The sequence below is a fragment of the Canis aureus genome, chromosome 6, assembly GCF_053574225.1.
Source record: "Canis aureus isolate CA01 chromosome 6, VMU_Caureus_v.1.0, whole genome shotgun sequence".
Lineage (NCBI taxonomy): Eukaryota > Metazoa > Chordata > Mammalia > Carnivora > Canidae > Canis > Canis aureus.
Genome location: NC_135616.1, coordinates 6,187,676 through 6,259,764, shown reverse-complemented (window position 1 = coordinate 6,259,764; position 72,089 = coordinate 6,187,676). Strand labels below are relative to the sequence as shown.

At 41.5% G+C, this 72,089-nt stretch overlaps 1 protein-coding gene across 1 annotated transcript; it reads left to right on the top strand.

The window, feature by feature from the left end:
- Positions 1–44,776: 44,776 nt before the first annotated feature.
- Positions 44,777–71,875, top strand: RAB12 (RAB12, member RAS oncogene family). Its single transcript, XM_077900005.1, has 6 exons — positions 44,777–45,286; positions 61,387–61,447; positions 67,575–67,713; positions 68,785–68,874; positions 69,338–69,442; positions 70,661–71,875. Exons 1-6 carry the CDS (start codon positions 44,788–44,790, stop codon positions 70,772–70,774), a joined length of 1,008 nt encoding a protein of 335 aa, XP_077756131.1. The 5' UTR covers positions 44,777–44,787; the 3' UTR covers positions 70,775–71,875.
- The last annotated feature ends 214 nt before the right edge of the window (positions 71,876–72,089 follow it).

Sequence of the window (72,089 nt, the reverse complement as noted above, 5' to 3'; positions counted from 1 at the left end):
AGGAGCAAAAATCACCCCCATTTGAGATCCACTGAACCACCAAAGACAGATGAAGCAGGAGGATGGGGCACAGAGGGCCTTCCTAGAAGCAGCAGCAGCCTTTGTGATCATTTCTTGACCTCTCCATATTGACCTCCATGCCTAAACAGCCTTGGAATGTCTTTTCCATTTGGAAAACTCCTATAGGTCCTTAAATATCTAAATATTCCCTCTTTTCTTTTCTTTTTTTATTTGAGAGAGAGTGAGAGAGAGAGGGGGCATAAGCAGCAGGGGAAAAGCAAACTCCCGACTGAATGGGAGCCTGACATGGGACTCGATCCCAGGACCCTGAGATCATGACCTAAGCCAAAGACAGATACTTAACTGACTAAGCAACCTAGGTGCCCTAAATGTCCCCTCTTTTTGTCTTTTCTAGACTCATTTCTTCAGCACTCATGATACTCTAGATACCAAAAGGAAATACTCTAGACTTTAGAAGATAATCTGTTTCTTGCCTCTTCCAGCTTCTGGAATCCAGCTTCTCCCCGCAGTCTTTGGTCTATGGCCATATTGTTCTAACCCTTCACAGTCTTCTCTTGGCCTAGTATTCTAAATGTAACAAATCTCCCTCTGTTTCCCTCATATAAGGATACATGTGATTGCACTTAGGGCCCACCTGGATAATCCAGGACACTCTCCCCATCCAAAGTCCTTAACTCAATCACAACAGCAAAGACTGTTTCCAAATAAGATAATATTCAATTCACAGTTTCTAGGGACTGGGACAAATATATCTTGGGGCATTGGGGGGTGCATTTTTCACCACACTATAACAGCCTTAAGGTTAAGAGGCAGTACTCAGCTTCCCATCAGCCCCCTGAAGTTATTGTTGATGTTACCTGTGTTCCAGTACCTTCTGTAAGTGCTATTAGGAGGTGACATCAAGATAAATATAAAATAAGTCCTTGAACCTCACACATCTCTAGATACTTCAAGATACTCATAATGTAGATTTTTATTTATAAAAAAAATATTGGGCCAATAAAATATTGAGTCAATACTCAAAATATCGAGTCAATTTTTCTAGATGAACAAATCCTCTGTCTGAAATGATTCCCTCTATAGGACACTACTTACTTTGCCTGACATAGTCATCATTGTTCATAATTCACAGTATATAAGACTTCATTTGCTGGCCCTTTCCATACTTTTAATGGTTTAAGTTAATCTGTGTCATGCCTCCTTCTCAGATGGCCCAGCAAATGCTCCTAACCTCAGCATGAATGGAGGACAGTGGGGCAAAAAAGACCTTGTGATGTCTGGCTCACAGGCCAAGGGATGTGTAGTTAGTACAAAGCTAGTACGAGGGGCATAGATGAGGAGCATGATTCATTCCAGCTTATTAAGACAGTGTGAAATGCTGGATCACAATTCTATCAAAGCAGAAAGCCATCAGGTTGGTGCGACCAGGAGGCAACAGCCGTGCAACTGGTTTGGGAAGGAACATCTGAGTTCCCAGCTCTTCATGGACTTGTCTGATTTTGTCTTCAAAACATGTGTGCACTCCCACACTTCCTTTCTCCTCCCCTGTCTTCCAAAGACATCCGGGCCCTGACATGCCTCTCATGAAACTGGTCTGGTGGCTGGCAAGTGTCTTCCTGCCCAAAGCTGGTGTTGCTGTGCTCATGTCTACAAACTCTGATGGTTCTCTGCTCCCTGAGCTGTGCCCACCTGCTTTGCTCCTGCTTCCTGTGGCTGCTGCTCTGTCATGTGGTACACACTTTGCTTGTCCATGATTGGTAGCAATGACCACTGCAGGGGACAATGGTCAAAGGAACAAAGGGACAGAGAATTTTTGTGGTCTGTGAGTGAGAGGGAACTAAAATATAATGTTCAGAAGCTCGAATGTTGGAATTTCAGAAGAGGGGCTGAAATCTGAACTATGCAAAAAAAAAAAAAAAAAAAAAAAAGAACATTTGCCTGTTATAACCTGCAGGGGGACAGGACAGAAATTGGCCTCGTCTAAGGGTGCCAGGGACACATACGCATTCACTCTGGATGCCATCATCTTGGCTCTAATGTTCAGGTCATAGCCAAGTATTTCTGGTGCCTTGTACCTCACAGTATCTGACCAGATTCTTTGATTCCATTTACAGGGGACACTGTTGGTGACCCTGCAAATAATCCACCTAAACCAACAGAAGTATGGGAAGAAGTGATGGCTGTTCTCTATCTACACTCTCATGATCACTGCAGCAACAGGATGCACAGCCCTACTCTTGCAAACTTTTACCTGGAAACTGTGGCCTCACACCAGGATGAGCAAACTGGGAGTGGTCAGAGAGGAAGTGATGAGAGACAGGGTGGATCATGGCAGAACAAGGTGTGAACTGTGGTGGTTATATCTCTTCAGGACATGTCTCCTCAAATGCCTCTTCATTGGATGCCCAGACCTGTGACTCTTCCTCAGAGGACTCCCCCCGCCCCTACCACACTACTCAAGCTGGAAGCATTGGGACTTCATATCCTGCTAGGCAGCTCTTAGCCAATAATTGAAGATCCAAGGATCTAAGCCCAGCTCCTTTGCCCTGCACACAGAGCCAAAGCTGCCCTGTGAGACTTGCTGCAACCACACCCCTGCTTGGCTTCCACCAGTCTTCTGACCGCTTTCCCCACCTGCTTACCAGTGTCTCCTCAGAGCGCGTCCTCAGTAAATCGCTTAGTCAGAAATTCCCATCTTGGTAACATCTTCTGGGAACCCCAACCTGAGATCACTCTTTTTAAAGTACTGAGCACTTATAACCTCCCGGTCCTCCTTCCTCATGCCATTTGTCACTATATAAATGATTCTATTCTCTGTACTCTTGTCCTCCCAGAAGAACAAAAGTTCAGTAAGGGAAAGGACTCCTGTCACTTTTATTCACTGTAGATTCCTCAGCATTTGGACAGCGCCTGCCACACAGTGGAGCACAGTGTCTACGGAAAGAAGAATTGTGCCAAGGACTGGGCTGTGCACCATAAACAAACAATGAGCACAAGAGTCGTGTCCTCAAGCCCTGAAAGCTTTCAGTCAAAAGGGAAAATGCCTCATAAAGTAATATGGAATCTCCTATTTCTTCTTATCTTTAGAAATTCCCAGCTGCCTTGCTCCATATTATTGTACCTTGGGGTAGCCCTTCATTAACCTTGGGTCCTTGTGTTCTCAGGTGACTCCGATATGCTTTGCTTGTGGCATCTGTTCACACCAAGGATGGATACGCCTGACCCTACAGTGCTCTTCAAACATCATATTTTCTCAGCATCCATGTTTTCTCCCACCTTTCAGGTTGTTTCTTTTTTTAAAAAAGATTTTATTTATTTATTCATGAGAGACACACAGAGAGAGGCAGAGACATAGGCAGAGGGAGAAGCAAGATCCCTGTGGGATGCAAGATCACAGTGGCTCACAGATATTGCTGCTTAACTGCATCATGCTCTTCTTTCTATGGGCTACAGTTGCCATTTACCTTGCCTTCAGACTTGCCCTCCCATGAAGCAGTGGCCACTGGTGTTTTTTTCTTAACTTAAACATTTGACAAATGATTAAAATCCATCAGAAGTCCTGAATCCTGAAAGTCTCACACTCCACAGCACCTGGCTGGTGCATTCTGCCCTTGGATGGTGTCCTTGTGGCAGAACTAAGCCTAGACTCAGTCACCAGGAGTCTGCATGGGGAGCAAGGAGGACAAGTATGGATGGTCAGCTCAGGCAAACTTAGGGTCAAGCTCCAATTTAAAAAGACCAAAGAAGGGTGTCTGGGTGGCTCAGTGAGCTAAGCATCCAACTCTTGGTTCTGGCTCAGGTCATAATCTCAGGATGGTGGAATCAAGCTCCAAGTTGGGTTCTGCACTCAGCAGAGTCTGCTTGGGATCCTCTCTCTCCCTCTCCCTTGCCCCTCTTCCCCTCCCCCAAATAAATAAATAAATATAATCTTTAAAAATAATAAAAAGACCAGGGAAAGAGGAAATGTCTGTTAAATGAATAAAAACAGTGATGCATGGAACAGAAGGTGGGTGGGGGGTGGGGGTGACTGGGTGACGGGCACTGAGGTGGACACTTGACGGGATGAGCACTGGGTGTTATTCTATATGTTGGCAAATTGAACACCAATAAAAAATAAATTTATTAAAAAAAAAGACAGGAAACAACAGATGTTGCGGAGGATGTGGAGAAGGGGGAACCCTCTCGCACTGTTGGTGGGAACGCAAGCTCATAGAGCCACTCTGGAAAACTGTGTGGAGGTTCCTCAAAGAGTTAAAAAAAGGGCTACCCTACGACCCAGCAATTGCACTGCTTGGTATTTACCCCAAATATACAGATGCAGTGAAACACCAGGAAACCTGTGCCCCAATTTGATAGCAGCAATGTCCGCAATAGCCAAACTGTGGAAGGAGTCATGATTCCTTTGAAGGATGACTGGATAAAGAAGATGTGTGTATATATACAATGGAATAGTACTCAGCCCTCAGAAAGGACGACGATCCACCATTTGCTTCGAGGTGGATGGAATCAAAGGGTATTATAGGGACTGAAGTAAGTCCATTAGACAAGGAGAATCATCATATGGTTTCTTTTATATATATATATATGGTTTCACTCTTACGAGGAATATAAGAAATAGTGAAAGGGATTATAAGGAAAAGGAGGGGAAGTGAGTGGGAAAAATTAAAGAGGGAGACAAACCATGAAAAAAAAACCAGTGATGCAAGTGAACCCCTTTTCCTGTCTGATTCCCCAGGCTGTGCTCTTTTAGGACCAGAACACAGACCTCTACCCTATTATTTTTAAACAATGAATTAAGGTGAAAAAATTTAGTCTGTTCATAAGGTAATTGAGTGGCTGATTTTTTTTCTGAATTAACTCAATCAACCAGCTGTTAAATATCATACACACAACCTCTACATTTACAAAATAAGTCCCATGAAGTCAAAGTAGCCAACTTCTCTACTGAATAATCACAGAAAGGACCCTCAATGACAGCCACTTGCTCATCAAGTATGTCAATGTGTCATTCCAGGACAGTGACTTTTGAAAATTCATATTTAATGACTTTTATTAGATATAATAACTCTGTTAGAGAAAGTAATAAAAGAGGGAAATGCCTCTTCCGATCTTGTTAATTAGGCTAATTTAACCTTCTGGTCAATTATAAAATTCTTTGGTTATTTTAATAAAATGGAAATGAAGATGACCTAGCTATGCAAACCTAAGCAGAGTTGTGATATTGTGTTTCAAATGTAATGTATCAAAAAATTATGCATTTGATACCAGAGTAAAAGCTTATTATCACAAACATAATTAGCTATGCTTAGGTGGCTTTTGCAGGCAGCTGAAATGGCTTAAAGGTACTGCTATTTGCAACAATTCCTAAATGGAATTACTATCTACTGCCCTTCATAGCTTGCTATGGGAGTATCCTGCTGTCTAATTTGTGGCTTCTTCATTGAGATCAATTCTCTTCCTTTGCTCAGGGCAGGGTAATCCATCTCCAAGAAACTGCTAAGATCAAAGGTGGTGTAAATTCACACAAATCACCACACTGCCTGCTTTCCAACACTATAGTACAATTTGCTGACCTAAATTAAGATGTCTTTTTCAAAAGAATAGGACAAATACTTTATGTTTGGAAGAAACACCTATTTTTCTGCTTTTTCGTTTCTTTAGCAGAATTTTGCATCAGTATTTTTAACTTATTTCTAGAAATAATCCCATCTGCTTAAAGATCATTATTTGAGTACAGAAGTCTTTTATTTTCTTAATATGGCTTGTAACATGTAATTTTTTTTTAATTTTTTTAGTTTCAAGTTTTTATTTAAATTCCAGTTAGTTAGCAGAGTGTAATTAGTTTCAGGTGTAGAATTTAATGATTCATCAGTTACATACAATGCCAAGTGCTCATCACAAGTGCCCTCCTTAATCCCTATGACCCATTTTACCATCCCCTCACCCACCTCCCCTCCAGCAACTCTCAGTTTGTTCTCTATAGTTTTATAGTTTGCCTCTCTCTCTTCTTTTCCCCTATATTCATCCATTTTGTTTCTTAAATTCCACATATGAATAAAATCATATGGTATATGTCATTCTCTGACTTATTTTGCTCAGCTCCATCCACATCACTGAAAATGGCAAGACTTCATTCTTTTTTATGGCTAAGTGATATTCCATTGTTGATGTATATACCATCTCTTCTTTATTCATTTATTAATCAATGGTAATTTGGGCTCTTTCCATAATTTGGCTATCATTGATAATGCTGCTATAAACAGTAGAGTGCATGTATCCCTTTGAGTCAGTATTTTTGTATCCTTTGGGTAAAAGCCCAGTAATGCAATTGCTGGGTCATAGGGTAGCTATATTTGTCACTTTTTGAGGAAACTCCATACTGTTTTCCAGAGTGGCTGCAACAGTTTGCATTCCCGCCAACAGTACAAGAAGATTCTCCTTTCTCTGCATTCTCATCAGTATCTGTTGTTTCCTGTGTTAATTTTAGTCATTCTGACAGATGTGAAGTGGTATCTCATTGTGATTTTGATTTATATTTCTCTGATGATGACTGATGTTGAGCATCTTTTCATGTATCTGTTAGCTATATCTTTGTCAGAAAAATATCTATTCATGTCTTCTGCCCATTTTTTAACTGGATTATTTGTCTTTTGGGGGTTGAGTTTGATAAGTCCTTTATAGATTTTGGAACTAACCCTTTATCAGATATGTCATTTGCAAATATCTTTTCCCTTTCCAAAGGTTGCCTTTTAGTTTTGCTGATTGTTTCCTTTGCTGTGCTTTTTATCTTGATGGAGACCGAATAGTTCGTTTTTGCTTTTGTTTCCTTTGCCTTGGGAGACATATTTAGTAAGAAGTTCTATGGCTGATGTCAAAGAAGTTACTGCCTGTGTTTTCCTCTAGAGTTTTGATGGTTTCCTGTCTCATACTTAGGTCTTTCATCCATTTTGAAGTTATTTTTGGGTATGGTGTAAGAAAGTGGTCCAGTTTCATTCTTTTGTATGTTGCTGTCCAGGTTTCCCAACACCATGTATTGAAAAACTGTCTTTTTTCCACTGGAAAGGATTAATTAACGATATAGTTGGGGTCCATTTCTGGTTTTTCTATGCTGTTCCATTGATCTATGTGCCTGTGTTTGTGCCAGTACCATGCTGTCTTTTACTGCTTTGTAATATAACTTGAAGTCTGGAATTGTGATGCCACCAGCTTTGCTTTTCTTTTTCAAGATTACTTTGGCTATCTGGGATCTTTCATGATTCCATACAAATTTTAGGATTGTTTATTCTAGCTCTGTGAAAAATGCTGATAGTATTTTGATAGGCATTGCATTAAATGTACAGATTGCTTTGGGTAGCATAGACATTTTAACAATACTTGTTCTTCCAACCCATGATCACGGAATTTTTTCCCATTTCCTTATGTCATCTTCAATTTCTTTCATAAGTGTTCTATAAATTTCAGAGTACAGATCTTTTACTACTTTGGTTAGGTTTATTCCTAGATATCTTACAGTTTTTGGTACAATTGTAAATAGGAACTATTCCTTAACTCCTATTTCTGCTGCTTCACTATTGGGATGTAGAAATACAACAGATTTCTGTATATTAGTTTTGCATCCTGTGACTTTACTGAATTCATGTATCAGTTCTGGCAATTTTTTGGTGGAATCTTTTGGGTTTTCTACATAGCGTATCATGTTGTGCAAATAGTGAGAGTTTGACTTCTTCCTTGCTAATTTGTTTTTTTTTAATATTTTATTTATTTATTCATGAGAAACACACAGAGAGACAGAGACAGAGACAGAGAGACAGGCTCCATGCAGGGAGCCTGAGTGGGACTCAATCCCAGGTCTCCAGATCATGCCCTGGGCGGAAGGCAGAGCTAAACTGCTGAGCCACCGGGCTGCCCTTCCTTGCTAATTTGGATACCTTTTACCTCTTTTTTGTTGTCCGATTGCTGAGGCTAGGACTTCCAGCACTATGTTAATTAACAGTGATGAGAGTGGACAACTCTGTCTTGTTCCTTATTATGGAGGAAAAGCTCTCAGTTTTTCCCCATTGAGGATTATATGAATGTAAGTGTTTCATATATGTCCTTTATGATGTTGAGATATATTCCCTCTATCCTGACTTTGTTGAGGGTTTTTATCAAGAATGAGTGCTGTAGGATCCCTGGGTGGCGCAGCGGTTTGGCGCCTGCCTTTGGCCTAGGGCGCGATCCTGGAGACCCAGGATCGATTCCCACGTCGGGCTCCCGGTGCATGGAGCCTGCTTCTCTCTGCCTGTGTCTCTGCCTCTCTTTCTCTCTCTGTGACTATCATAAATAAATAAAAATTAAAAAAAAAATATTTAAAAAAAAATCGTATGTCTTAAAAAAAAAAGAATGAGTGCTGTACTTTGTCAAATGCTTTTTCTGCATCTCTTGAGAGGATCATATTGTTCTTATCCTCTCTTTTATTAATGTGGTGTATCACAGTGATTGCTTTGTGAATATCGAACCACCCTTGCAACCAAGGAATAAAACTCACTTGATTGTGGGGAATGATTCTTTTAATATACTGTTGGATTTGATTTGCTAGGATTTTCTTGATAATTTTTGCATCCACATTCATCAGAAATTTTAAGCCCCAAAGTCTTTAAAAATCTATTAATATCTAAACAATATTGTTAGAAATATGGTGAGCACAGAGTGATGTATGGGACTATTGAATTACTATATTTTAATCTGAAACCAACATTAACACTATATGTTAATCTTCTGGAATTAAAATAAAAACTTATGAAAGCAATACTGTTAAGAATAAAATTATGAATTATTAGTGTTAACTAAATTTTTTCCCTGTTGTTGATTTCTTTCAAAGTTACACTTAGGGTTCAAAAGTTCTATAGATGTTAAGTTTAATATATAGTTAAATTTTTGAAGATATTTTAAAAATATAATGAAAATAGAATAGCAGCCCTTTGGGGATGTAACTGAATTATGCTCATACTTATCAAATAAAAGTCTGGCTTAGTGGACAATGCAGTAGCTTCAGCTAAGAGAACTGGGTTTCTGGTTCTAGCACTCATTATAATGAATGCCAATCCATCTTTAGGCTAATCACTTTCCCCAAACTGAACCAAATGTCACTTTATCTTTGTGGATAATGCCCCTGCCATGAGCCACAGAGCCCTATTGTGGGCATTACTTAAGATACTTGGAGACACTAGAAACAGACCCCTCAAATGTTTTTTTTTATTCAAAAGTACCTGATCCAAGAAGTCACAAGTTTTTGTTTGCTTGTTTCTTTGAAGAAGGAACTTTGAGCAGATAAAAAGCTATAGATACAAGTGATTCTGAGAAGACAAAGTCTTATGTTATCCATTATCTCTTGTTTTGAAAGAGAGACGGTTAAGAAGGATTCATGTGCAAGTAACAAAATATAAATGAAATCTATATGGATTTTGTATCTTGTCATCACAAAGTTGAGTTTTTGTATGTTTACCTAAAACAGCAAAGAGCATTCCTCTTTTATTGAAAGATTTGTTGAAACAGTTGCAGGGAATATTGATGTAGGACCTTGAGACTATGGGTATTTGTTATAGGAAACTACACTTGTTGTAATCTTTTGATATATACGGGTGCATTTGCTTACTTAAAGTTGAATATGCTTAGGACCTTGGAGATACCCTGCCAACAATGATCTTACAGATCTTGTTATGATTAATACAATAAGAATCACTGATTGTGCAGATTGTCTTCAATCCTGGATATATCTAATGCACATCTCCGCCCTTAAAAAAAAAAAAAAAAAGCAAAATAGGTATCTGCCTGATGTAGAGCGAGTAAGATGTGTTGTCCTCAAAGCCAGAGCCCCAAGAAGGTGAGCATGTCTCCCACAGGAGACTGACTTGGCTTGGGGTATCAGAGCTGATAGAATGAGAAGTCTTGCCTTTGGGGGGGCCAGCCTGGTGTAGGGTGGGGAGAGCATCTACATAGGTATGCAGGTGGGGTTGGAGGCAGCAATTCAAGATTGAGTACAGCTGGGAAACTGACCAAATGAGTAACAATGCTGAGGATAATGGAAGCCAGATTTCTTGGCATTGGAGAAATGGAAAGGGAGAAAACCTAGCATGAGCATTGTTACTTGATTGGAATTGGAGGTTTTTAGGACATAAAGATAGATACCAAAATAAATACAGATGAAAATGTATACATGTGTTTGTGCATGTGCACATATACCTACATACAAACACATATACAAACTTACGTACATTCCTTAGCTCTGTGCACTGACAGAGCTGGGAACACCAAGTACATGAATAACAATGAGCACATTTAGTGCCCACATCTTGGTTTCTATATACCATTTTCCACACTAAAGGGACTTTGGGGTTCCTTTATTTTCCATACCACATCAGCTTGGAGAAGTGGCTGATTCCAGCAACTGATGCAAGGAAAGTTCAAGATGACCCTAAAATATTTTATTGTGCCAGAAAGTATGACAGTACTCAAAGAATGAGAGAAGCTACAAATGGACACAGATGCCAGCTTGAAGGGGCTCCCACTGACCCGATCTGGTACATTTTTCAGCATACAAATAGATAATAATAGTGACAGATTATAATCCATTGAATAGAAGTATAACCCAGAGGTCCTTGTTGACATAAATAAGAAAATAAGTAATTTAAAAGTTTCATGAGGAATAGGATGTTTACATAGAGCCAGAAAAATCTTCCTCCAAAATACTACTTATTTACTAAGGGAAAGAAAGAATAACTTTACAGGGGGAAGCTGACAAATACCATCTTAATAAATGATCCCAGTAAAAACCACTAGTAACGAGAGAAACTGAAATGTGCCACATGAAAGGCTGTGATGAAACCATAACATCACTTCTATGATATTCCTGCAAAGATGCGTGGTTAATCTGAATTTAACCATGAGAGAACATCAAATCAATCCAAATTGAAGGATATTTTACTAAATAACAAACCTGTAAGCTTCAGGGTGATATAAACCAAGGAAAGACTGAAATTATTCAAGAATGAAGGAAACTAAAGAGATAAAAACTGCATGCAATGTGAAACTTAGATTGGATTCTTTTGCTATTTAGGACATTATTAGGACAACTGGTGAAATTTAAAGGGGTTTTAAGGGTTAAATGACAACAATGTATCATATTAATTAACCATAGTGTGGTTATGCATATATTGTTGTGCAAATGCATCTGGGGGAGTCGGAACATTATGTGGGCAAATGATGTAGGAAAAAATAGTTCTGTACTGTACTTAGAACTTTCCTCTAAGTTTGAAATTATTTCAGATTTTTTTAAATATAGGAGAAATCTATTAGGAAAAATAGAAATCTGGCCCACTTTAGAACAATGGGATAAATAAGCAGGTCAAAGTTACCTATGACGGTCAAAAGCTAATCTTTTCAGATGCATCAGTTGGCATAGTTTAAAGGATGTCTCCTTTTGGGAAAAGGAACTGGGACAATTAATATTTTACATAGTTCCAAATGGGGAATTATAAAAGTAGGGGATATCATATTTGTCTTATTACATAGAATAATCCAAAGGGAAGTGAAGCAATTCTACAAAAGAAGTGAAACAATGAAGAGAAAAGGGAAAAGTTAAAAATCAGTTATTTTTTGTAAGGGTAAAACCATCTAGAAAGGCACAGGAAATGGAGTCATTGTTAATCGCCAGTATCAAGGGGAGGGATAACCTACTGCATAAAGAAAGGAAAAGTGCTCGGGATTTATGAGCCTAAGTAAGAAGAGCCATTTCTATACACTCAGGAAAGACTCTACAGGCCAGCCTGAGTTTGAGGTTGGGGGAGGAAGTGGTGCAAGGGGGAGCAAAACCAGGGAGAGTAACCTGGCAAGACTGCAGGCTACTTTGCATTCTTGGGACTACAGAAGAGAGCTAAACCCTGAGCAGACACAACTGGAGTTTGACCCAATGAAACACAGTGAGTCAGAGTCTAAACCGAACCTGTTCTATCCCCAGCTGCCTGGCTACAGAACCTCTCATTATGTTAATAGGCTGAAAGGAGCAGAGCCACAGAAATGGAAGTAAACAATAATTATAGGCAGGCCCACGCATGATCTGGTCGCTTGCTCCTCCGGTGGAGAATGGGGAATGTCTGGGAAGGAGCTCAGTGGTCATTTGTCTCTTAGGCCAAGGAGAAAGGGGGAAGGCTTTGATTCACTGCAACTGTGTGCTTGAAAGAGCTACAGGTTCTGCTGATCTGCTTTTTACAGACTCTGATGTGCTAGCTCCAGGGTGTAAATGCATATGGTCCTCCCTGTCCTAATCCCTGGGCTCACTATCTCAAGAGAAGCCTGGTCTGGAATAAAGCCAAAGTGCATATTCCTGGGGCCTAGCTGAAGTCATCCAGGATTCAGAGCAATGCAGGTAACCATTGCTTACCTTGTTTCCCTCTCTCCAACCACCCCAAAGGCTGGCCCAGTAGAAAAGGGGTTGGCCCCAACCCTCTAAAAAGTGGAAGCAGCTCCAATTTTTTCACTTTTCTTTTCTTTTTTCAATTTTTTAACTTTTCTAATCATATCCTTTTCCTTTAACTATATGTAGAGCCCAGTAAACCCACCCTCTATTCATAGCTCTAATTTGACAGTGCATAAATTCTCTGAACTCTGAGTTCTCAGATTATGATGTTTTCAGGCAGGCATTCGAATTACTTCTAAAGTAGGTAAGTCTTCCATTCTCAAGCAGGAAAAGCTATTCACTGTTTCTCCTAAATTATAAAACTATTTACATCTCATTTATGGTCTAATAGGAGATCCCACAAAGCAAAGCAATTTTCTGCTAAATGTTATTTACCATTTTCTGTGAAATTTCTGACATGTTGGGATAAGCACAATTCAAATTTATTCAGAGATCACATTTCAAAACTAAGCAAATTGAAAACATCTAAAAAGATCTCTTGAATATTCCTCTTTTCTGTCAACATTTTCAACCTGGAATTTCAAGCATTTATATTTGGTTTTGTGTAACTGATAGATTCAAAGCACACTTGGCAATCGTGTGATTTGCTTTTTCTATCTATACCAATACCAGCATGGAGTGGTCAGGATTCCCTACACATCCACATCCAGTCTTTGTTAGATGTTAAGAGCATTTATGCACAGACTTTTAATAGATAGGGAGAAGATGGTTTTGAAAGCATTCAAAACCACACACACACACACACACACACACACACACACACACTACAGCATGTTGGAACTGATAAATTCAGCAAAGTTGCAGGATATGAAATCAACATTCAAAAATCAATTGTGTTTCTACACACTAACAATGTACAATCTGAAAAGGAAATTTAAAAAGCAAGTCCTTTTACAATAACATCAAATAAGAATAAAATACTTAGGAATTAATTTAATCAAGGAAGTGAAAGACTCGTACACTGAACACCACAAAACATTGCTGAAAGAAATTTAAAAAGACATAAATAAAGACACCCTGCACACTCATGGACTGGAAGACTTGATACTGTTAACTTATCATACTACGTGAAGTGACCTACAGATCCAACACAACCCTATCAAAATCCCAATGATGCCCTTTGCAGACACAGAAAAATTCACCCTGAAATTCATATGGAATCTCAAGGGATCCCAAATAGCCAAAATGATCTTTAAAAAGGAAGAACAAAGCTGAGGTCTTGTTTCCTAATATCAAAACTTACTACAAAGTGACAGCAATCAAAGTGATGTGGTACTAGAATAAAGACAGATATATAGGCCAATGGACTATAACAGAGAGCCCAGAAACAAACTCTTACACAAAGGGTCAAATGATTTTTGACAAGGGTGCCAAGATCATTTAATGGGGAAAAGATAGACTTTTCAACAACAGAGGATCTCTCATGCACTGTTGGTGGGAATGTAAATTGGTGTAGCCGTTACGGGAAACAGTATGGAGGTTCCTAAAGAAATTAAAAATAGAATTACCATATGACCTAGCCATTCTATTTCTGGGTATTTTTCCAAAGGAAATGAAATCATTATCTTGAAAAGATATCAGTACTCCAGTATTCACTGAGGCATTTATTCACAATAAGCAAATTGATGGACCTACATGTCTGTCAATAGATGAATGAATAAAGAAAATATAGTATATTTCAAGCTCTACTACAAAGCTGTAGTCATCAAGACAGCATAGTACTGGCACAAAAACAGCCATATAGATCTATGGAACAGAATAGAGAACCCAGGAATGGACCCTCAACTCTATGGGCAACTCGTCTTCAACAAAGGAAGAAAGAGTATCCAATGGAAGAAATTTCTTCAACAAATGGTGTTGAGAAAATTGGACAGCCACATGCAAAATAATGAAACTGGACCATTTCCTCACACCATACACAAAAATAAACTCAAAATGGATAAAAGGCCTAAATGTGAAACAGGAATCCATCAAAATCCTAAAGGAGAACACAGGCAGCAATTTTATTGACCTCGGCCACAGCAACTTTAATTAGACACATCTCCAAAGACAAGGGAAACAAAGGCAAAAATGAACTATTGGAACCTCATCAAGATAAAAAACCTTTGCACAGCAAAGGAAACAGTTGACAAAACCAAAGGGCAATCTACAGAATGGGAGAAGATATTTGCAAATGACACACAAGACAAAGGTTTAGTATCCAAAATCTATAAAGAATTTCTCAAACTCATCACCCCAAAACAAATAATCCAATCAAGAAATGGCTAGAAAACATGAACAGACATTTCTCCAAAGAAGACATAAGATGGCCAACAGACACATGAAAAAATGCTCCACATCTCTCAGCATCAGGGAAATACAAATCAAAACCACAATGAGATACCACCTCACACCGGTCAGAATGGCTAAAATTAACAAGTCAGGAAATGACAGTTGTTGACGAGGATTGTTGACAGTTGTTTAGAGAAAGGGGAACCCTCTTACACTGTTGGTGGGAATGCAAATAGGTGCAGCCACTCTGGAAAACAGTATAGAGATTCCTCAAAAAGTTGAAAATAGAGCTACCCTATGATCCAGCAATTGCACTACTGGGTATTTACCCTAAAGATACAAATGTAGTGATCTGCACCCCAATGTTTATAGCTGTAATGTCCACAACAGCCAAACTATGCAAAGAGATCAGATGTCCATTGACAGATGAGTAGATAAAGAAGATGTGGTCTTATATATAATGGACTACTATTCGGCTATCAAAAATACTGAAATCTTGCCATTTGTAATGACATGGATGGAACTAGAGGATATTACACTAAGTGAAATAAGTCAATCACCGAAAGATAATTATCATATGATCTCATTCATATGTGGAATTTAAGAAACAAAATAGAGTATCATATGGGAAGAGAGGAAAAAAGTAAAACAAGACAAAATCAGAGAAGGAGACAAACCATAAGAGACTCTTAATCATAGGAAATAAACTGAGTTCACAGGAGGGGAAGGAGGTAAGGGGATGGATAACTAAGTGATGGGTATTAAGGAAAACATGAGATGTAATGAGCATTGGGTATGATATAAGACTGATGAATCACAATCATTGACCTCTACCTCTGAAACCAATAATACATAATATGTTAATTAAATGAATTTAAAATGTTTAAAAAAGAAAATGTATATATATATATATATATATATATATACACACACACACACACACAATGGAATATTATTCCACTTAAAAAGAAGGAAATTTTCATTTCCTTTAAAAAATGGAGGAAATCCTGCTCTTTGTGACAACATGGATGAAACTGAGGGCATGAAATGAAATAAGTCAGAGAGGGATCCCTGGGTGGCGCAGCGGTTTAGCGCCTGCCTTTGGCCCAGGGCGCGATCCTGAAGACCGAGGATCGAATCCCACGTCGGGCTCCCGGTGCATGGAACCTGCTTCTCCCTCTGCCTGTGTCTCTGCCTCTCTCTCTCACTGTGTGCCTATCATAAATAAATAATAAATAAATAAAAAAAAATTTAAAAAAAAAGAAGAAATAAGAGAGAGAAAGACAAATACTATGTGATATCACTTATATGTAGACTTTTTTAAAAACAGAGTAGAATGGTGGTTGCCAAGGGCTGGGAAAGTGGGGAAAATAGGGAGAGGTAGGTAAAAGGTATAAATTCTGTTATAAAATGAATAAAGTCTGAGGATCTAAGGCATAACATGAACACCGTACCGTATAATTGAAATTTGCTAAGAGAGTAGAACTTAAGCCTAAACCAAAAAAAAGAAATAAATAAGTGAAGTGATGGATGTGTTCATTAACTCAATGATGGAAATCTTTTCATAATGTATACATTTACCAAATCATCACATTATATACTTGAAGTATCTTATAACTTTATTGTCAATTATGCCTCAATAAAGTTTTTTAAAATTTAAGGTTTAAAATTTTAAACGCTGGTGGCTCAGCGGTTTAGCGCTGCCTTCAGCCCAGGGCCTGATCCTGGAGACACAGGATCGAGTCCCACGTCAGGCTCTCTGCATGGAGCCTGCTTCTCCCTCTGCTTGTGTCTCTGCCTCTCTCTCTCTCTCTCTCTCTCTCTCTCTCTCTTTCTCTCCCTGTGTCTCTCATGAATAAATAAAATCTTTTTTAAAAATTAAAAGGAAAGTAATTCTACAATACATGGATGAACCCCAAAGCCATGATGCTAAGCGAAATAAGCTGGTCACAAAAGGACAAATACTGCATGCTTCCATTTATAGGAAGGACCTAGAATGGTTGCATTCATAGAGATTAAAAGTAGAATATTGGGTGCCAGGGGCTGCGGGAAGAGGGAATGGGCAATTGTTGTTTAATGGGGACAGAGTTTCAGTTTTGCAAAATGAAAGAGTCCTGGAGATGGACAGTGGTCGTGTTGCACAACAATGTGGATCTGCCTAATGCCTCTAAACTATACAATTAAGTATAGTTGTAGTATTTATGGTACCTATATATAGTATATATACTATAGTAACTAGTATATATGCCATAGTAAGTAGTTAAGATAACTTTTATGTCATTTGTATTTCATCACAATTAAAAATGAATTTTGAAGTGGTGCCTGGGTTGCTCAGTCAGTTGAATGTCTGCCTTGGGCTCTGGTCATGATCCTGGGGTCCTAAGATCGATCCCACGTTAGGCTCCCTGTACAGTGGGGAGTCTGCTTCTCCTTTCCCCTCTGCCCCTCTCCACCCTGCTTGTGCTCTGTGTGTGTGTGTGTGTGTGTGTGTGTGTGTGAAATAAACAAATAATCACTTCCAAAAAATAAAAAGTTAAAAAAATAAAATTTAAAAAGATATATTCCTTCCAAGTCAGAGCTTCTTAATTTGATTTTATCTAAGGTCGTGTTAATAATAAAACCAATCAATAATAACACAACACAGTATGCTGGTTGTCATCCTTAGATTGCAGATACATAGGCTGACCAACTAGTATTTCTACATTTCTGCACTTTGGAAGCTACAGAAAAGCAAATTTTTGACTCAGTGAGATCATTGACATAACAACCACCATAAAAAGTCAAGATCAAATGCTAGAAGTACGAGGGATAAGATATACCAAAACAAGGCGAATTAATGCAAGTCACTTTTAAAGTCTTAGAATTCTAAAAGTGCAAAGGCAGAGGGTCAGGAGTATTGGATAAACCAGGCGTGGGGATGTTGCCAATGTTTCCATAGCACCTGGCCTGAGTCTCCAGAAATGAGAGACACCCAGAGAGATTCCTGGCCAGGATCATGTGTCTGTCACCCTCGATATGAGACCCAGAGCCGCTTCCTCCATTGGACCAGGACACTAACTGAATCATCATGAAGATGATAGCCATGGGTACCATTTCCTGAACTCTGCTGTGTTAGGAGCCTGCTGGGCTCTCACCACAGCTCAGCAGCTCACAGTAGGGCTGGCACAGAGCAGCTGCTCGAAAAATAGTGGTTAGAGGTAAACAATACTATGAGGTAAATGTTACTATTATTATCACCAATTTATGGATACAACTCTGAGACTCAGAGAGGTTAAGCTACATGTCAAGGTCATCCAGCAGTACAGCCATTGTTCCAGCTCCCAAATCCAGCTCTGTATTTCTAAGGCTTCCCCAAATCTTCTGTTTTCCCATTCAACAGTCCGAGGGATTCTATAAGGATGGAAATCAGATCGAGTAACTCCCTTGTCCCCCATTGGCCAAGGTTTCCCATCCCACCCACTTGCTGTAGATGAAATGCAAAGTTCTGTCCCTAGCTAGGAGGCCATGCATGGATACACAGACCTCCTGGCTTCCACCCCACCCCAGCCCAAGACCTGCCCCACCCCTGCACTCCACCCTTCAGCCAGCCCACAGTGCACTCTAGAGGCCAGGGCACTTCACCCTCTGCCAGAGTGCTCTTCCATAAGTCCCTGTGGCTCGGGCCTCCACTTAGTCAGGATGCTGTTCTAATTTCACCTCCTCAGAGACGGCTTTCCTACCCACCTTATCTAAAGAGACATCACAAATACTCTATGCCCCTTTCTGTCCCCAAACCATGTTATATAATAACTTGTTTATTGGGTATGACACCCTCCAGAATAGAAGCTCTAAGAGTTAATTCTCATATTTTAGTTACTGAATCCCCAGAATCAGTAAATGTTTGCTGAATGAATGACAAGTGCATTCATTCCACTGTTTGATTTTGAGTACAGTAGTTGACTCCACCCCAGGTCAACTTCATGTAGCCACAAAGCTTGTGTAGTCCTCCTCTGAGCACAGAAAATCATGTAATATCACAGGCTTATTGAGTATGGGATCCCCTCCTCTGCACACATATATATCGTACCATACCATATACCATATGTCACATATCACGCCATACACCAATATACCTCTTGATATACCATATACCACTTGCCGTATCATATGCTATGTACTATATATACTATATACCATAAACCATATACCATCTATAGACCATTATATATACCATATACCACATACCACATACCACGTACTGTCCAGTATACCATATATCATACCATACCATGTACCATATACCATATCATACCGAATACCATATACCATATACCACATGCCACATATCACACACCATAACATATACCATAGGCCATATACATGTCATTTTATACATACACAGCCCAGACTCCCAGGCTTTCCACTCTTGGGTAGGTACTAGCTGACCAGCTAACTAACCAATCCCAAGGAAAGAGGCTCTCACAGCTCGGGAACCCAGCAGATGTCCTCAGGGCAGAGGTCAGGGGAGAGAGGAAGGGGAAGCTCAAAGGATTGTGCGTCTCTCTCCTTCACTTCACATTTCTTCTGGACTCAGGATTATCTAAAAATAAAATACACTTCTCATTCTCACCATTGTTGCTTTTAGCTAAACATAAGGAAAGGTATGTCACTAATCAGAACTCCTCAAGTGGAATGGGCTACCAGGGAGAGTTGGGGATCTCTGTCACAGGAAGCCATGAGGCAAGGTAGGACCAGCTAGGCAGGTTGGAGTAGATGTGCTTTACAGAAGAGCAGTAATGAGGGAGTCCTGGGGCTGGTGCTAGATAGATTTTTACTTTGATATAGAGCAGCATTTCTCAGCATGTGACTCTCTGATTGCTGACAGCCCCTGGTGGCCCGTCAGTTCCTTCACGGGCAGCCAGGCAGTTTGGGATAACAAAACAGAAGAAAAAAATGCTTTATATACTTTTGAATTTTGAATGTAAAATTAATTACAATTTTCAAAGAAATTTCACCTATTCTAAAAAAGAAAAAGAAAAAATGACTTGGCCTACAAAGACTGTTGGCCAGGTCATCTCAACCATCACCTTAGAAGCTCATCATGCTAATGGAGTCTGATGTTATTTTGGTCATTTCTGTTCATTAAATTGGCACTTCTTTCAATTTTGTATCTTACACTTTACAGTTCACAAACCTGGAGGAGTGGTTGAAAAGTGGTTCACCGAGTATAGTATTGAAAATAATAATGCTAATACACCTCAGAATAATGCTGCAAAAACGTGTCTTGAGCACGACTTCAGTGAGAATAGGAAATGTGCATTAGTGTGTGCTACAGCTGGGGAATCTCCACCTGTGATGATTTTTCTTAGGAGACCAACACTGGAAGGTGCTAATGGGTGGTGTGCTGTCTGGTGTCAACTCTGTCAAAGAAAAGTATGAACTCTGTCAAAGAAAATGAAGCTGTCGCATCATTTTTAAGACTCTGTCATCCCTTTGGTAGAACTTAATGAGTTCTCCTGGAAAAAGCCCAACATAATGATTTCCAGTTTTAAAAAAAGGGGGAGGTTTTTATTGCAAAAAAGAAAAACAACAAAACAAGTTGCACTCCCCGTAGCAAAAGCATGTGTGAACCATAGGATTCCCAAGAAGATTGAGAGAAGTCATGCTAAAGTTAATGACAAATGTTACACCCAGAAGGAAAAAGAAAAACTAGTTGAAAAACCCTTTGTAGAAAGGATGCAGCAGGGTGTAATACAGTGTCAATGGCACATAACACAGAAAAGCAATCGCTGTTCCATGTCCCTACTGGAAGGTACTACACTTGACAGTTGGACAAACATGAGCAGAGAGTGAATCTGTGCTTGGCTGTACAGACATGATGCATCTGAGGGCCACTTGTCTGGTGGCATTTTATTCTGATTATCACGGATCACTCGTGCAGCAAGAGCAGGTATCTTTGTTCAGATTAACAGTTGTTGATATAGACTGGAAAATACGCATCAAGATCTCAACTGGTGGAACCCTGCCAGGCTTTGCTCTGCAGGCAGCAGGCATGGGCAGTGGGCAGGGGCCAGGGGACAGGGGCAGTGGGCAGGGGCCAGGGGACAGGGGCAGGGGCAGCGGACAGGGTGATCCAGGCCCAGGAGCAACTGTAATCAGCAGTCTGTCCCCTCCCGTTCCCCCGAGGAATATATTCACATCATAGACACTGAAACAAACACTGTCTACTCTTCCATCTGGACTTGGCTGCCTGTTGGAAAAAAAGGAATGAGATGTTCAAAAAAGGTTCCTCATAAACTGGTAGTGTCGGTGAGGCCAGTTCTGTGACTTCAAGCAGTTTACTCAATAGATACAGCTGAACAACAGAAACAGAATCTTAAATATTCTGAACTTTCCACTTTAGAGCAGGATATTATGATTTCTAATGTGGAGGGTAAAAAAGAAGGCTCTTTAAGATGAACATTTAGTATGTTTGTATACTTGGTCAAAGACTATTTGGATTTGTTGGTAAATAAGCTTCTTTGACTGCAGGAAAAAGAATTGAAGGTTGATGCCTGAGTGGATTTAAAAACCACAGCCAGATACAGTAACAATATCTAAAGAAATAGCTCCCAGAGAGAGTCCACTGAATACTAGAAAAATGAATGCAAGAAAGACCCCCAACCAAGTGTGATGACCTCGAAGATTTCAGGGCTGATCGAGGAAAGGATAGAACCCGTGGAAGCAGTGACACCGAAGACCATAGATAGGTTAATTTCAGAAAATTCAACTAGTATAATTTTAACCAAAAAATGCAGGATAATGAGGAAGGAAAAAAGCAGGGAGAGTGTTAGAACATGAAAACTGGCTTCCATGACTGACAGTTAATGGATCGTGTCTGCTGCAGATAAATCCAGAAACACTAAATAATAAATCAGTCTCTCTTCCCATCTCTGTCTCCCTCTCATGTCTGCCTCCCTCCCCCCACTTCTCTCTCTCTTTCTCTCTCTCTCTCTCTCTGAGTTGTCACTTTGAATATTCGTTCCATTAATGAAGAATAATAAAAAATATATTGTATTTGTTACAATTTTTTACTGATTAAAAATAATAAAAGCTGGGTCACCTGGGTGGCTCAGTGGTTGAGCATCTGCCTTCTGCTCAGGTCGTGATCCCGGGTTCCCGGGATCAAGTCTCACATCGGGTTCCCTGCAGAGAGCCTGCTTCTCCCTCTGCCTCTCTCTGTGCGTCTCTCATGAATAAATAAAAAAAAAATCTTTAAAAATAATGAGATACATAAATGAGAAAGGAGAGAAAGGGGGTAAGGAGAATTTCAAGGCTCCAACTGTAGAGCCTGACCTACAGGTGAGACCTTGAGACCTTGGGACTAATGTAGATCCTGAAGCCATTTGTGTAACAAAGGTACCTCCTTTCTTCCAAAGGGCCACTGGTTCATTTCTCTGTTTGTTTGACCACTGATACAGCCTGGAAATGTGCTCCTTTGACAAAGGGTGTCTCTTTTCCTTTTACTATCTTACTTCTAATTTATTCAGCACACTTTTGTCAAAGCCGGGTGCTGGGGATCTACTTGGCCAAGATGTGATCTGTAGGATCTCAAGGTTGTTTGATTTCATTGTTCCTTCGGCCGGGCACTGCACCAGCTCTGCGAGTGGCCTGTGTCCACATATCCTTATGCCATGTGTCCTTAAATGTGTGTAGGTCAGGAGCACAGTTGTCCAGCCAGCCATACACTTAGGAAGCTCCTACCATCTTGCCAGCACCACCTAGGAGGGCCTGGAGGGGCCGTTCAAGTACTGTGAGGCTTCCTCCCCAAAGCATGAGACCACCTCAAACGTAGAACGTTAATGGACTTATTATTTGTGTGTGTGTGTGTGTGTGTTTATTTATTTGACAGAGAACTAGAAAGAGCATAAACAGGGAAAGTTGTAGGCAGAAGGAGAGGGAGAAGCAGGCTCCCCTGTGCCCCAGGTGGGACTAGATCCCAGAACCCTGGGATCATAACCTTGAGCCAAAGGCTCAACTGACTGAGCCACCCAGGCACCCTAGAATGTTGATAGATTTAAATCAACCAGTACAAACCTCCTGATTTGCTTACTAGAATTACTCTTTTAATTTGCCATCAATTCTGAAAATATTAAGAGATCTCAGCAATTCATCCTGGACTATAAATATATCTAAAATAGTAAAACCTTCAAGTCACACTGTCCATAGTTGCAAAATTTTCATGGGCACCATCCAAGTCAGGGCCACAGTGACCATAACAAAGACTTGAGGAACAGGGTAGCTGCAGCCAAAAAAGGAGGGTGGAAGTTAATGCCTTCATTCTGGGTCAGGTGGAAGTTCATAACTGGTTTGCAATAATTATTACTTTCCCAAAGCATGACTTCCTTTCGCCTAATTTCTCTGGGCCTGGAGCCCATGGCCCTCTGGTAATCAAGGTTGTATTTGGGCCTTTTGATATCGGGATGTTTCAATCTGTCCTGCTGTATGCTGTCTCATGTTTTGATCTTTGATCCACTCAATACAGATTTCAGTAGATTTTTCTCTATTTCAGAATTACCATGCATGTTCCCAAAAGTTTCCTTCATTGGATTTCTAAAATGTTTTGTATTGCCAAAACCTGTTCACTACAGAAATTGTTAGAAGCTAGAGGTATTGGGACACCTGGGTGGCTCAGTGGTTGAGCATCTACCTTCTGCTCAGACTGTGATCCCCAGGTCCTGGGATTGAGTCCCTCATCAGGCCCCCCTCAGGGAGCCTGCTTCTGCCTCTGCCTGTATCTCTGCTTCTCTTTTTGTGTCTCTCATGAATAAATAAATAAAATCTTAAAAAAAAAAAGAAGCTGGAAGTGTTGCTTCACAATTTCTAAGATGAGAATATACTTATCTTACTTCTAGCATGAAGTTGTGGGGCAGGGGGGAAGGAAAAGAATTTTCTAAGCAAAGGGATCAGCATTGTGAAGGCTCAGAGGCAAAAGTGTGAGGAAGAAAGATAAGGCTTGAGAAGTAGGTAGCACCCCAGTGCTGAAGGGCTTGAAAACCAAGGACATTAACTTGTGAAGCCACAGCAGAAATTTAGCAAGTCAATATATGTGTAGAACAGCCCGAGGCAAGGCTGGGGGCAGGATAGATAGCAGACAAATTTACCAATGAGAAGGCCAGCACAGTCACGCACACTCAAGTTCCTCTCTAGGTGAGTCTCTGACTTTCTTCCTCAGAATCACACCGTTAAAGGAAGGTGTCCGGGAAAACCATATGACTGGCCCCAGAAGATTAACTAAGAGCAAGATGGACAGTTGTTCAAGTTGTGCACTGTATAAGGACACCACGTTCAAGGTGGGAACTATTCACATGAGAAACAGCTTTATTATTGTAGATGGTCTGTGTTTGTACTATATTTTGTACACTTCAAAGATGAGCAATTTGTATAATTATTATGACAGTTTTCCAGGAGATGGCAGTAATGCATCTTATTTTAACAAAATCAGTATATATGGATAGGTTTTGATAGATAAAAGGAAAGTGGCTTATTCTAAGAGTGTAAAATACATATGTGATTCTTCATTAACTTCTAAAGAGGAAATTAGTCAATAATCAAAGGCCTAATCATCTAGCCCATCTAAATAAATGTGTGCTTTTAAACAAGGAGATTTTTTTCAGTCTGATGTACTAAACTGGGAGAGTCTTTTCAATAAAATTTTTTAAATTCCTTGTTGGTATTAGTGCAGTGACTAAATTTTGTGTTTTATGTTGCAGTTTTAGTCATCTGCTGATTAGTGACTCTTCCAGAATAGTAGAACAGAGTTCCCAATTTAAATCTACAATACCTTCGTTAGGATACACATCTCTAAGGAAAAAGCCTTCCTATAATTAATAATATAATCCACAAATTAATAATCCACAAATGATCTGTTTCAATATTGCAATTGTGTAATCTGCTGTTGTGAATATTTTGTCAGTAAAGAAGTTATTACTGTTAAAACTGAGAGTCTTATTAAATACATGTTATTTTACAAAGTTCTAAGTTCTAAGATAAAAATACTAAATTGTTATGTTGTTTCTTTCTGAGGTGACAGGAAAATTTTTTTTAATCATTAAGATCACAACACAAATAATTAAATCATTTTGTTCATTAAGTAAATCTTTGAAAAAAGTAAGTAAAAAATGTGAGAATAAAATAAAACAACTCTAAAGAAGACTGTAACACAGCTGTATTGCTGACATCAACCATTACTGATGCATTTCAAGAAAAACTGCAAGTTTTTTTTTTTAAGAGAATGCATTAAACCAAATATATTTCTACCCATCCAAGTAGATGGCCATATGATTTGAACATTACATACTGGCTCTCGTTGAACACTCTTCTTGGAAACTATCCACCTCAGAGATTTTTACCCTTCTAAAATTAGTGCAAGCAGAAAGATTAGAATCTTACTACACGCAGATTCCTCCCAAATGGAGAAAAGAAGTCACCAGATCCTTGATACTTTATTTTATCTCGAAAACTCAGTTTATTGTCAAAATTGATAACTCTTTAGGGATGAGGACAATCAACCAAAAAATGAGTATGGTTGCAAAGGTTGGCAGCAATTGTCACATGTTCTCGCTAAACATGAAATAAGTGAAATGTACATCTTCACTGTACTACTGTACTTTAAATACAGTAGTATTTAAAAATATAAACTGATTTGAAAAAAATGTACCTGTCCAAGCAACAGGATAGAAACTATATGAAAATGAGGGGATCCCTGGGTGGCTCAGTGGTTTAGCGCCTGCCTTCGGCTCAGGGCGTGATCCTGGAGTCCCAGGATGGAGTCCCACATTGGGCTCCCTGCACGGAGCCTGCTTCTCTCTCTGCCTGTGTCTCTGCCTCTCTTTCTCTCTGTGTGTGTGTCTCTCTCACAAATAAATAAATAAAATCTTTAACAACAAAAAAAAAGAAACTATATGAAAATGAAAAAAGAAATTATGGACACAGTGAACGAATAATATGGTGATACAGCTTTTCTGTAGGACAATGTTTCGTGTTCAAAGGATGATCTAAAAACATTTATGAATGTGATGGGGGTAATTTTCTCCACTTTGCAAAATCCATGACAAGATTTGAAAACATTATAACAGGACATTTACACAAAATACAAGGATCAATGTAAAATATTATGCATTATTTGGGGAATAAAATGCAAAACTCCATAGAAGTACAATAGATGTGGTGAACAAAATCATTTTCAATAAGGTAAGAAATGCAAAATATTACCCAGCTGTTTCAGGTAAAAGCCCAGATGAAAAACAGATAATTATTGATTTCTAGATTTTCAAGATGCAAATACTGTGTGCAAAGCTTCTGTGGAATTTTACCCAATAGATGACATGGTTGATAGGGATTTATGCATATTCTTAAAAGAGTAATACCAAATTCAAATTTAGAGAGAAATACTTGACAGGCCATAGATATCCCTAGAAAACAGAATGGAAGGCAAGAGCAGGGCCCCAGGAAAAAACTCTAGGGCATCCAGTATTCCTTGTTCTGCACATTTTCAAATATGTCAGTGAATGTTGCAGCAAAAACTTTTGATAACACTGGATTTCTGTTAATATCTGAGAACTGTATAACTACTTTGCTGCTTCAGTAAATATTGGTTGTATTAAGAACACATTTGCCAAGCACAAATTTGAAACCATTAAGTCTGCAATGAGAAGGCAGGTGGATGCCATCAGGCCTCAGATAAACCCACTTAGAAATTCTTGAAAATTAAAAAAGATACATCCTATAATGCAAGCCAAGGTTATGATATTTTAAATTGCTATTTTCAACTGTATTTACCCTGTACTCATTTGAAATAGTGGTTAAAGTAAAATTAGCAATATAAGCAAAGTGATACAGTAACAAAAATGTAATGTACTAATGCCCATGAAAGCATCAAAAGGATTTGGAATTCTTTGAAGAAAAATGCAATATTTATTTCTTTTAATGTTATTTAGGTGAAACAAATTGCAATCTTCTGACACTGAAATCAACTTCTCAACTATATAATATACTAAAAAAGGAACAATACTCATTTTTACTATAGATCTTATCATTTAGGACCCAAAATGAAATTTCAAAATTAATTCTTCCTTTCCCCATATTACATACAACAATAATTTTAGAAAAAAGTTTTATATAATTGAAAATATATCATAACACCTTTTCACTGTTTGGAAGACATACATAATTTGAAGAATATAACACATAAATTCCTATAACAATGTTAAGTTTACACTTGAAATTGGCTGATACACATGGCAAGGAAAGTTAAATTAATGGGATGTCAATATGAAGAACGAAAGAACTTGGATGATTTTCTAATAACTAATATGACACTGTTTAAGAATTATACTGTTTGCAGCAACCATTTACCAGACACATTTTGAGTATTTCTGAAGTTCCTAACATACATCAAACTCTGCCGTTTTCAGTTGCCTGTGGAGAATATAGCTTCTCAAAATTAAACTTAAAAAAAATTACTCAAGATCTAAACTTTAAAAAAATTATTCAAGATCTACAATGTCACTGGAACATCTAATGACGGTTTCTGGAAAATGATATCCTGGAACAATTATGCATTGGAATTTCATACAGAGATTTTCATACCAATGAAAATCCTCATTACAGCCCAATGATTCAATGTTTCTAATTATTGTTATTGAGCGTTTAAATTCTCTGTTTTTATGTTCCTTTCTTGATTTGTATAAAATTGAAATCATTGCTTATTGGATTTTGACGAGAAGTATGTAAAATACTAAAGTTTTACTTGAGGGAGGGATATCTCTTCCATGGGCAGGTGGGTTAGCATGGCCTGGACTCAGGAAGCTGCCTGAACATTGTGTATATTCACCTTGCTTTTGATTTGGGATTTGTACCCAGATTTCATTAGCCAGGGAGAGGTAAAGTAAGGCCTGGCCAGCTAAAAGGAGGTGGTTAATGTTTCCTGGAAGAGTCACCCAGGCCAAAAGAATGAATGGTCCAGAGTTCTTTGTCATGAATTTCTTCATCAGAGGCCTCAGGAACCCCAAGGCCCTGATCCATGAAGAAGCCACCAGAAGCCCTTCCACTAACCATACACTGGAGAAAGGAGGGAAATAGGGGCAGGTGGGGGAAAGCACTGAGTCTGGGCATGTTACAAAGAACAGCTAAACATTTCCAGGGCAGACAGGGCCAAACTGAATAAAGTTTAGGCTCCCTCTCCTGTGCAGAAAGGCCAGACCAGTAAAAATAAACAATATTTTTATTATAAACATCCAAATTTTGGTCTAAACAAATGTGCAATCTCTCTATACTTCCAAAAAAGAAAAAGAGAGAGAGAGAGAGAAATTTTACTTCCTCTGAACACCCGAGTGGGAGGGTCCTCCTGAGGTTGACCAGAATCCACCCCAAACACCGTAATTGAAAGATCTGTGTGATTCTGGTGCATTTCTTCTGGCACACAGCTCGAGGCCCTCGTTAAGGCTGTCTTTTATGTGGGGACTAAATGAGAAACTAAGAAAACAGTAATGACAGAAAATTCTATTGACAATGGATATAATAATTTATTCTCATGCAGTTCTCCATTCTGTTGACTATAAGAAACTGAGTCAGAGGTACCAGATTTTGATTCTTTCCTAACTTATTTTAAAAACATTTTTCTAAACATTTATTCAGAGTTAGGGAATATATATATATATATATATATATATATATATATATATATAATATTACATATGTGGTATGTAGTATAGACTATACATTTTATACATTTTATACATATATATATATATATAGAGAGAGAGAGAGAGAGAGAGACTCTTCCTCTTGAAATCCCACTAAGATAATGAGAAAGGGTTAGGTTTTTGTTTTTTGTTTTGTTTTTTTTAGTAATAATCAATCCCTCAAGGATAAATAAGAGACAATAAAATTTGGTCTCTAGAAGCAGATGGAAGAGTGATAAATTACTCAGTAAATCCAAGGAAATTGAATCTTATGCCAGCAGCAGAGAAAGCTGAGAAGCAACATGATATACACCAAAGAATCTTCCTAAGGACTCAGGAATTGAAGCATAGGTGAGGACAATTGGTTGTATGCTTAACAAAACAAACAAACAAACAAACAAAACAAAACAAAGCAAAACAAAACAAAACAAAACTCCCAACTGCCTTCGTAATTCTATGCAATGGAAACTTCTTTCTCCTATCTGACAGAAAACAGACTTATTCTCTGGGCAGGTAAAACAGGGGGTCTCTGGAACAGAATAGAGTGTCTTGAAAAAAGAGACATGGATGTTTGAACTTATGACAGAGGGGGCACTGCAGTACAAGTTCACTTTTGTGCACCCGATTGGTGTGTGGCTTAATTTGCATTTCACTGGTTAAGGGAGTAGACCATCTTTTCGGAAGATCATTGACATTTGCAATACCTCTTCGAAAGATATTTAAGTCTTTTGTCCATTTTCCTGTTGGATACTCTGTCTTTTTCTTACTCATTTACAATAGTTCTTTAGATATCCTAAAAGTGCAGAAATCATTCATTTTAAATGTTGTCAAAGTATTGATCTTTTTCTGTCTACATAGAACTCTTTGTGTTCTGCACAAGAAGTCTTTCCTCTCCCAGATCATGAAGATTTTTCTCCCAAGTGAACTTGTTAAGTCACATACAGTTTCGTCTTCCCATTTGAGTCCCTGATCTACCTGGAATTTGTCTTGAGAGATGTGTGAAGTAGGGCCTAATTTCATTTTGTAGCCATGTGGGTGCCCATCTGTTCTAGGTCTGGTGCTTGAAAACACACTGTCCTATGGTGCCCCTGTGTCATAAATTGAATGTCCATATACGTGTTTCCAGAATCTTTTTTTCTGTCCTTGTCTGTCTATCCCCATACCAGTACTACCCTGTTTTAATTACTCTTATTTTATAATAATAAATATGTTATTTGCATAGATCTTGACAAATTTGAATGAACACCAGTTTTCCTGGACACTTTGGATTCATCAAGTTTCTCAGCCCCATTGTCTCTCTATTTGGTCATATCAAACGCAGGATGCTAATCCTTGCCCAGTTACTTATGTGGCAAACTTCCTAAGCTAATGTGGTCACTCAGGACCTTCGGTTGCTTGTTAGCAAGTGATGGGAGCCACCCAAAATGGTTGAGGTGGGTGAAAGTTAACAACATTGCTGCTAGAATATAATGAACACGTCTCAAAACAGACATATAAACAAATATTTATTAGTAAGAAGACACAAAGCGGCTTATGAAATCTCTTCTGTAAGCCCTATGAAATCCCAAGGCAATTTCCACCCTACAGGGAAAAAGTTTGCATAAGGCAGACGTAACAACTTTTCAGCAGCAGAAATCTGTTACCCTGACAGTAGGTTTTAAGCAGCCACGTTTTCTGCTAACAGGAGGTTTTGACACAGGGCTGTTTACAGATCGAGCTCTGGATCTCATCTCTAAGTGGATAGGTCATACACCTCCCTAGTTGTAGCATTACCTTCTAAGCTTATAACATGGTAGAGCTGATAATACCAGTTCATGATGGTCAGCTCTGGTCTAAGGCACTTGGTATCTCTGGTTAGCAAGCAGGTCAGTCTCCACTAAGACCCAATAGCACATTTGTTTTTCAAATGGCAAGTGGTTCTCTGCTGCAGAATGGCATCACTTCAGAAGTAGAAGAACTGACCATCCAGTGTCCTTATCTGCCATAGATACCTCTACTAGCATCAGCTCTGCTGGGTAAAATGGCCGGATGGAAAGCTAGCCTGGACCTTCTACAGAGCTATCCTACTTAAAACTGGTAGCCTTCTGAGCTGTACAATAAATGAGTCAGAGCAGTACTCCCAAATATGGTATGTGCTATGTCTCCAAAATCCAAAAAGTCTCACCAAAGGCTTTGTCTTTTTGGTGGTTTTTGTTTTTTCTTATAGGAGATGCAAGGGGCAACCACTTCTCTTTTTCCTTAAAGGGAACTTCCCTTCTTCCCCCAAACCATTAGATCCCTAAAATCTTTCCCAAAGTGGCAGATGCTCACATCTTTATGGCATGTATCTCTAACCCTCAGTCACATTTAAATTTTACAAAGACTTGTAGAGTTCTTCAGGTGTATGCTCACCAGATCCAGTTAGCATGATATTACCAATAAAGCGACCCAGCATGGTGGTTTGTGAAGTGTCAAGATAATCAATGTTCCTATAGATTATACTATGACGAAGAATAGAAGAGCTCAGGAAACTACTGGTATACTTTCTGATGAAAGTAAACTGCTTTTGATGCTTCTTTGAGAAAAATTCATTTGCCAGATCAAGAGCTGCATGCCGGGATCCCTGGGTGGCGCAGCGGTTTGGCGCCTGCCTTTGGCCCAGGGCGCGATCCTGGAGACCCGGGATCGAATCCCACGTAGGGCTCCCAGTGCATGGAGCCTGCTTCTCCCTCTGCCTGTGTCTCTGCCTCTCATTCTCTCTCTCTCTCTCTCTCTCTCTCTCTCTCTCTCTCTGTGTGTGTGTGTGTGTGACTATCATAAATAAATAAAAATTAAAAAAAAAAAGAGCTGCATGCCAAGTGCCAGAAGAGGAGCTAAACTGCTCCAATAAAGGTATTGTTCATGTATTAGAGCCACTGCTTTTGGCTGCCATTTGTTTAATTTGCAGTAACCCACTGACATCTGCCGTGATACCACTGGATTGTACAGGAACCAAACAGGATTGAATGGATATAATGAAGCTCAAATCCCTACATCTTCTGTCCTTGGTGGTAGTGCTAATCGGTGCACTATCTTCCAAGATGTAGTACTGCTTCCGGATTACTATATTGGCCAAGCAGTGAAAGGAAAAAACTCTTGTCACCCATTGGCCAAGGGGACTCCATTGGGGTTAACTCCTGAATGTCCCAGGTGTTTGTGGAGGGACCCAAGCTGGCATCCAAAGAAGCCTTGTGGTAGGAAGTGAGAGACTGTTGACACGAACCCATTGAGATGCAAGACACTGTCAGGTGGCCCCTTCCCAAAGCTGTTCAGAGCCTGTACCATGCAGGTGGCTTCAGGGTAGTTGGGACACCATGTGAGGTCGGGAGGATTTGAAGAGGCTCCAGAGGTGTTTGCTACACTGAATATGGAGAGTAGTAAGCAGATACAGAGGAGACACATGTTTTTCTACCGCATAGTGAGTTTTCTCAAGGCAGGAATCAGCTAACACAGGAGTGCCAGGTTGACCCACTTGTTAATGTTTGTTCGTTGCCTAAACTACTACGTTAAATTAGATGATAAAGCAACATGGGCTGGGAAGATCCAGGTCACATTCACAGGTGTGGCAGCCCTGAAAGGGAAAGTGCTGCTGAAAAGTCAAGCTGCCTTGAGCGTGCCTGGGTGCAGATTCGAGGGAGTCACAGCAGCATGGCACCTGTTGTGATGCGGGCTAAGGAAGACAGTACAGTCCCCTGAGCCCTGACTCCCAGGACTAAGAGTCTTTATAGGCCCTTATTACTTCTAGAGAAACCCATTTTCTCTCACCCTGGTGCTTAAATATGTAGTCAGACCTAAGAAATTGAAGTCATCAGGAGAAAAAGACCAAGGTTAGCCTACTTCCTCAAAGAGGCTGGTGGCTTTCTGCGGTGAGGGACCACAGCTGGACATATGGGTGGGACTGCACCGGGAGGAAGGACCATTGGAAGAGGAGCAAGACCTTAGTTTCTGGCCACCAGGGTTTTTAGCCTCCTCTCTGCCTATGGGGAGAAAACAGAGGCTCAGTCACCAGGCAAATTCTAGGATGCACATCTTCAGCTGGACTAAAATTGGAATGGGTGGTTCATGTAGAGAACAAAATAGAAAGGGGGGGGGAGAAGGAGAGGAAAGAGGAGGAAGAAGGGGAAAAAGAGAGGAAGGTGAGGGTTTTTTAAAAAAAAATTGGCACTTTTTTGTGTGGCAGAAAGCCACAGCTCCACCATTAGAAAGACATTCTTCCAAATAAAATGATTAGTCCCAGTGAGGGGCAGTAGTAACTTCAGACTTTGGAAATGCAATTAAAGCAGCAGTAAAAGAAATGTGTATTGTCCGCATAACAGAGAGGCCTGGCCCCCCACCTCCTCGCAAACACCTTGCGTGGGACAGCCTCCCTTGGCCTCAGGATCAGGATCACGGATGTGTGAAGCCATCCTTGAGAGACAGCATCGCCTGGGGAGGGCCCCATCATGCCGTTAATACCATCGAACATGGTTATTAAAGTACAACATCGTTGAGTTTAATCTTCAAATTTGAATGCCTCCTTTTGAGGAAAAATTTTTTTAAAAATCTGATTTTTTTAACAGTATGACCATCACTGAGGAAATTCAGAAGAATATTTGAAACATACAGTAAAACTGTAATCTCCAGGTGGCTGGCTGGCTCAGCCGGTAGAGTGTGCAACTCTTAATCTCAGGGTTATGAGTTCGAGCCCCATGTTAGGTGTAGAAATTTTTAAAAGTAAAAAATCTTCAAAAAAATCCCTGTAATTGGGCACCTGGATGGCTCAGTCAGTTGAGCATCTGCCTTCAGCTCAGGTCATGAATCTGGAGTTCTGGGATCGAGCCCCATTGGGCTCCCTACTCAGTGGGGAGTTGGCTTGTCCCTCTCCCTCTTCCTCTGCCCCTCCCCTTGCTTGTCCTCTCTCTCTAAAATAAATAAATAAAATCTTAAAAAAAATTTTAAATAAAAATAAATTAAAAAGTTAAAAACCCTGTAATCTTGACTGAGGTGCAAATCTTCCAGTTTTAAAATCCTTTACTTGGGAAAAATTAGAGAGGGAGATAAACCATGAGAGACTCCTAACTCTGGGAAACAAAGGGTTGTGGAAGGGGAGGAAGGTGGAGGGATGGGGTAACTGGGTGACAGGCACTGAGGAAGGCACTTGATGGGATGAGCACTGGGTCTTATACTATATGTTGGCAAATTGAATTTCAATTTTAAAAATGTAAAAAAATTAAAATAAAATAAAGATGTGAAAGGAAAAAAATAAAATCCTTTATGTAATTTCTTGCTTACTTCAGGGTTGAGGTAGACACAAAGCAATACGTTATTCATGGCTCTTTTTTCTAGGTTCTTCTGTGTCTCCTAATTCTGAATAATTGAGTGCAGAAACAAGCAATTTGGAAGCCCTCTTTTTCAACCAACTCACTAGAAAGGTATTACTATTACATTTCTAGTGTGGACTCTAAAGCCCAGCACCACATAACCTCTCAGATGTGAGATGTTTAAGAATGGATGCAGAGAGAACAGAGCACAGTTGCAATTTTAACTTTTCCAAACAAAAAACAGCTTTCAAGGATGATTTATTTATTTATTTATTTATTTATTTATTTATTTATTTATGAATTCTTTTATTCATTCACTTAAAATTAATGTGAGGGGGCATTTTTTAACATAAAAGAACACAAAAATGCAACTTTTTGCTGAGACTCTGACATCATAGGAAGATCACAGGCCAAACTGAGCTTCCAAATAAGGATGTTAACTCTTAAGGTAAGTGGTGAGGAACTGCAATCCTGACCTACATCAAAGATCAGGATGTGAGGAGACCAGGGGGATTTATCCAGAGGATTTTTAGAGAGACTATTGATGGGCTCTAAGTCCCAGCCCCTGGGGGAGGGAGATGGGGGACACTTGATCTCAACTCAGACTGCTGAGAGAGGTATAAGGGGGACACGTGAAGAGCCTGGCTGGAGTTCCATGCCATGGCAGCCCCGGAAATGGGTCTCTGATTCCCACTTGAGAAATCTAAAGAATGAGAGATGTTATGCTCTGCCAATGGCCCCAGGGGCAGGATGGCAGCTGTGTGGGAAGCTTGCACCCCAAGATGCTATAGCAAATGGGCATGAATGCTTCCGACATAAGAAAGCCATTGCAGGTCAGTTCTTATCCAAGACAGCCACCTGGAGGTGCAAGGAGTGGCAAGTATAGCTCTGGGCGAAATGCAAACCGTGAACCAGGGAAAAAAAAAATCACCCCCAACTCCCTAACTGCAAATGGGAGGTGCCCGCTCGGGTGGGTGGCTGGAGGAAGGCCTCGGAGGCACCCACACAAAGACTCATGAGACAGAACCTGCCAGCACCAGAAAGCAAGAGGCCAGCTCATGACAGCATTAGCGTAATACAGACCATTCTTTCTCTTGCCTTCCCATCGTCCCCAGGTAATGCCCAATCCTGCAGGTGTCAGAAATCATGGTTAGCACACAGATGGGGTTTGGGGAAAAATGGAATAGAACATTGGATATTCTTCAGCTACAGGCCTCCCACCTGGTAGAGGAGAGACACCTCAATCAAATCAAGTTTGAGTTTAGAAAATTGTTGGGGACTGGAAATCCTCATTTCTGTGTTGAGACAATTTGTATTACTTGAGAGGGACCTGAAAGCCATCGAGCTGCCTGAGTTTTTATCCAGATATGGAGAAAAGCTTGTCCCACTGAACAAATATAAAAGAGCAGTGATAGATAAGATAAAATTATGTCAGGATGGCACCCCATGAATCAAAAATGCTCAATGTACAGATTACAAGTGTTCAGAAAACTTCAAAAACTTGATGTGTCCAGAAATACTTCTCTTATTGCTTCTAAAATATAAGGTTTTTTCAAATTATAAAAGTGGATTCATATAAGAACTTACAAAATACATAAAAATATTAGGAAAATTTAAAAACACCCACATGATCTTACCACTGCTTCTATCTTAAAGTGTGGATAGACAATGTGTTTTCTCAGGGAAAACAACAGTGTTCCAATATCCCAACTATTACCTCTGAATGATGTTATTATAAGTCTTCTCCCCTTTTTTACCTGCTTGTGGAAGCAGACAGCTATAATTTTGTCTCCCCAGCTCACAGCCCACGTCATCTCCTCCACCCGCTGGTACTTCTCTGGAATTGGCTTCCCTTGCCCATGAACCTGATTACATCAAGCTGTCCTGTTCTTAGGTGATGTCTGCTTTCTTTGCCACTCTTTGTTGGTCTAAAAGTGGAGCACCAACCCAAGCCAGGACAACCAGAGGCCTTCCCAATGAGTTTGGAAATAGAAAAAGAGTGGGGAGTATATACTTTTTCTTTCTTTCTAGGAGCTGCAGGTAATAGTCTTTTCCTCTTTTGGCACCTGGGAAGCAGAGGAAGATCACAAGAGATAAACCGATCGAACTGACACCCCAAGAGACATGGATGGAAGGTGAGAGAAAGTCCTGATGGCCCTGGGGTTTCTGCCTCCCCTTCAGTCCCTGGGCCCATTTGCATTTCTCTCTGTGGTTTCTATGTGCTGTGCCCATAGCATAAAAATTTATTTTCCATTTTTGCTAAAACTTGTCACTGTTCAATTTCTATAATCCGAAACCAAGCAAATCATTGTTATCTTTAAATTTTCTAATTTTCCTTTTTTGAGAAAGGACATGTATACTTGCTTAGCTAAAATTTTCCAGGGACACAGGACTATCTTGATTGAGATGTAACATCTCTATCTACTCTTACAAGACACACACACAAAAAAAAACACGCACACACTGGCTGTTTCATTTCCACTCTGCTCCCATGTGTGTGCTTTTGTCTGTGTTTAAAATAAAAGAACAATATTAAAGAGGGAAGGAAAATCCCAAAACAACAGCTGAGGAGTGTATGCATGTCTGTATGTAGGTACGTGTGTGTGCATTTGTGTGTATGTGAGAGAGAGAGAAGCAGAGTGTGTTATATAAGCTACTACTGGGATGTTTAAATTCTCCATCTTTTTGACACCACCCACACCCACACATATTCCAAGGACTTTATTAAGCAGCATAAGTTGCACTAATACATTTTGTCATTAAATAATACAATGGAGATAAGCATATTACTCCAGTTGAGCCATTTCACACAGGTAAAAGTGCTCAGGTCAAATGAAGGACAGTATCTAAAATAGTCAACTGGAAATATTTTCATGTGGGGAAAATTAACACACTGATAAGGCATAATAAAATGAGCAGATGGCATGTCATTAAGAGAGATGTAGTTGACCCGCAGTGGTCCAACAGGGATGGAACTTGAAGAAAAAAACTCACCCTCACTCTCTCCCCACTTCTCATCTCCTACTATTGCCTCAATTGGGCCAAACCCGACTGGAAGCCTGAGGGTGAGGGGCCTGTCCTGGCAGCTAAAACGGGTCACCTCCTGAGCTTGGAACAGAGTGGAGAAGGTCAGAGAGTGGCCCTGGGAATGTCCATCATGGAGACTGTGTCCTCTTGTCCAGGATTATGCCCCCAGGGTCTAGCACACAGCAGGTGATCGATTTAAGCATGTTGAATAAATGAGTTAATTAATCTGCTCCAATTGTGTGTCTCTTCTTCCAAAATTCCTGACCCCTCACTGGTCCCAGAACATGTGGGAAGCATTTGCATCTCTCTTTCTTTGTCTAGGCCTTATTTTCCAGCCCGGGGTATTCTTTGCCTTTCCCTACCTTACAAGTAGGGCTGTGCAGCCAGAAACATAGGACTGAGAGAGTGGAGGCTGGAGCAAAGGGAAAACAAGGCAGTCATGCAGGCAGAGCTTCTCACTAGACCAGCTGGCTGGGGTGAAATCACAGACAGGTGGGCTTCTAAGCACGGAAGAAGAGCAGCCAGGATGCTGCTGGGTTTGAGGCTGACGCTTACAGCAGGAACTGTTGGATGCCGACCCAACATCCCTTTCCACCTTCTTCCTTGCTAGCCAAGCTCTGATTTCACTCGTGTCCAGCCCTCTCCCAGTAATTCATGGAGACTGACCAGAGGTAACCCTTGGTGATGGACTCATTTCCTTTGCCAGCACCTGGCTTCAAAGTATATGACCTCATTCTGGCCAATGAGAGATGTGGATAATCTTCCCAAATTCTCAAAGTTCTTTGTAGAGGAACCACAGGACCTCGACATGGAAAAGCCATGAGTTGGAAGAGGCCATTAGGGGGCTTGTCTGCCAGCTGCATTTGCATAGCACTCGATAGAACATCGAGAAAAATGTCAAATGAGCATTTGTCAAAACTAAAGAGGCAGTAGCCCATAGAGTAGAGGGTGGGAGCAGACACTGATCCTCACAAGTTGCATTGGCCATGCCCTTACCTCTACTGTCCTACAGTCAGTCTCCTTCCCTGGACCTACTGTGTCCACCAGCGCAGGCTTCCTGGGGGTGGAGGGTACCGCTGTCATCTAGGGGCAGATAGGGGTCCAGCCAGATTGCTTCCTGTGATTCCACGGCAGTAACAGGCTTTACCCCAGAACTGAGTCCTAAAAGTAGAACATGGACTAGTGTCGTGGTAACAACAGTCCATCACTGAAACAATACTAGGGGCAGAGAGAAAAAGAATTTCAGTTCTGAGTATCACAAAGGGCAGACCAAGCTTGTACCCAGGGCATCAGGAAACCAGAGGCAGCCAGAGAGATGGACAAGGAGGCAGAGCTTTAGAAAAGAATTTCATATTTCTAAAAGAAAAAAAAAGGCACTGAAATAATTAACCATGACCCAAAAAATCAGAATTCCTTGGCCCTTCGTATTACAGTTGACCCTTGAACAACATAATTTGAACTGAGCATACACACATATGTGTTACTTGCATAACATGGGGTTCTTTCAGTAAAGACAGTTCAGTAAATCTATCTTCTCTTCCTTATGATTTTCTGGATAACATTGTCTTTTCTCTATCTTATTTTATTGTAAGAAAACAGTAGGTATTACATAGAGCATGCAAAATATGTGTTAATCTACTGCTTATGTTATCAGTAAGGCTTCTAGATCAGTAGCAGGGCGTGGAAGTAGTCAAGATTTTGGGGAGTCAAAAGTTACACATGGATTTTCAACTGCATGGGACGGGCATCAGCACCACTAACCCTCACAGTGTTCAAGGCTCAACTATAGCTTGCTAGGGCTCCTGAAGCCAAGGACCATAAATGGGGTGGTTTAGATCAATATAAACTTATTCTCTCCCAGTTCTGGAGGTCAGAAGTGAGATATTAGGTGGGGCCATGCTGGCTCTGAAGTCTGCAGGGGTGATTCCTTCCCTGCTTCTTTCAGCTTCTGGTGTCTTGCCAGCAATCTTGGCTTTTCCCCGGCTCACAGCTTTAGCACTTCACTCTCTGCCTCTATCATCACATGGCAACCCCCTCACGTGTGCGCACCTCATCTCTTCTTCATATGAAGACACCAGCCATTTTGGATTGTGTCCTTATCTTAATTTAACTAATCACATTTATAACGACCCTATTTTCAAATGAGGTCACATTCTAAGGCACCGGGGGTTAGGATTTCAATGTAACATTTCAGAACACACATTTAAACCCCTAACACCCTTAAGTTTATATTTCATTTCACCTACTTTGTCTTTTGCATTACACACAGAGAAGGCACTGGTAGACGCCATACTCTCCAGAGCTTAGGGCTTCCAAAGGTCTTGATATGGCCTTGGACTTCATAGAGACAATAGCATAATGATGGTTATGAGGCTCTGAGCATCCTAGGCATGCTTTTCTTCCCTCTTGCTTGCAAAAGCATTGATCACCATCCACCAACCCCCTTCTCTGAGGCAAAGGGCAGCACTCAGTCTCCCATTTCTTCCAGGGTTTGGTTCTATCGATTATTCCCACATTAGATTTCAAACTCTTTCTTGTCAACAAGTTCTTATACAGAATCCCCAAATATGAAACAGATGTCCTTTTTCAAGTGTAAATATAGTTTATACATTCATATTTGAGACATTTATTCATCTTGAGTAACAAGGAGGAAAAGGTTATTGATTTTGGTTAATATATAAGCATGGAGTTGAGATTTAGGCAGCTGTGGATTTATCACAAATGATGAAGCTTAAGCTTAAGGACCTTTTGTTTGCAGAAGCTTGGGAGGGATCCAAGCACTGTGTTCTCATAACCAAGTGTCTGTGAAGTTTAGAGGAAAATAACTTTAGTGCAATTTGTCAAGGCTGCTGCCTCTTCCCACACCGTCTCTCCTTCCATCACATTTCCACCTTTGTCAGGTGGTGTTTGAGTGGCCATACCTATGGGGACATTGAACTGGGCATAATTTTTAGTTTAGGCTTAATGGGATATATTGTGTGGTTCATAGTCACTTGTATGTACAATCAAATTACTCATAATTCCAGGTAGGAATTAGCTTTTTGACCACTGTGCCAACTAACGTGGGTTGGGACACAAAGGTTCATGTTCGGAAGTCATATTACAATTAGAACATTGTCCTACTAGCTGGCACCAAAAATACATGGACACTGGTGGGGAAATGACAGGTGCAGCCAGAAGTTCACCTGAGGCATATTATTTCAATAATCAGAAGCTCAAAATTCTAAGTAGAAAATTCAGTCTTCATCAGTGCCCAAGCAGAGTGGAATTCTTTCCAGTATGGGATGCACTTAATAGTGAAGTGTAGATGGGGCTCCTGGGTGGTTCAGTCGGTTAAGTGACCAACTCCTGATTTTGGTTCAGGTCATGATCTCAGGGTGTGGGATCGAGCCCTGAGTCAAGATGGGGCTCTGCACTCAGCAGGGAGTCAGCGCGGGATTCTCTCTCTCCTTCTTCCTCCGCCCCTTTCCCACCTCCCCCTCTAAAATCAATCAATCAATCAATCTTTTTTTTTTAATAGTGAAGTATAGACAATTGTAAACACGTGATACATTTTGCTTTCTTTTTGAATAAAAACAGTGTTGATCAGAATCCCTGTGTTTGTAGGACAAAAGCCTATAGCAGAACTGTGAACAGAGAATATGTCTGGATATGAAGTCACATGTATTTTAACGTGTCCCAACTACCAATAACAAGAAGTTAAAAATTCCAGTCAACCATGCTAGAGTAAAGACTACATTTCCATTCTCTCTATAAAAGATATTACAAAATTATTTCATATAATCAAATGTATGCAGCCAACAAATGTAGTAAGAAAGATTATAGACATGATTCAGGCAATTCATTGATGAAAACACCAAGCTTTAAAATTTTGTTCAGAGCAGGTATCAGCTCTTTTAAATTTGTGAATTGTCATTTATTTTATCATTCGTAAAAAATATTTACTTTTAACCTAATTTTTGTTGGGAGATAATTTTCCATGAGTCTCTTGTGCTTCTGCACATCTTGCAAACAGGGGCACTGACGACTTATGTTTCTGATGATCTTTCCTGGGATGCTTGTAGAGCAAATGACCTTGGAAGAATGAGATCCCAACTCTCTTCAAAACAGAGGGAGGATTTATCTGCTGACCAGTGTAGTAAAAACAATGACTCCCTCCTGGCAAAGGTTGGGCAGGTTTGCTTGCAGCCCTGTTAAAGACTGGGGCTCCCAGCTATCATGCAAACCCCACTGTGTGTAGCATCCACCTGGACACAGTCCCACAGCAGCTGTGGGACTTGGGGACAAAGGGAACTGAGGTGAATATGATGCCCATATTGCTCGTTGCGCTGGAAGCAATAAAGTGATAAGGTCAACTAATAAAATATGACCTGCTTGTGGTGGGAATGTAAATGGATGTGGCCACTTTGGAAAACAGTATGGAGGTTCTTCAAAAAATTGAAAATGGAACTACCATCTGGTCCAGTTCCATTTTTGGGTGGTCCAATTCCACTTCTAGGTATTTCTCCAAAAAAAGAAAGTCACTGTCTCTCTCTCTCTCTTTTTTTTAAAGATTTATTTATTTATTCATGAGAGACCAGAGAGAGGCAGAGACACAGGCAGAGGGAGAAGCAGGCTCTGTGCAGGAAGCCCAATGTGGGACTCGATCCCCGATCCCGGGATCACGCCCCGAGCGGAAGGTAGACGTTCAGCCACTGAACCACCCAGGCGTCCCAGAAAAAAATCACTATCTCAAAAAGACATCTGCACCCTGTGTTCATTGCAGCATGGTTTATAATAGCCAAGACATAGAAACAAGCGAAGTGTCCATCAACGGATGAATGGATAAGGAAACGTGATAAATGCACATACACACAATGGAATATAATTCAGCTTTTAAAAAGAAGGAAATTCTTGAGACGCCCGGCTAGCTCAGTGGCCAGCAGCATGGAGACTGTAGTTAAAAACATTGTGTTGTATATTTGAAAGCTGCTGGAAAATTGAAAAAAAAAAAAAAAAAAACACCACACACACACACACACACACACACACACAAATTTTAAGTCTGTGAATTGATGGATGTTAACTAAACTTGTTGTATTGATCATTTCACAATATATGCAAGTACCCAATCATTCTGTTTTACACTTTGGATTAAAACAATGTTATATGTCAGTTACATCTCAGTAAAACCCGGGGTGCCTTAGCAGGAGCAAGATTAGATTGCTTGCCTCTCCAGGGTCCATGCCTTTAACCCAGGAGCCTCCTGTCCTCTGCCAGCACCTGTGAAACTGTGGTGAGCTAACTTGTTAGCTAACATCTCAGATCCTAAGCAGTTCTTGATGGTTTTGCATTTGTAATTTTGAAATTTTTTCTTTCCTTAAAAAGTGACCCCCCCAAAAATAAAAATAAATAAATAAAATGACCCCAAAATTGTCAAGCCCCACAAAACCTGGATCCACTCTGAGTTTTAGATGATGCTTTTTTATATCAGTCTCTGTGTCCAACAGAATGTTACCTTGGCTTCCAGTTTGGGGAAATATATTGAATTTGATATTCTTCTCGAGTTACTCCCACCTGTTGCCTTTCCTTCATAGCTAGGACACCGCCCAGTTCCAAACAGGAGGACCGTGAAACACTTGTGTGTTGTGATCAGTTGTCAGGCACATCACAGGTAATTTGTGACTGATAAAGTACATTCTTTAAAAAAAGATTAGGACTGATTCAAGCTTACCTGTATAATGTCATGCGTAAGCACACATTTCCTACACTTGTTAGGATTCTTTCAGCTACAAATATGAAAAAACCTAACTCAAAAGATTTAAACAACAAGGGAATCTATTCTCTTGCATGGTAAGATGTCCCTAGATGGGGCGGGGGTGGGGTTGTCTCTATTGTTGGTTAATTCCGTGTCTTCACAATCACATCTAGGATTTTTTTTTTTTTTCTGTCCACTTTACCATCTACAACTTGTCAACTAGCTGTCCTCAAGATAGCAAGAGAGCAGGAACTCCTATAAACATTACATCTTTCACACAAAAGGTCAAAGGAGAAGAAGGTCTCTCTCTTCCTTGGGCCTGTTTTTGTTTTTGTTTGTTGTTTTTCCTCTCTAGGGTCTTTTTCAAAGAGCTTCAAACCTTTTACCAGAATCTCTGTCCTCCCAAGGATTTCCCTGCATGTCTCATTGACCAGACTGGTCATATGCCATCTTCTGAGCCACTTATTGGCAAGGAGAATAGAATCTGAGTGATTGACTGAGACAAAACAACATTCTCCTCCTGGTCCTGACGCCTGGGCGAGCTTTACCTGAACCACATGACTTCACAGAGCAGCGTGAGCGTCTGGACAAGACTCAAGAGTTCTGTTAGCAAAGAATGATGCAATCTGACTCCCACCCTCATTATAATGAATGCTTTTTTGGTACAGACAGTACTTTCTTTGCAGACTCTGATAAACAGAAATTTCAGTTACCACAATTTAGTTAAATAACACCATTTCCCCAACCGGTTAAAATTTCCCTTACCCCAGTATATTAACTATGAGTAATTGCAGGGAGCACAAACTTCACAGCTAGCTCTTCCGCCCACAGATCACTACAAAAATACCAGGTATGCATTGTAATCAGTGACCAACATGTCCCTCACGGACACATTGAAGAACAGGATGGACTCCCACCAAAGTCTGGTATGTATGTCAAGACTGATGACGCCATGTGCATGTGAACAGGGATGTGCTTGCTTAGTGTCATTGCTAAATGGCAAGAGAGATTCCTACTCTCATTCCTATAGAGGAGGAAAGAAATCAACAGTTGAGAGTGGTTCCTTGCTTGCAAATGATGGATGGAGTCGTGTTTAAAATTACAGAGATCCAATCATATTTTAAATATTTTAAGAACTAGCAAAAAAAAAAAAAAAAAAGGAAAAACTAGTGTGATTGCTTTTGGAAAGTTAAGGACTCCTGTACAAATGTAAACTTCCAATTAATTTGTGGGCAGTACAAGATCTTTACAGAACAGGTTTGTAGAGGAACATCCACATGTACTATGCATTACCAAACCCAGTTCTAAATAAAGCTGAAATTCGGTGGATTACGTGATCATTCTCGGCAAATGTGCCAGCTCCTATCATATTTAGAACCCTGTGTTCTGAGGTGCTCAAATTCACACTGAGGAATTTGCTAAACAAATCCCTGGCGAGGAATCACAGCAGTGATTTTCTGTATCCTCCAATCCTTCCAACTAGAAGAGGCAAAACACGTGCCCGAGTCCATAACTCCTAAATTCTTGGAGTGTCAATCTTGGAGTTTCTCACTACTGTTGGAGGTTTAACTCACTCGCTCACCCAGAGCAGCATGCCATTGACTTATATTAAAAGCGAAACGGCATAGAAACTTCTGTACTCTGAATGAGGCAGAAACCAGGGCTAGAAACAAGTGATTTTGTGTGTTCCTAGGAAGACAGGCCCGGGAGACAGAAAGGAGTCTACCCTCCCTCCCCCCCCCCCCCCCGGGGGAGCAGGTGGGGGCTCCGCCTGATTGGGTCCGAACAGGCGCCCCCGGGGGCAGGGTGTGACGGAGAAGGCCTGGCTCGGGGGGCCTGCGACCGTCCCAGCCACATTTTGGGTTTGCAACAGTGATTTGCGAGATTGTGATCTTGAGCGATGATGCAACAGGTTTGGGGGAGCGACGGGTCATAAACTGTGGTGGTGCTTGGGGACTGCGCTTAGTGAAAGAGGGTAAAAGAGGAGTGAAGAAGGAAAAGGCGGGAGGGTGCAGAGGGAAGAGAAGTTACAAGAAAAGAAAAGAGACAGGGGAGAGGGGCCAGCGGAGCGGCGGCAAGAGAGCAAGGACGAGGTGCGTGCACAGGCGCCGGCGGTGCGGGCGGGGAGCGCCGCGCGCGCGGTCCTCCCGCCGGCAGGGGGCGCGCGAGCACCCGGCCGCCCGCCCCGCGCGCCTCCCGCGGCCCCGCCCGCCCCGCCCGCCCCGCGCCTGCGCTTCCTGCCCCTCCTCGTCCGGGATGCTGCTGCCGCTGCTGCGAAGTAGCTGCTTCCCTTCCTCCTCTCCCGGCGGCGGCGGCAGCGGCGGCGGCGGCGGCGGCGGCGGGGACGCGGGCGCGGGCAGCCGGCCGGAGGCGCAGCCTCAGCGCGGAGCCGCCGGGCCGCCGGGGCCGCTCGAGCGGGCGGACGCCGAGCCCGGGGCCGACCCCCGGCGCGCGGCGGAGGCCGAGGGGGCGCCGGGGCCCGGGGCGCGCGGCGGCGGGCGGCGGGCCGAGCGGGAGCCGTATGCGTGCATGGATCCGGGCGCCGCGCTGCAGAGGCGGGCGGGGGGCGGCGGCGGCCTGGGCGCGGGCTCCCCGGCGCTGTCGGGCGGCCAGGCTCGCCGGAGGAAGCAGCCCCCCAGGCCGGCCGACTTCAAGCTGCAGGTCATCATCATCGGCTCCCGAGGCGTGGGCAAGACCAGCCTGATGGAGCGCTTCACCGACGACACCTTCTGCGAGGCCTGCAAGTCCACCGTGGGTAAGGGCGCCGCGGCCGGGCCGGACCCAACCCCCCCCACCCCCCGCCCTCCGCCCCGCCGCCGCCGGCGCTGCCCTCCCGCGGTGTCCTGGGCCGGCGGTGCCCGGGGCCGTGCCCTCGGTCCTCTCCTCGCCTGCGAGCCCCCCCCCCCCCCGCACCCCCTGCCGGGCGGCCTTGCATTCGGGGCGGACCGGCCTCTCCGTGAATTTTAGGGGGAGGGGCGGCCCCAGGGGACGTCCCTGATCCTTTCCTAAAGCCAGACCGAGATGTTCGTGTGGTCCCCACGCAGACTTGTCCCTGGGGCCTCCCGGCCTCTGTCGTCCGCGGCTCAAGCCCCTCGCGCCCCTCCCAGTCCCTGATCCCCGCTGGGTGTCGAGCCAGCGTCCCCTTTCGCACCGTGCAAGGGCGGTCATGAGATGAGGGTGATGCATTGGTCCCGTTCAGCCTTCGGGGACGGTGTGAGAGGCCACGGGAAGCTCCTGGCCTTTAGGTTACTCACCCAAGAAAAGGGGTGCTGCGAGGGGGGAAGCAGGCGGGCGGCGTAGTGAAGTTGCAGCTGTGCGCCCGCCCAGATGGCCAAAGTGGGTCATGTGGGGAGAATTCCGGTGCTTGAGAACCAGGGCTTATTCTGCTGATTTTGAGCTCACTTTTCTGATGCGCTGAAATAATGAAGTTTGAAATTCCCTGTGGAGGCTCTATGGAGACTATTAAGACTAAAACTACACTAAATTCCTCGTTTTAACTGTCAGTGAGGGTCAGAGGGACTTCAGCTGTATTTGTCCATGACCTCAAATAACCCTGGACTTGCTGAAATGGGGGGAGGAGTCTTCCAGAATCACCTGGATGGGTGAAGTACGGCAATGGAGTAAATAAATACAGTAGCTCTCCAGGTCAGAAAGCATTTTGTCCTCAGGATCTAAAATTGAAACTGCAGGGGAAGTTTTTTTTAATGAAGTCAGATTTCAGGACTTGGAATTGAGGTTTGTCACGTTGGTGTGGGTCATAGTTTTTTCGATGGAAAACCCCTTAAAGCTGTCAGAGCTAGGGGAACCACATAGATGAGGTAGGTCTTCAAAGTAAAGGGCAGTCACCTTCAGTGATGGTCAGTAAAGGATTTCCCCAAAGAGGTCCAAGAAACCTTGAGTAGTATTTAAATTTGAAATACAGAATTATCTTGCCATGTACTTGTACACATATTTAGCACTGTAGCCAGTGGTAGTCAAGGCAGTACAGTTTGGGAAAGAATTGATTTTTATTTTTATTTTTTTTTAAGATTTTATTTATTTATTCATGAGAGACACAGGGAGGGCAGAGACATACGCAGAGGGAGAAGCTGGCTCCATGCAGGGAGCCCGACGTGGGACTCGATCCTGGGTCTCCAGGATCACGCCCTGGATCACCTGGGCTGCCCAAGAATTGGTTTTTGAACGTCATGTGACAGATCAGTATACATTTCCAGTGTCTCGTTGGAAAATTAAACCCTGATTTCATACTGTCTTTTTTTGTTTTGACATTGAGAAGTGTTTCCCTTGGTCCTTTTTTGGAACAGACTATTTGGGACATACTTGCGTTCTCTGTATCCTTTGTTTTTAAAGTGATGCCCTTGGGACCATGCTATCATAATTGAGTAGCATACCTATACCAGTTTTAGTATCCAGTCTTGGATCATATAGAGGATAGGGAGTTACTAACGATCAAATGAGGTTTACAAACAAAAAAAAAAACAAAACAAAAAATGAGGTTTACATTGTAATTTTTAGTACCTGATGTAAGTAGAGTTAAAAGCAATTCAGAAGTATCAGTTTTATAGCTGCACACTTAATATATTATAAAAATGAGGGATAATATTGTACTGCATGATAAAAATTAGCACAAGCACTGATAGGTAAAGAAATGAGAGGTTAGGTGGGCGGAGGGGGTTAGGAGATGGGCAAAGATGTACTTTAGAGTGGGAAAGAACAGTGAAGAAGGGCTTTCTAAGCAGACTCTAAGAGGTCAGTTGTACGGAACTACTCCTACCCGCCCCCCCCCCCCTTCAGAGCCAATTGCAACTGCAGGTTTTCACTTGTGCTTCTGATTGGCCTGCTGTAGATCAGAGGTTCCCACAAACCACCTCCTTAGGTTTGATTAATTTGTCAGAACAGTTGGCAGAACTCAGAGAAATCTACTTACTAGATTACCAGGTAATTATAAACGGATGTAATTCAGGAAGGGGCCCAGTGTTTCCGTGATCTCCGAGCATGATGCTCTCCCCAAATGCTGCGTGTTCACCAGCCCCCGAGCTCTAAACTTGCCCTTTGGGATTTTATAGAGGCTTCATTACATAGGCATGGTTAAACCATTGGCCATTTGTGATAAGAGTCAATGTCCGGCCCCTTTACCCTCCTTGGGGCGGGGGACAAAAATTCAGACCCTCCAATCACTTAGTTGGTTCTTCTGTTGACAAGGCCCCATCTTTTGGTGATCTGTGGGGCATTCCAAAAGTCACCTTTATAATTTTCTCCCTAGAAAATTCCAAAGGTTCTAGGAGCTCTGGGACTGGAATGGGGACAAAGTCCAAATATATATATTTCTTAGTATAAATCTCAATCTCATAGCCACATTCTGGGAAAGACTCATTAGTAGACGTTGGGAATAAGGCTTTTAAGACCTTGACTGCCGTGCTAAGGAGCATGGACCTTATCCATAGCAACTGGATCTGGAAAGGCCTCTGAATATAGCATTGGCATGGAGACAGTGAAGCTAATTTGGCAGGATTACATAGGATATTTATTTGGGAATGATGAAGAAACAGGAGGCAAGGAGACCAGGCAGTTTGGTTCTCTGTCCTTTTGGCAAACATAAATATATACACTTCACATATCTCCCACACTGCCACCACTGTGGGGTTCCTTGTGATTGGGTTTTTGCCTTGCTCATTTTTATTTCTTCCAGGCATAGCCTAGATAGTACTTGGCTGGTAAGTGTTTATTAATTGTGGGACGTTCAGAGAAAGTTGATCACCTCTGGTCTGATCCACAGTATTAAGACCCTTCAGGAAACCTAAGTAGTCCCCCTTCCATCTCTGCCTCACAGTTGCTTTTTCCTTCTAGCTGTCAGATCATTTATTGAGCACCTACGGGGTGTGAGGTACTATGCTATCCACCAAAGATTCAGTGGTAAAGAACATGTGGTCTCTGTCCAGAAGTGGCTCAGAACCTCTGGGGAGCAGGATGACCTGTGTTGGTAAGAGCAGTGTTGGAGATGTGTACGGAATTTTTGAGGAATGCAGTGGAAGCCCCTCCAATGGGGGGAGTAGGAAGAGGGCTTGTTGTCTGGAAGGCTCCCTCCTAATTGGAATGCTGTAAAGATAAACTCATTCCCCAAGTTCCTTTATAAAAATGGTATTTAAAAACAGTGTTGGGTGTGGTATAGGATTGGGGTTGCCTCACCTGAATGCCTACCGGCTGAGCAGTTAGCTCAGGCCGATTGTCCTCCTGAGGCCAGTTTTTCAGGTAGTACAGTTGGATCCACATAGAGAAAGATTCTCTTCCACAGCGGACTTTGCCTTTCCCTGTCTGGGCTTGCAGATGTGTGCTGCTCAGGCCAGCAGAGTCTGGAAAGTACCCCAGGCCCCACAGCGTGGCAGGGAGGAATCTGAGCATGTGCCAACCCAGGTGGGTCACTGAAGTGACGGCCTCATGTAATTCAGAGGTTAGAAGAGTGGCTCCAGTGAGTGCTTTTTTGTAGAGGATCAGTCTCACTTGAACTTTCTCTAAAAGATTATAGTGGAAACTTAAAGAGATTTGAGATAAAGAACTTTGTGGAATTATAAATGAGCAAAATGTTGACTTTTTTTGTGTGTTTTTTATCAAATTAGAAATTGATTTGATTTAAAACACAAAATTCACCAGGATATGAAAAGCTAAAAAGACTGTATTTACTTTAAAAAAATTTTGTTTAAATAAAATTTTTTTAAAAGACTATTCACTAATTGACCTATGCAATGGAAATTGTCTAGATGGGGTGGTATTTTCAAGTGGGATTTTGTATCCATGGAATAATTACGCTGATACAATTAGCGTAATTTGACAGGTCCTTTGAAAAGTACAAGGGCAAGCTCACCTGGCTGGCTCAGTTTAAGAGCGTATGACTCTTGATCTCAGGGTCCTGAGTTTGAGCCTCACACTGGATATATATATTACTTAAAAAAAGTATTGGAGCAGTTTTTAGAAGTTTAAGAAATGGAAACAAATTAGTTATGCTATAGAACTTTACAACTATCTAACATACAAGAAAACTTACAAAATTTACATTTCTCAGCCTCTTTTATTTCTAGCTGTTAACTTTGTTTGAATTAAAATGGTTTTACCAGGTAGCACCAACTTTCACCCCCACACCGGCAGCATTACATTCTAGAAAAAGCACTAGAGTGAGAGGAGGAACTGGGGCTTGTGATTTAGGCTCTGTCACCAACTGGCTTGTGTCTTTAGAGAAGTATTTTAGTGGTCTGTGCATACAAATGTAACATTCTTTTAGCAGTAGCTACTATTTATTGAATATTTAAAATGTGCCAGCAAAAGGGACACTGATCCTCATAGCAATCCTGAAAATTATTCCCATTTTACAGATGAGTGAGCGAAGGTTCAGAGAGGTAAGCAGCTTACCCACTGTGACACAGCTGGTCAGCTAGTGGTCAGGGCCAGGGCTACAAGTGAGTTCTTTCTGTTTGTTCCTTAGCTTACTCTGAGATTTAAAGTTACTTTGATTTGTGAAAATTCTGACTCAGAATCAAACACCAGAGTCCTTCACAACTTAATGGAATCTAGTCCCCCTGCAGGCCTGTGATGTCATTGATCTACAGTGTCAGTGAAATTGACTTCTTTATGCCACTGTCATCACTCATCGCTTGCCTTCTGGGATTTCAAAATATGCTCTAAGAACTGGATTTCTTACCTAAATAGCCATTTTAAAGCATCTTTGGCCTTTTGCATATTCATTAAAATTATCCAAAATTCTACATATATGAATAAGGAAAAGTAGGAGGAAGGCAGTCTAGACTAGAATTCTGATTTTCCTGGGCAGTAAAAATTTCCCCCAGCACTAGGATCCCAACCTAGGATTGCCAGTTTATTTTATTTTGCAACTAAAGACATTTTTGAAAGTCTGTCACCAACTTTTCAAAAAAAGAAGTAGACAAAAAAAAAAAGTAGGAAGGACTGACTATCAGAATTAAAAAGTTCTTTGAATGTAGTCCTGAGAACCTTACCACTCTTCATTTTTCTCATTGTGCATCAATGCATTAGACTCTACAAGCTGGCCCCTGAGTGTCTGGTCATGGGTGATGGTTCTTTACTGAAGCCCTGTCTTCACTGAGGTGCTGGCCATAGTCCTTGTGTTCTCTTTGCTGGACTCATCCCTTTTGAGTCCAGAGTTAAGCTGAAGGCACACTGAGGACCCCTGTGCCATGGGCAGGGAACTTAGTGGTGCAGGTAGGTGACTGTATTTCAGTCACAGCTGAATGTCAGTCCCCCGCAGAAACGGTTTTCTGTGGGTTGGCCTTGAGTATTAGGGGCCATGCTGGATGAAATGCAGCCCACAAGTCTGGTCAGCTTTACCTGGAAGCAGTGGAACCGCTGTCAGGGGAAGCCAACTGCTTGTGCTTCGTTCTGGAAACAGGTCAGACATTTTTACTGGAAAACCCAGAAGGAGCATCTAATTCTGGATGAAAATTCTAAATTGTGTATTTTATTTTGCTCTTGTTTGCTCCTATGCAGTCTTCCATGCCATGGCTGATCTGCCTAAGTGTTTCACTTAAAAGAGAATTAGGGAGAGTAGTCCAGAATTCCCACCCCAAGAGCCCAGTGCCGAACCTCTCCAGTGCTGTCTCACTGCCCTGCCAGAATGATGTAACACGATGACTCAGGGAGATGTGAGTGTGAAAGGAACAGATGCGAATGGTTAACATTTCGTTTTTAAAACAGCAGATGCTATGTATTGTCATTAGCTTGATTTATTTAATGAACTTGGTGCAAACGGATAGGCTTGTGCAGAGCACGTCCCTTCTTGCGGAATAGTCAGCTTTCAAAGAAAGTATGGAAATGTAGTTGCCGTCTGGTTGTTTAAGTTGAATAAAAATCTATTTAAAGACCTGGCTTAAGTGCATTCAGCCTTTCTGTCACTGTGCTGCACGGAAGAAGAAAGGTTTCATTATGCATGATAAAGATCCAGATTCTTAGAGATTGCCTCTCTCCCTCCAGCTCCGTGGAATCCGCCAGGAGCAATCTGCTAGCAGATCTTAGAACTGGCTTCAGAAGGCAGAGTAGGCTCCTCTGAGAACTGCTAAGTCCAAATTATTCTGCAGCCTCGAGTGCCAGATACATTGTTCTCATTAAGCATTTGTTGGCATTTGTAAAGAAAATGTAGCTTTATATAGTGAGTCCTTCCTGCAGGTATTATCAGGCTGTTGTATTTATGTAAGATACCATTCCACTAGCCATCTCGTAGGGCACAAAGCTAACACCTCCTTACCTGGCTTGTCCTTTTCAGAAGGGCAAGGGAGGGAGTCATGGAGATGGCCACAATAAAATGTTAGAAAAGAGGTAAAATGCTATATTGCTATAGTGAACAGAGGAAGAAATTGATTTTTCTCCTTTTGTCCTTTTGTTGCACATCTTTTACATTTGGAAAAACCAAACCTACAGACCTAAAATAGTGCCCTTAGTTGAATGTGATTAGGTTTTTCAAAAACTCCTTATCCTTCAAAACCCAAAAACACAGTGCAGCCCTAACAGAACAGTATATTCCATTGAAAACCTCTTCCCCCCAAAATCCGACAGCCTCCGTTGTTTGGTTTCTGGTGCTTACGTAATGCCTTCTGAGTTAACAAAACCAAATAATGGCCTGCAACTCCACACCAGGCAGGCCTATGGTGGAAGTAGCTGACGAATAAAATTCTCCTAGCTTTCCCAACCATAATTTAGCATTCAGGACCCCAGTGAAGGGACCGGCTTCTGTGAAGAGCCTTCGTGTTCACCTGCTTCCTCTCCCTCCCCAGGCCTGACTGTTAAGGAACCACACCTACAACCAAATTTTCACTTCTAAAGCAAAGCACTGTGCCTTCTCCCTGGCCACTCCTCCTCCTACATGCCCTTCTGCCCTCACCCCAGCGGTGTGACAGGTGGAAGGAATGGATTTCAGAGGTAAATGCAGGGTCCCTGGATCTGCCCTACCACGACGTGTGGGTGTGTCTTTAAGTGAGCAGCTTAATTTCATTTTCCTCTTTCATGGAAAGAAGTAGGGGGCTTCCATGCTTTTCGTATCTCAGGCTACAGGAATAAATGGAGATGAAATATCTTAGGTACCTGGCCTGAAAGAGAAAATTATAAACATCAATTGTGTTCTCTCCTCATTCATACCATAGATGCAAAAACTCTGGAACGCTCCAAAATGAATCTTTATCCTTTAGAGATACATAGTGAAATATATAGGTGAATGTGAAAATGGAAACGTAGGGGCACCTGGGTGGCTCAGTCAGTTAAGCATTCAACTCTTGGTTTCAGCTCAGGTCATGATCTCAGGGTCATGGGCTCGAGCCCCACATGGGGCCCCATGTTTTGCAGGGAGCCTGCTTAAGATTTTTGTCCTCTCCTTCTGCCCTCCCTGCACACGCACACGTGCTCACTCTAAAACAAATAAGCAGATCTTTAAAAAGGGAAATGTAAACACATGACCTGGGTAAAGTGCAAAATACTTTTGACAGTCCCTGCACTTTTTTTTTTAATTTTTTAAAATTTATTTATGATAGAGAGAGAGAGAGAGAGAGAGAGAGGCAGAGGGAGAAGCAGGCTCCATGCACCGGGATTCGATCCCAGACGTGGCATTCGATCCCAGATCTCCAGGATTGCGCCCTGGGCCAAAGGCAAGCGCCAAACCGCTGCGCCACCCAGGGATCCCAGTCCCTGCACTTTTATGAACCCAATATTAGTAGTCAAGTTAATGTTTTTTGCATAAGAAGAAAATATTACTGATATTTTCTGTAATATTTTCTGTCGATCATCTAGGTTTTGGAGTTTCTTCCCCCAGATTCTCCTCCCCTCACTCAATATGCTTTTCCTCTTGTGACCAAAGGGAAGTTAACTCTGCCTTTTCAGAGAGGGGTCTGTCTGCCTGTAACCAGGAAGCAGAGGAAGTCTTGCTGCTGCAGGAACTGTCTGTCCAAGAAGCCGTGAACTTCACTCTTACTTGGTTTTTTAAGATTTTATTTATTTATTTGAGAGAGCAAGGAGAGGGAGAAGCAGGCTCCTCGCAGAGCAGAGCCCAACGTGGGGTTCAATCCCAGGACCCCAGGATCATTAACTGTCTGAGCCACCCAGGTGCCCCCCTCTTACTTTTTAAAAATATTTCTCTTAACTATGCAAAACTAATATTAAAGCGATGTTTATAACCTTCCAGCTGTCCCCTCCTTTTCTCATCAACAGAGGAGGCTGCCCAGTGGGGCTGGAGGAGCACAGCCTGGCACCATTCACCGGGTTCAAATTCATGCCCTAACACAGCTTCGTGACTCTGGGCAGGTAGTAGCCCCTGACCTCAGTGTTTTCATCTGTAGAATGGGACAATAATACCTACCTCATAAAATTGTTAAGTGGACACACTGCAGTGAATTAATGGACGTAAAGCCCTTAGAATAGTGCCTGAAGCATAGTAAACAGCATAAAAGAGTTGTTAATCTTTTTATTATGAAGGGAACACCCCCCCCCCCCCCCGTGAAATTCTTTCCTAAGTGTATATACTTCATGAAAACGCAGCTGCCTGCCCATCCTGATGGGCTCTGTGGGGCCCACTTGCTTCCCCCTCCCTGCCCGTCTTTCAAAGTCGGTCACCTCAGACTCCTCCCTGCTTCGTGGTGTTTATGGTACCCCTGTCTTTGTCCAGTCGAGTGTGAGGCTATTTCCATGTGCTGCATGTGTCAGGGATGGGGAGACACCGGGTGGTCTCTACTTGCTCGCATGGTGGCCTGTCCAGCTTGGGATGAAAGAGGCAGATCTTACTGATAGGATAGAGATTTCATGTCCTCAGGCCTGATGAGTGGTTTTTTTTCTTTTTCTTTTTTTAAGATTTTATTTATTCATGAGAGGCAGAGAGAGAGGCAGAGGGAGAAGCAGGCTCTCCACAGGGAGCCTGATGCAGGACTTGTTCCCAGGACCCCGGGATCACCCTGAGCCACCCTGGCATCCCCTGATGAGCATTTATAATGTCATAGCATCTCTTTCAGGCCAGGTACCGTCATATTTTAATAATAGTACCTACCACTGAATATTTTGCAATCAGAGCACTTGGTTTCTGTTGCGTTGACTTCTTTATATGGTGCTTTCCTGTGGGACTTCTGTTGTACTCTTTCTTCTGGTAGGTGGCATTTGGGCAGAAGACTGGCCCCACATTTGAGTGACTCGTTTTCCAATGTTAAATTTACCTCTATGTGACTTTGACTCTTTTCTTAATTTATTTTCTCACTCTCAACTCAGTGAAAATGCCGGAAATCTTCTCCCTTAGTAGAAATACCATGTCTAAAATTGGATGACTCCATATAAAATCTATATCCTTGGAAGAAAAGCTACTGTATTAACTTAAGGTAGTTATTATTAAAGTGGCAGTAACATCACAACCATTTTTGAATTGAAACAATTTATTTCAAAGACTATGAAATCTTTCAACCTCCAAAAAGTATGAAGTAAAAGAAAATAAGATCTTGCGGGTATAGGGGAGATAGGCAAAGAAGAAAAAAGGGAGAAGACCATTGGGCTGTAATCATAGGTGTGGATCATGGTGTTAATCTTGCTTTTATTTGTTTAGCTTTTTGCTGGAAAGGAATGTGAAGAAAGAAGCTTCTGTTTATTTTTGCCACTTCCATTTTTGTAACTTCTTATGGCCTGGCAGAAAGAAATATGGTAATGTTTTAGAAATGTTTTGCCTTAAGGGGAACTTAGAAATCTTATCAGCACTAAGTATGCCAATTCTTTATGCCATTGCAAAGATTTATGAAAGATAAATACAAAGAAGGCCAAGTGCAAAGTTCAGCTTTGTTCTTTAACAGCTCGATTAGGGTGGTTCTGGGTCATTTACAGAACATTTCACACCTTTCCCTTTTTACCATGCATATGACTCTTATTATAACCAGTTTTCATTGCGGCCAGTGTTATAAATTTGGATCTGGGTCTGGCACTCAGCCAGCATGTGATATGACCTTAAAGCAGATACCTTGTCCTCTGCCTACACTGGTGTCTCCCTCTGTAAAATGAGGATACTAATGCCCACCTCATTGGGCTGCTATAGGATCCCAAGTCAGCACGGAGGGCTTGACAGATGTCCACCATCATTGTTATTAAAGAAAAGTAAGATCAGGAACACATGGTAACTCAAACAGAACCATCTGTGCCCATTGATACAGGAATTTTAGCCCTGTGAATTGTCCTTTCTGATTAAAATATTTTTTGAAAGACTTTCATAGCCTTAGTAAGCTTAAAGAAAGGTAAGCTCCTGTTGCCAGAATGATTCACTTAGTGGACCACTTCCCATCTACATGACTGAATGAACTATTACCATAATACTCCCCCGGGATGAGCGAATGCGGGGAGAGGATATGAGTATATTATTAGGACTGCCCTATCCTTTAAGGATTTACCATCAACAATTGGAATTGTAGGGGAAATGAAATATTCCATTTCTAGGGCGACATCTATGTGCCCGGCACCCGTCACTCAGAACATCTGCCTTTCCTTTCTACTAAAGTGTTTTGTGTGAGTTTTGTTGTCTTGTTTTGTTTTTATGAATCAGTCCTGAATTCCTTAATTTTTCCAAAAATAGCATTTTCCTTACATGTCCAGGATTTGAAGAGGGGGTGTCTTTCATTGATCAGATTTACCAAGTTGCTAGTGTGTACCAGGCAGTGTCCTGGGCTATAGGGAGTCAGAGATGACCGTCCTCAGGGGAGACACCAAGCAACAAAGAAGGAATGATGTGATAGGAGATCCGAGAGAGTGCAGGTCTGAGAACAGAGTGCACAGATAGGACTGTGGGGCAGGCAGAAAAGTTCAGATGGGGAATCATGTGGGATGTAAAAGGTTTCTGGGCAGACAAGGAGGTTCTCTAAGAAGAGAGACCAGCAAAGAAAGACACTTCCTTGCCAACTGCATGGGGTGTTGATTTAGGTCAGTATGACTAAGCCTTTTAAGAGCAGGGATTGTCCCCCATCAACTCATGGTAGGGCTCACTGCCTCCACTGGTCACATTACCTGGAGAAAACTGGGTTTTCAGTTTTTCAACAAGGGCGGGAAGTAGAGATGCCACTCTTTCTGCCCCTTACCTGTTCGTAGACATTGGTCCTAGCAGCTCCTTCTCTGGGCCAGCTCTGTGCTGACTTTTCCTAAAAGGGATCCACTGAATATCTGAGGTTATTGAGGACTTACTACCTTCTATTAAGGATCGTTGTAACTTTTATGACCTGCTAATTCTTAAAATAGACAACATCGAGAGATTTTTTTATTATTTCATGTAAGAAGGTTTTTAGAAACATTTAGTTGTAGACTGTTACAAGCCAGTGTTTGCAAGCCATTAATTGGAGTCAGTTTCTAGTCCTTATAAGCCACTGAGTGGTGGTTCAATGTGGGAAGAGATACTGCATTCAAGAGAGAGAGCTATCTTAATGGGTTCTTTTCTTTTGTGAAATTTTAGATTTCACCACTGGGTATTTTTCTGTTGTTAGTAAAGATGTAATGAATCTCACCGAAACCAGACAGTCTTCATCTTGGCTCCCCAGATTCTTAATCTTTGTTTTGTTTTCCTGTTAAAATTAGTAACGTATTTACAATCAAAAGGTGATAACATTACCTCTTGTTTCCTGATTTTGAACACTAACACTCTTAGCTGTTACTTTTTATTCATTAGATTTTGCGGTTACAAAAGAGTCCTGGTATAGGATCCTTAAAAGCTGCAGAAGTTGTTCAAGTAGGTTGAAAAAGAGCATCTGACGTATTCAGGCTCAGAACAAGTCTTTTTTTTTTTTTTTTTTTTATTGGAGTTCAATTTGCCAACATTTAGCATAACACCCAGTGCTCATCCCTCCAAGTGCCCCCCTCAGTGCCCATCACCCAGTCACCCCCACCCACCTCCCTTTCCACTACCCCTTGTTCATTTCCCAGAGTTAGGAGTCTCTCATGTTTTGTCACCCTCACTGATATTTTCACTCCTTTCCCTTTATTCCCTTTCACTATTTTTTATATTCCCTGAATGAATGAAACCATATAATGTTTGTCCTTCTCTGACTGACTTACTTCACTCAGCATAATACCCTCCAGTTCCATCCACGTCAAAGCAAATGGTGAGTATTTGTCGTTTCTAATGGCTGAGTAAGGGCAGCCCTGGTGGCTCAGCAGTCTAGCGCCGCCCTCAGCCCAGGGCCTGATACTGGAGATGGAGACCTGGGATCGAGTCCCACATCAGGCTCCCTGCATGGAGCCTGCTTCTCCCTCTGTCTGTGTCTCTGCCTCTCTCTCTCTCTCTCTCTCTCTCTCTCTGTCTCTCTCATGAATAAATAAATAAAATATTTAATAATAATAATAATAATAATAATAATAATGGCTGAGTAATATTCCATTGTATACATAGATCACATCTTTATCCATTCATCTTTTGATGGACACCGAGGCTCCTTCCACAGTTTGGCTATTGTGGACATTGCTGCTAGAAACATCGGGGTGCAGGTGTCCTGCCGTTTCACTGCATCTGTATCTTTGGGGTAAATCCCCAGCAGTGCAATTGCTGGGTCGTAGGGTAGTTCTATTTTTAACTCTTTGAGGAACCTCCACACAGTTTTCCAGAGTGGCTGCACCAGTTCACATTCCCATCAGCAGTGCAAGAGGGTTCCCCTTTCTCCACATCCTCTCCAACATTCCTTGTTTCCTGTCTTGTTAATTTTCCCCATTCTCACTGGTGTGAGGTGGGATCTCATTGTGGTTTTGATTTGTATTTCCCTGATGACCAGAGATGTGGGGCATTTTCTCATGTGCTTCTTGGCCGTGTCTGTGTCTTCCTCTGTGAAATTTGTGTTCATCTCTTTTGCCCATTTCATGATTGGGTTGTTTGTTTCTTTGCTGTTGAGTTTAATAAATTATTTATAGCTCTTGGAAACTAGCCCTTTATCTGATATGTCATTTGCAAATATCTTCTCCCATTCTGTAGGTTGTCTTGTAGTTTTGTTGACTGTTTCTTCTGCTGTGCAGAAGCTTCTTATCTTGATGAAGTCCCAATAATTCATTTTTGCTTTTGTTTCTCTTGCCTTCATGGATGTATCTTGCAAGAAGTTGCTGTGGCCGAGTTCAAAAAGGGTGTTGCCTGTGTTCTCCTCTAGGATTTTGATGGAATCTTGTCTCATATTTAAATCTTTCATCCATTTTGAGTCTATCTTTGTGTCTGGTGCAAGAGAGTGGTCTAGTTTCATTCTTCTGCATGTGGATGTCCAATTTTCCCAGCACCATTTATTGAAGAGACTTTTTTCCAGTAGATAATCTTTCCTGCTTTGTCGAATATTAGTTGACCATAAAGTTGAGGGCCCATTTCTGTATTTTCTATTCTGTTCCATTGACCTATGTGTCTGTTTTTGTGCCAGTACCACATTGTCTTGATGACCACAGCTTTGTAGTACAACCTGAAATCTGGCATTGTAATGCCCCCAGCTATGGTTTTAATATTCCCCTGGCTTTTCGGGGTCTTTTCTGATTCCACACAAATCTTAAGATGATTTGTTCCAACTCTGTGAAGAAAGTCCATGGTATTTTGGTAGGGATTGCATTAAATGTGTAAATTGCCCTGGGTAACATCACAATATTGTGAAAATGTCAATGTTACCCAGGGCTCAGAACAATTCTTGAGAGAAAACAATGTAAACAAAATTTTGGCACTGCCTGCTTCAAGGGATTCCTCTAGTTAACCCTGAGCAGAGCTCACAAAAGAGGGATCACCTGCCAGTTCTTTTTAACAGTAGCAGCCACTGTGACAAATTTTACAAAAGTCACAGCCCCCTTTACTGAAACCTAAAAACAAAAAAAACCTCAGAGTAACTGAGAAACAAAATAGTAGTCATGACAAAAATAGGAATTTGATTTGTAGTTTGCCCTTGCAGAGCAACAGGGGGAGGCCCTAACTTCAGCTAATATCAGAAGGACCGCATTTGGTCTTTAAGCTGTGCCTGTTTAAAATCAAGACATGGGCAGCTGGAGTGGCTCAGAGGTTTAACGCTGCCTTCAGCCCAGGGTGTGATCCTGGAGATCTAGGATCGAGTCCCATGTCAGGCTCCCTGCATGGAGCCTGCTTCTCCCTCTGCCTGTGTCTCTGCCTCTCTCTCTGTGTCTATCATATAATAATAAAAATAATAAATATAAATAATAAAAATAAATAAAATAAAATAAAGATGTAACAAATCTCTCCAGGCTGTTTTTTGTGCCTTGTAGAATATCACTTTAAGTTATGTGCTTCCCTATGATTGAGTCATTCGGGAACTCTGAGGATATTGGTAGCCCACAGATGCTTCCTTTTTCAAGGCTGGTTTAGAGTATCATTTGACTTTGAAGAGCAGATCCTTTCCAGAACTGAAAGTGAAATTGAATTAACCAGCTTCGCTCAGTGACATTTGAAATTATGCCTGGCGTAAGAGATTAAGAATTAAAACATAGGGTACTCTCTAGCTTTGTTCTCCTGTGACCGTTTCCATTCCTGCAACTTCTCTGTGTTGTACAGGCCAAGAGCTGGCGGCTGCCCCCCTGCCCTGCTGCCCCGAGTTGTAAACACGTCTTTCGGTGTTGCAGTGGTGTCTGCGGTGTGTTGCTAATTATAAAAGTCACATGTCTTGCGCTTCACCTCAAGAACATCCTCTGGCTTTGCAGTGCTGCCTCAGATGCGCTTTGCAGTGCTGCCTCAGATGCCGAGATGGAGAACCAGAGAGCGGGGTCCTTACCCGCTGGGTGGCGCACAGCACTCACCGACGGACTCGGGCCCTGCCTGGCAGAGGTCTGCCTGGCAGAGGCCCGGCAGTATTGTGACCCTGGGTCCCAAGGAGCAGGCCCAAGTGGTTCCCGTAAGGAATGTCTCTAACTCTCAAATTCAGTCAGCATCCCTTTGGTTTGTTGCGAAAATTGTGTGAAAAACATTGTTTTGAAATCTACAAGCTTTCTATAATCGAGACCCATATAAGGTAACATACACAAATGGAAATTTGGTTTAAGAAATTCTCTGAAGGGGGATCCCTGGGCTCAGCGGTTTGGCGCCTGCCTTTGCCCCAGGGCGTGATCCTGGAGACCCGGGATCGAGTCCCGCATCGGGCTCCCGGCATGGAGCCTGCTTCTCCCTCTGCCTGTGTCTCTGCCTCTCTCTCTGTGTGTGTCTATCATAAATAAATAGATCTTAAAAAAAAAAAAGAAAAGAAAAATTCTCTGAAGGCTTAAGGGCTTGATTAGGAAGGGACAGTGAGTGATACATGATGGTTTGCTCAGTATTAAAATGAATAAAAAGTAAAATTGGTTAGGTTAACTTGTGTAAGTTTTTTAGAAATAATTCTTGTTCCACGCTATTGACAATGTAATAAAGAAGTCATGTTTATATATTAACTAAATTTTTTGTGGATGCTATAGAATTTAATACAGTAATTTCTAAGTTCAGACTAAGGCTGTCTGAAATCAAGATTAAGTTTCCAGCATTTTTTGTAAGAATTTTCCCCAATATATCATTCTTTTAAAGCCATTCCATTTTTAATGTAATTATCAAACACAATTTTTAAATGGCTTTTATGTTAAACTTGTGGTAGTAATAAATTATATTACGATTAGCAAATGCTACGTAGGTAGTTTGGGGTAAAATATAACCTAGGTTGACTTCATACATACATACATACATACAGTCTGTGTGGAAGTATAGACCACGTTACAGGTATTAATGGACTTCTGCTTTTCCTTTTGGGACTTAGTAATACCACATTTTTTGTTTTTCTGTTGATGATACAAAACGTACAGATAGGATTTTTTTTATAGCAAATTGCATCTTTTTTGCTTCACTTTCATTTGCTTTATTTGCAGGTGTTGACTTTAAAATCAAGACTGTAGAGCTAAGAGGAAAGAAAATCAGATTACAGATCTGGTAAGTGGGGGATCTACACACAGTAACCACCATGTATGTTCACAGTCTGTACGCCTGTCTGATAAAATTAACTGTTCAAGCTGGCTTGCCTCTCCTACCTTTCCTCTCCTTTGCTCATCTTTAAGTAAAATGAACAGTGAGAAAATTTAGGAAGTCTACCTGTTTCATACTTCATTTGCACGTGGGGAGTGGTGAAAGGAGAATGTCACTTTAATAATTTGGAGCCTTGATGCCTCTTTTCAAATCATTTGACATACTAGCAAAATTGTCATCACTAAGATGATTGCTCAAATGCTTGTCTTCACATTTTTAAAGTGATTTTTGTCGGCTAGTATGCAAAAAAAAAAAAAAATTCCATCACGTTCCAAACCAGATCTGTGCAGTTTCGAGGCAGATCACCCAGAGACAGTGGGGGCTGCCCGGGGGGGCGCAGTGGGAGCATCACTGTGGGATGCACATGCTCCCGCTGGACGCGTGGCTCATGCCACATGATGTAAGCCCCACTTGTACCAACTGGGAATGAATCAATCCAGGGCCGCTTTCTGAAGAGAAGCGCCCTTCTCACATCATGACCAAGAGCAGCTAAACCAGCCATGTGATAGCTGCGTGGCACCAGGAGCTTTCTGTGGGCTCCCAGGGGCCCACCAGGGGCACTGGGAAACGACCTGCGGGGTGCAGAGCAGATGTGGTGCTGGTTTAACCGTGGCACCACCGAGGGGCTCAGAGAATGCCCTCTGTTCTTCACCTCCCTGCTACTGTGTACTCAGCTTACTAACTCCTCTGCAGGTCCACCTCAGCTCTGAGTGTCTGTCCACCATGTGTGTGTTTGCTTTCATCTGCGTTACTTGCTGCCTCATCTGTGGCATCATCGGTCACCTAATGCTTGAGTGTTAGTGCCATGCCTTCATTCTTCACCCGTGCCCCCATGTGGGGCACAGCTGCAGCCCAGCCGGCATTGCTGCCTCCCGGAGGTGTCTGAGGTAATGTCTTCATTTGGTCACCTGCGACTGTATAACCCACTGTGAGGACTTTTGGGGTTGGGAGTTTGGGCTTTTGGTTTGATTATGAAACATTAACAGTCTAGCCCAAATACATGATGGCCCAAAAAAATGAGTGTTCATTTTATTAGCCCTTAATTGGAAAGCCCACAAACTTTGGTGTTGCTGCCCATTTTTTTTGAACTCTGGAAGTGATGACAAAGTATCTCTCACATGAGCTGTTGTTTCTGATGATAAGCTCTCTAAGGTAAAGACAGTCTTTAAAAGGATCATCTGGGAGATGCCTGGGTGGCTCAGCAGTTGAGTGTCTACCTTTGGCTTGGGTTGTGGTCCTGGAGTTCCGGGATCAAGTCCCGCATCGGGCTCCCTGCAGGGAGCCTGCTTCTCCCGCTGCCTGTGTCTCTGCCTATGTCTCTGCCTCTCTCTCTGTGTGTCTCATGAATAAATAAATAAATCTTTTAAAAATAAATAAAAGGATCATCTGAGGTACTTCACCTCTGTCTAGCACCTGTGGGTGAGATACTCTCTGAAGGAGATTATTGAACACAGGGGGATAGAGCTAGTATTAGAACGCCTGTGGAGCTTGCTTAGTGAGTGACAGCAGTGTCTAAGTGATGACATCATGGCCTGTCTAAGCAGACATACCTTAATTACTGTCTTCATACTTCAGGTTTCATCTCAGGCAGCAGTAATCCAACCTATAAAAAGTCTGTCCAGATGTCCTGTGGCTCCCTGGAACTCAGCCCATTAAGGCTGTCTGGGCCAGTGACATTGGATACTTCTGGAATCTCAGGACAGAGCCTTTGAATCTTATCTGAAAGGGCTCACCTGTGAATCCCACCCTGTGGGGAAAAGTGTGCTGGTACAGTTCCAGGAAATACACAGGACACTCCGAAACCATATTTCTCTTGGTTGTAAACACATTCCCCACCTAACTCCTCCTCCTAACTCCCATCCTTGACTCTTCCAAAGAACACAACTGAGGGAGAAAAACAAGATTCAGTGAATGTATTGAAAGGTTGATGACACGTTTTCCACAGGGAGCATCCCAGTGATTCAGTGAGAAAGGAGGGACTGAAGTTTTCCCAAAGGTGTTTTCAACAGTGAATGACATGTCCCCAAAATGCCCACCACTTGTTAATCACACAATACTCAAAGTAAGATTGGTGCCATCCGAGGTGTTTTATGTAAAGGATTAAATTTCCTTCATTTACTGTTACACAGTAGATAGCAAATATGGGAATCACAGTTCACTATTTAATACATGACTCCTTTCAGAGTCAGAAGCCTCGCCTGTGCTGTTGCTGTCATGGTCTGCTTTGTTGGGGGAGTGTTGTCACCACTTTGCCATCACAGTTGAGGGCCCAGGAGGAGCCTGTGTAGTTGGAGAGGGTTCTTCAAAGAGCCTCAGCGGCCTTGCTCTGCTAATAATAGCTGTGCTCTGATTTTCTAGAATGTCAATCCATGAACATTCCCAGTTGGCTTTCACAGAGATCTGATTAGAAGAAATGCATTTTTTTTCTTGATGATTTCTGGATATAGCCAATATGAGAAAATATTAACCAGAGGTTCCTGAAAGTTTAAGGTACCATAAGCTGTAGATGGCATTGTCACACGTTTATGCTACATTTTATATCATGGCCACATTTTTTTCAGTCCCTGGATTATCTGTGGTCAGAAAAAAAGGACCACTTTCTCATCTCTTTCTTCACGTATGTGTGTAAGACCTTTATGTAAGTGTAGCTAAAACAAAGTGCGTCAACTAGAATATAGCTTCATGAAATGACATTCAGATGCGGTCCTACAGATTAAACACAGGGAATTAACATGTGTCATATATTGTCCCGTCCACCATGCCAGTCTTCCCTGTAGGAGATTTGGTTCTTATGCCAACATCAGGCTTATTTTTCATTCTCTGCTTGGATTTCATACACAGAAAATTAATAATGACATCTTTAAGTGGATATATTAAATGCAAGTAAGAATCTTTGAATTTTCAAAGCATGGTCATATTACAAAACTGGGGAAACAGAATTGCAGGAATTTTTCAATTTGCACAAAAAGCAAAGAGAGAAATAATCACCTCTTATTCCAGCTGCAGCAAATGACAGTTTAGCTGCCATTACTACCCTACAAATCTCTAGGAATGGTCTCTTTATCATGACAGTGAAAACTCATATTTATGGAGATAAAGAAGGGAAATATTACGATTCTGCACCTTCCCAGAAAGAAGCATCATCAGTGCATTGGTGTCTTCTTAGCATCTCATTTTTTGAGAAGTAGGAACTTGGGTGGCACTTTTATGCTGCTGACACATAGGAGATCTGTAATAAATACTTGTTGAACTGTGTCTGCATTTCATTTCCCTGTTCTTTGTATGTGGTAGCAGATTATTTATTAGGGAAATAAATCAAGGAAAGGAGCTTCAGAGGACTAGACAGCATATTTGCACAACCCACATATTTTGGAAATAAGGAATAGTCAGTTTCTTAAAGGAAGATGCTTTCCTATCTCAAGCCTTCAGAGCCAGACACAAAAAGGTGGAATTTAAGGAATGACTTGACATGGGAGTGGCAAACTGGTTAATGTTTCCTTAACTGGCTGGTTAATGTTTTTGTAAACTGAACTTGCTGGCTTATTTGTGTTAGAATCCCTCAGATTTTGCCTTTTGAGGTCTTGTCGTCTTCTGTTGTCTGAGTGAAAGCCAGCAGAGACAGCTGATTTCTTAATGTTTCTAAGATTCCTGGCTGTGCCACCCAGGCAACAGGTGTTTTTAGCTCTATCAGAAATGCCTTTTACTCTCCCTGTTCTTCAACTGTTGGCTTTTTAACACTTTTGAAATGTGCTGTAAGACATTGTGCCTTACATAACAATACTCTGTTACATCCAAAACTCTGTTAAAAGAAAGATTTCATGGCAGGTCTTCTTACCACATTTAAATAAATAAAAGCATTTAAAAATAAAAATAAAAAACCGTTATCTCAAAAAAAAAAAAAAAAAAACCTTATCTCTAATCTCACTATGTTGGAACCCCCAGTGTCTAGATTCTAATTCTTTGAATATGTGCAGAAATTAATGTCAGTTGAGTTATGCTAAATAGCCAGATTAAAGTTGCTTAGAATAAAGGCTTATTCTATTAAACTATTAAAGTATTATGCTCACCAAAGATTTCAGAGTAGTAAAATGTAGGGTTTTTTTTTTACTTTTTAAAGAAATGAGATATTGTTTCTTAACAGTATCAAAACAGCACAGCATATTTTTAAGACATTAAAAATATTTGATCAGATCCTAATTTGATCAAGCCATAACTTGTGATAGAGTGGGAAAACCATGCTCTGAAAGATTTAACTCTTTATTGATGCAAAAGTAATTATAGGGGCACCTGGTTGGCTAAGTCAGTTAAATGTCCGACTCTTGATTTCAACTCAGGTCATGATCTCAGGGTTGTGGGATCAAGCCCAGCATCAAGTTCCATGCTGGACATGGAGCCTGCTTTAAAATCTGTCTTCCCTCGCCCTCTGCCTCTCTCCATCTCCCCAAAAAAAGTATTAGTTACACTCCTGTATGCCTAGGATTCCAGAAACAATTTTATCCATTGATTCCTTGTGTAAATGAAATGGTATCTGCATCAGTTCCTTCTCACTAACCTTGAAGGTGCAGTGCCCATTAGTGTGGTCTTTGAGGTTTTTTAGGAATCTTGAAGAATTCAGTTCCCATCTATCTAGATGGCATTTCTAGATCAAAAAATAAAGTTTATTTTGCCTTAAAGTGGCATCAACTGCCACATTTTAAACATGTAAACTTTTGTTCGGGACATGCTTAATGGCAGCACGCTGTGGGCTGGGCACCCTGCTGGACCCTGCTGGACAGAAACAGACTGGTCTCAGCCCTCCTGGGCGTTATAGTCAAAAGCAGCAGGGGATCCTTATATCCAAATGGCTTTGTTTTATGTGAAAATGAATTTGCCAACAAGCTTTTGTGTTTATTTGGCATAACAACAGGCATCACTAATGTGAACTAATTTGGTGGCAAGCTCAGTGATATCATCATTGCTGAAGGGAAGGGTATTTTAGGGATACAGTCCCACAAAGTGCACCTCAAGAGAAGTAGTCTTTGGTCAAATGCATTTGGGAAAAGGTACACATTCTCTCCACTCCGCGGAAACCCACATGCCCTCATCATTGGAGGCCCTGACTGGCCTTTCAGGAAGAACCCTATCTGTTCACCGCATTGCCCCCTGGCAATGTTCCTGCCTGCTTGACCCACCTGTCTCAGGTGGCCCTAGGGGGAGCATGCTGTTGAGTTCGGGTTCTGTGGGAAGAGCTAAATTACGGATCATCTTTAAAGAAATTTATCTACAGATAAGAAGCCCTGCTCCATTGAGCTCATTCATAAATACATGATGGGTTTCAGCAGTTTCTTGGCTTATTAGATGGAGAAAATATGTCTTAGCCAGCTGCTGTACACTATTAGTATAAGCTTACATCATTCTTCACGTTGAAATGATCGACTTCAGCCTGGAGAATAAATACAGCTTCTGGCTTTTAAAGTAGTCAGATAATATTGAACTTCATCGTATTTGCAAAACTATCTGGTCTGTCCTACCTTCCCCTTTGACCCCTCTTCTGTTTTAGAAAGACTTAAGAAAATAATGAGACTGATTTTATAGTATTTTTCATTAGCAAGCGAGTCTTGGTCATCATCTTAAAAAATCAGATATAACCACTGATGTCGGTTAAAAGAGAGTTTGTAGGGGCGCCTGGCTGTCTCAGTTGATAAGACATGTGACTCTCGATCTCAGGATTGTGAGTTTGAGCCCCACATGGGGCATAGAGGTTACTTTAAAAAAAAAAATTTTTTTTGTAGATGGTGTTAAATTTCATCATTCTACACATTATTCTCTTATTTTCAAAATCTTAAGAGAAATTGGGACTGTTTTTGTCTGAATGTAACTCAGAAAAACTACCTCTCACCCCCCTACCCCCACTAATACTGATGCATATGCATGGATGTGACTAGAATCAGCCTGCAGGGGGGCAGGGCGGGGCCTCCACTCCTGTTCACATTGGAAGGTGGAGTTGCCCCCTCTGGTTCTTATTTGGGAGCTGATTTTTGCTGCTATTTCGTAGGGACACAGCAGGTCAGGAGAGATTCAACAGCATTACCTCAGCTTATTACAGAAGTGCCAAGGGGATCATACTAGTATATGATATCACTAAGAAGGAGACTTTTGATGATTTGCCAAAATGGATGAAGATGATTGATAAGGTAGGTGTTGCCTTTTCCTGTGAGACCTATATTAATCACACAGACAGAAAGGCCTCAAGCATCAGGGCCCCGTTAGGTACTCAGTTTGTGAATCTGCTGAGGTCTTGAGATCAAATGCTCTCCCCCTTTTCATACTTGACTCTTGCTTTTTACCTTTTTGTGAGTTTCTCTAGTACTTCCCCGGCCCAGTCCACACCAGGCCTCATCAGGCGGGCACTGTTCTGCTCCCCACATGCCATGCTGAGAAAGAGACCGAGACCCCTGAGTACTTGGCCAAGGTCATACCATCCAGGTGTCTTTTTCTGCAGCCTGTCTCAAGTAGTTGTTTAGAATACCCCCAAAAATTCAATGAGTTATTCAAGAGAGTTTAGTGTTTTTAAAGAGAGATCCTACTGTACCTATATATATTTTTTAGAACTTAGAAACCTAGCTTTTTTCTGATCATAAGATTAATGATAATCTTGTCATGATAGAAAAATTTGGAAAATCAGGCACAAAAATAAATTTAAAAATGTATCGCAAAAAAAAAAATGTATCGCTCTGCCATTCTGAAAAACTGAATTGAATCCATATTCCATGTAGTTCTGCAGCCTGCTTGTTTCACTGAATATCCTATCATGCCAGCCTATTAATGTTCTTCCAAAGCATAGGTGGTTTGGGTTTTTCTGAATGGCTGCATTCTTTTTATGTACGGTAACTTATTTCGTTCTCCATCTATTCTGTTGGACTTTCTTCAGTTGATGGCCATTTTAAGTACAGGGCTTTGCCTGTCTTGTGAATCATTTGCTCTGGAAGATTCTTAGAAATTATCATCAGAGGCTCAGAGTGTTGTGGTTCATAATGCCTGCTAGCAAGCACATCACTTTCTAAAGCCCTAAGCCCCATGAGGACAGTCTCCGACCCCACCTGAGTCGATCCCACCTGGGACAGGGCCGGGGACAGGGCCACTGCCCAGAGACTGGGGGAGTGGATGAACGCACAATGATCGCAAAGCAGCAGACTTGTTTACGTTTTCTGTCAGTATATGACACTGCCCACCTTTGAAATGCAGCTTCTTTTAAAATTCCACAGTATGCTTCAGAAGATGCAGAACTTCTCTTAGTTGGAAATAAGTTGGACTGTGAAACTGACCGAGAGATCACCAGGCAGCAAGGTGAAAAGGTGAGAGAAATGGGGAGAAGGGGACATCACTGCCCACACGCTGTGCGGTTAGCAGGTCGTAGATTTTTTTAAGTAAATGGTTTTTTTAATTGTGAAATAATTATACAGTCACATCCTTCTCATTTGTTTGGATTTAAAGGAGCAGGGAGTTTTAAAGATCATTTCGAGATGGGGGGCGGGGAGCGCAGTGTCTGCATCAGTATATACTACATTGTTCTCTAACCCAACATTTTCTACAGAGAAACGTTCTTTAATCCGTAAAATTGCTTTCATGACTTGTGCTCTGGTATTGCACCCTTCCGTGGAGAATCGAACTCCTTGAGCGTAAACGGGGCTTTGAAAACCTGGCGCCCTCCCATAAAGCCAGAGCGCAGAACGCTGTGATTCCCCCAGTCACAGGCCACCTGGCCGCACGCACCACTGCATGGCAGGCCACATGGAAAATGTGAATCTGTGTTCTCAGTTCGCGCAGCAGATAACCGGGATGCGGTTCTGTGAAGCCAGTGCCAAGGATAACTTCAATGTGGACGAGATCTTTCTGAAGCTTGTCGATGACATTCTGAAAAAGGTAAAACAATTAACAGCAGTCAGCTGTCTCATTTGAAACCTGTTGTTCCCTTCATGATGCTTTGGTTGAGAATGTTTTCCTTAGAAAGAGAAGCAAGGTACTCACTCAGCGGCGGTGAAGAAGCAGGTGAGATGGTTACGGTGGCCGGAGGCCTCCAGCTGTGGTGACCACCGTGTCCCGCCCAGGGCGTCTCCGTGTCCACAGTTGGTGTCCAGTAGATTTGCTGAGCCCTAAAGATGGTTGCGGGAAGTGACTGGAGCAGGTATAACAACAGGCCGTGTTTGTTTGACATTTGCTTTTGGTTTTTTTCCCCATTTTCCCACAATAATTAAGATAGATACAGACCGTGGGGACCTGGGGGGAGCATGCAGGTGTCTCAGTGAGGTGGGAGCCCCTGCCTCACCCTCAGTGCAGTGCTTCCTGTGGGGCCTGATTCCATTCCCTAGGCCTTTCCGGGACACGAAGTTGCAGGAAAATTGCTAGACAGCATCGTCGAACAGCAGTTTCTTCAAACATTTATAGGCTTAAATTCAAAGATTTTTTAAAAAGAACTTTCCTTGAGTTTATGTTGTTACTACATATAATCTGCTAATCCAAACATAATTCAGAAGCTCCTAATAAAAGGATTGTTTAGGGGATTCCTGGGCGGCTCAGCGGTTGAGCACCTGCCTTCCGCCCAGGGTGTGATCCCAGAGTTCCAGGATCGAGTCCCACATCGGGCTCCCTGCATGGAGCCTGCTTCTCCCTCTGCCTATGTCTCTGCCTCTCTCTCTCTCTGTGTGTCTCTCATGAATAAATAAATAAAATCTTTTAAAAATAAATAAATAAATAAAAGGATTTTTTATATAATTGTTAAGAGAAGTTATTTCTTCCCTTAGTGATGCTACCCCTGAGGGTGCAGAACCATTTTTTCCCTGTATTAATACATTAGATTTCCATTATCATAAGGTTCTATGAAAATACATGTTTATGAGGTAGATCCATCCGGTTTCTTTTACCATGCAGTATGTTGAGGACTGGCCAGTGTTTGTGCGTGACACAAAATACCCTGAATCTGGTTTTAATTTTTGTTGCTTCATATTTGAGCATCTAATTCAACGTCGATGATTGGAGATCTTTATGTGAAACTCCTTTGCTCCCATGTGTGGTCTGCAGAGCACTTACACCTACAACGCGTGGTTAAATAAATGTGTTTGTCTTTTTTCCTTTGTCCTTAAGATGCCTCTGGATATTTTAAGGAATGAGTTGTCCAATAGTATCCTCTCGTTACAACCAGAACCCGAGATTCCACCAGAACTGCCTCCACCAAGACCACACGTTCGATGCTGTTAATTTGCTACTTTGGAGACAAAGTGGAAATGATTCCTGGAAAGGGGAAAATGTTCTCTTCTGCACTACAATACAATCATTTTGACGATTTCCTTTCGCACTTTGTAATCCAAGTCAGAGCTCTACACTAACTTGTAAATATGCAAATATGCAATCCTGGGTAAGTTTTGGTTATAAATTCCATATTTCCCTCCAAATTATATTTCATTCATTATCCCAGCATCTGTTGTACATACACTGGGAAACATAGTACTTCTAATATGAAGAATGGGAGAAATGAAAGGTATAATGTTTCTTGAAATAAATAATTGTCCTCGTTAATTATAGTATGAGGACCGGAGACATTCTGATAAGAAAGAAAGTGGTGCTTTGCTTACCGTTTTAAAGAAAATTTGTAAAACTAAAGACTTTTTGGGAAAAAAAATAAAGCTGTCATAAGTGCTTTTTCTTTATTTACAAGACATTTCCCCAGACGTAGCATCTCTGAAGTATGGGAGTATTTCTGCCACAAAGCAAAGCTCCGTTCACAGCCGTCTTTGAAGGTTATTTATTAATGTCAGTGTCACCGTAGAATACTGCTAGTTAGAGGGTTGGGGTTTGACTTGGTCCTAAGGCCGCAGAATCTCTCTCATGGTTTCCTGATGGACATAACCCTGTGCTTTTAAGAACTGCAAAGATTCAATAAAGAAAGAAGTGTTTTTGAGACTATAGAAGAAGATTTTAAAACAACGCTGCTGTCCTAAACAAATCCTGTTTAAAGGAATTTTAAAGAGATACATTTTACTATATCAAAGAACATACGTATTTACCTAAACATTCTATACCTTTGTAATGATAAAACTTCTCCCCTTTACGGCGAAGCTTATTCCTATTAAGCCTAGACTGTGTTCAAAAGAATTTTTTTTTTTTTTTGGTCTGATAATGAATTTGTGAACTCTATCTTTGGTATATCTTTTATTAAACTGCACTGTTTTGTTTAGTCAAGGTAAATAAGTAATTATGTATTTGAATAACTTGGCGTGTCTTGAGTGTTGTGATATGAAAAGCATTGTGGTCTTTCTACACTAATGAAGTGCAAATAAAATTTTGTATTTATGAATGACAGTTGAGTTGCCACATTTCTTTGTGGAGTTGGAGATTGTACACCATACAGTATTTTTCAAAAGCTTCGCATCTTAATCTTTGGAGCATTTTAGAGAAGAAAAATATAGTATCCTCCACTATGGAGGATACAGGCTGCTTCTCAAAAGTTAAACCTAAAACTATAATATGATCCGGAAATTCCACCTCTAGGTACATACCAAAATAAAAACAGAAA

Bases quoted from the DNA above. Each gene is read 5' to 3' on its own strand.
- RAB12 (XM_077900005.1), top strand. From the start codon at position 44,788: ATGCTGCTGCCGCTGCTGCGAAGTAGCTGCTTCCCTTCCTCCTCTCCC. The intron at 45,287-61,386 runs GTAAGGGCGCCG...CTTTATTTGCAG, and splicing joins GGCCTGCAAGTCCACCGTGG to GTGTTGACTTTAAAATCAAG. The intron at 69,443-70,660 runs GTAAAACAATTA...TTTGTCCTTAAG, and splicing joins TCGATGACATTCTGAAAAAG to ATGCCTCTGGATATTTTAAG.